This window comes from Cyprinus carpio, chromosome A5 (assembly GCF_018340385.1).
Source record: "Cyprinus carpio isolate SPL01 chromosome A5, ASM1834038v1, whole genome shotgun sequence".
Lineage (NCBI taxonomy): Eukaryota > Metazoa > Chordata > Actinopteri > Cypriniformes > Cyprinidae > Cyprinus > Cyprinus carpio.
Window position 1 is genome coordinate 6,726,184 of NC_056576.1, and position 70,757 is coordinate 6,796,940.

General features: G+C 39.4%; 2 protein-coding genes and 2 pseudogenes across 2 annotated transcripts; all 4 read right to left on the reverse strand.

The window, feature by feature from the left end:
* Positions 1–13,839: 13,839 nt before the first annotated feature.
* LOC109080968 lies at positions 13,840–17,433 on the reverse strand (annotated as a pseudogene).
* Positions 17,434–21,616: 4,183 nt separating this feature from the next.
* Positions 21,617–35,598, reverse strand: LOC109045367 (leucine zipper putative tumor suppressor 3-like). The gene is made up of 6 exons (XM_042752237.1): positions 35,457–35,598; positions 31,174–31,800; positions 28,473–28,994; positions 26,911–27,230; positions 23,893–24,124; positions 21,617–22,929 (listed from the first exon to the last, which is right to left on the reverse strand). The coding sequence occupies exons 2-6, from the start codon at positions 31,708–31,710 to the stop codon at positions 22,291–22,293; spliced, it is 2,250 nt and encodes a 749-aa protein (XP_042608171.1). The 5' UTR covers positions 31,711–31,800; positions 35,457–35,598; the 3' UTR covers positions 21,617–22,290.
* A 5,047-nt stretch (positions 35,599–40,645) lies between these two features.
* Positions 40,646–42,840, reverse strand: LOC109045359 (transmembrane protein 127-like). Its single transcript, XM_042752242.1, has 3 exons — positions 42,612–42,840; positions 41,496–41,657; positions 40,646–40,963 (listed from the first exon to the last, which is right to left on the reverse strand). Exons 1-3 carry the CDS (start codon positions 42,811–42,813, stop codon positions 40,695–40,697), a joined length of 633 nt encoding a protein of 210 aa, XP_042608176.1. The 5' UTR covers positions 42,814–42,840; the 3' UTR covers positions 40,646–40,694.
* Positions 42,841–47,792: 4,952 nt separating this feature from the next.
* LOC122141861 lies at positions 47,793–50,658 on the reverse strand (annotated as a pseudogene).
* Between the last annotated feature and the right edge of the window lie 20,099 nt (positions 50,659–70,757).

Consider the following 70,757-nt stretch of genomic DNA (forward strand, 5'->3'; position numbering starts at 1 on the left):
TTGACCAAACTGCTCACCCAAATCACTCCGCCTGCCAAGCCCTAGTCGGGCGGAACGCGCGCAGAAGAGAACAGAACGTTCAGCGGCCGGTCCCCGACAGCACCCTGTTCATCCTGGCTGTTCCGACAGGCGCACCATCAGGGATGGTGGAGTCGCCACCCGGACACCAAATTGCTGACGTGTCTTATGTTATTTCAGATGTTCCAGTTACGGTTACGGGGTGGGGCAGAAAGGTTTATGAGAGGAGGCAGCTCGGGGACGAAGGTTACTCCTGGCGGAAGCAATGCTGGAAGCAGGTGATGAGCGGCTTGCCTGGGAAAAAGATGTGGTCCAACCGCCACGTACGACCCAACACCACACTTCGCTAGTGTGCACAGGAACGGCGATGTTTTACTGTACTGTGTGTCGCAACAGTGGAGAGTGGGAGGAGGTCAATGCGGTTGGTAGTCCGCCCCGCATCACAAAGACACAGGACCTATCATCGAGTGGTCTCGCCCAATTCCCACTTACCTATGGCGGGCCAACCTCGGTGTGGCGCAAAAAAAACCACTCAACGAGTCCGGGCGCAGTTTGTTCGCAATTGGCACCGACGGCCTTGGACCGGCGGTAGTATCCAAGCGGATTTGCATAGGCCGTGGTGCGCGGAACGGCGACATCAAGGTATTGGGTCGCCACAAACTCATACCCCAGCTACGCTATATCCCGCTGCCCATTCATTGAGGTGCCCCTTTGAGCGATAGGGAATCGGACCCGTAGGGCAGATGCCAAAGGTCGCACCGGGGACACGAAATTCTATTCATGTGGATTATGCGACCCGGGTACCCGAAGCCATTCCACTGACGCTAAAAGCCACGTCCAAAGCCACGCCCAGGAAGCTCTTCCTGCTTGCAGCCGGTCGGCATACCCGGGAAGATAACCTGGCGGCCTTTCCCCCAGACCAGGGCAACACCACTTAGTTTATGTCCCGGACGGTGGTGCACGGGTGATTTCTCGATACCTGGCTTGTTCACTCTCTGTCTATAGGTCAAAGCAGCTTCGGACCACTGTGTACCACCCGCAGACACGATGGGCTGGTCGAAAGGTTTCAACAAAACCTTAAAGCAGATGCTTCCGCCGCCTGGCTGCGGAGGTTCGCAACCAAACTAAGACCACGACTGACGGGATTGGGATCAAAAAGCTGCCGTACGTCCTCCTTCGGCATCCGGGAAGTCCCGCGCAGGCCTCCACAGGATTCACACCATTCGAGCTCCTGTTTGGGCGGCAGCCCCCCGGGCCTGCTCGATGTCGCACCTCTGAGAGGCCTGGGAGCAGCAGGAACCTGAATTTGCCCATCGAACCATACGAACAACGACACGAGCAAGTGAGGGAGATGCGGAAGGAGGGATTGACCGTGTTCATGCCCCCCGCGTCCGGGGGAGCACCAACCGAGGGAAATTCCAGCCAGGGGATTACGTCCTAGGTCATCATCCCGACAAGCAGCATGTAAATTCCTCGCCAAATGGCAAGGCCCGTACATCGCTCGCGGAGAATGGTGGGCCCCCGGGACTTACAGAGTATATGCCAGCGGGGCGCCGGAAGGAAATTGCCAACACTTGCTACCCACATCAATCTCCTGAAGCGCTGGGAGGGGACGAGGACTCAGGGTGGCGGCCTAGCCGCCTCCTCACCCGTGGTTGTTGACGTCAGCCTCCCCACCTGCCCGTGCCGGTTCCCCAGAAGAGCAGAGCTTCAAATCTGGTCGGTCCCAGTTCATCTCTGCTGTGTTTCTCCCCACGGCCCGGGTGGGACCAAACCTACTGCAGCATGACGTCCGCAACCCCACCCATTGGGATCATTGTGCGACAAGCGGGCCCCTATCGACATTCCTGGAGGCGGGCCGCAGGGCGACAGGACACGCAGTCGAAGGGGGAGGTACGAGAGATTGCTGAAGGGGCTAGGGGTGATCGAGCACCTCCGCAACCGCATTGAGTCCGGCTGGTGTCCAGTCCCCACTAGAGCATCGGTCCCAAAACGGACCACGGCACCCTCCAAGTTCTGGAATGACTGCGCCGCCACCCTAAACGCCAAGAGGTCTCGGGGAGTTCAGAATGGATCATCCGATATGCCCGGGTGCATGAGATGCTGGAAGCGGTGGGGAGAGCACCACACCAGTTGGTTCACTTATATTCCAACGCCGTCTCAACCCCGGGCTTATGCAAGGTACCTAGTTAAGCACAGAGGACGCACCAAACCGAAGAAGCCTTACCTCCACCCCCACTGGCCACTGGCCGTACGGAGTTCTCCCCTGCGGGACTGCACGGGGGCTCCGGCTACATATCAGAGTGGCTGATGGCACATCGTGCTGAGGACCCATCAAGCTTACGCCGCAGCCTACATCGCTTGTCGTCAGATCGCAGGGTTGGAGGATCCTGGTTTAGCAAGTGTAGGTTGCACAATCTTGGGAACGCGGCTCCGTGTGGGTGCTTCCTTGGAGCTGCGGCGGGCTCGGGCTCACGGCGCCCAACCCCAAGAAATGCCACCCTGCGCCCCTACCTGAAGCACAATACCTCGGTTTTCCAGGTGGGCCGGGGCCTGATCCATCCGCAACAGGGGAAAGTGACAGCCATTCTCTCGGCTCCGAGCCCGATCCACCAAGAAACAGGTAAGGGCCCTTCTTGGGGTTGGCTGGGTACTACAGAGTTGTTTATACCAAAATTCTCCTCCCTAGCGACGGCCCTGGACCGGCCCTCACTAAGAAGGGACAGCCGGAGCAGGTTAAAGTGGGGATCCCCGGAAGGAGGAAGCGTTCAGGAGGATAAAGGGCAGCACTCACGTCTGAGCCCGTACACGTGTTCTTGCACCAACGCGCGGACGACTTTAACTGTCCACTTCTTAAGTACATGATCACGGGACGCATCACCGGACACGGGTGGGGAGCCGGGGTCCTGTCCCAAGTGCAAGACGGTGAGGAGCACCGCTGTGGTCTACATCAGCATCGAAAGCTGTCCACAACGGAACAACGCATATGCGGCAGTGGAGATAGGAGGACGCCTGGGGAGTCGTCAAGTGGGCAGTAGGTCCTGGGAGACTGAATGATACTTTTTAACCCTTGGGACGGAAATTCATAGTCTCTAAAACACGTATCTTATGGCCCCCGTTACCAGTGAGATGAGCCCGGAGCTGCGTAAGGACACCAATGCCCGGGGGACCGCGGTGGTTCCTGGCGCTCCAGGACTTCCACTTTGATGTGCGACATCGAGCTGGAACCGCCAACGCCAATGCGGATGGACTCTCAACGCCTGTGGACAGCTTTCGCAGGTCTGTCAGGTACTCTTCCTCCCCCAGCCCCCACCTCCCTCCCCCCCAGCCCGAGGGGAACGGGCAGCGGGGATACGACGCTTGGGTGGGGAGGAGTGTGAGCCGTGTCCTGGGCACCTATCAGTGTCGCCCTGGCAACGAGGGAGATTCACCTGCACGCAATCACATGCGGGCTGATCGTTCCCAGCTGAAGCGGATGAGAGAAGGACTATAAACGCTGCGCCTGAAGGTGACACACGGAAGAGAGGATCTTCAATGACTGAAAACTAACTTTGTGATCTCTCGTTGTCCCCAGAAAGCTGCGGATGCGTCCCATCGCAGCCCGCCCGCCAGGGGGGGGCGAGACCCCGAGAAAAACCAAGTCCCCTTGCACTCAGCCAGCCGGCAACAGGATCAAGTGGCACCCGAGGACGAGCACTGGACACCAACAGGAGTCATCACCAAATCAAGCGCACCTGTCCAATATACACAACCCCTCCGGGGCTTCACGTTTTGCACTAAACCCTGTCCCGTGGATTCTTTCACCCCGTGACAATTATATCAAATAATAGGTCCGTGGCCCTTGCTTGGTATTGTTGTCAGATTCTGCCCTCACAAAACAACTAATTGAGGAACCCTGCTTGCCAATATATCTCCCTTTGTCAGTCTGAGACCGCATTCAAGGCCACTGGTCACTGTCTAGTAAGCTTTGTTTTCAAGTGGGCATCTCGTGGATTCGCTGCACTTCTGCTGGCACCCGGTTATCAAACAGTGTTGCACTGCTGTGGGCACTCCCTTCTTGCTTGGCTAGTATTCAGGTACGGCATCATGTACTGAACCGAGATATCCATACCAGTATGGGTTTCTCATGAAACCAGGTATGCTCGCACCCCCTACTGGCCACTTACTAGGTACCACTGTGCTAGTACCTGTTTGACCCCACTGTTGCCTTCAAACATGCCTTAACTCATTGTTGGAATAGTTCCACCAAGGTGTTACGGGAAAACTTCATGAGAGATTTTGGTCCATTTGGCATGATGAGCATCCACGCAGTTGCTGCAGATTTGTCGGCTGCCCGCCCCTGATGCGACTTCCCGCATTCCACCACATCCCAACGTATGCCTCTATTGGATTGAGAATCTGGTACTGTGGAGGGCCCTTGAGTCAAGTGAAACCTCCTGTGTCATGTTCAAGCAAAACCAGTCTGAGATTAATTTGATCTTTGTGTTAAAGTGAACACATTGTCATTGTTTAAGAACTAACCAGTCTGAGATGATTTGAGCTTTAGTGTAAAGTGTGCAACACAGTGGCATGTTCGGAGACCACAGTTGTCTGAGATGATTTGTAGGCTTTATGTACAGTGAACCACAATTGTCCATGTTCAAGCAAGAACCAGTGTGAGATTATTCTGAGCTTTGTGTAAATGTTGAAACACAGTTGTCATGTTTAAGAAACCATTATGTAGATTATTTGAGCTTTGTGTAAAGTGAACACATTGTCCATGTTTAAGAAACCAGTCTGAGATGCTTTGAGCTTGGTGACATGGGTGCATTATCCTGCTGATAGTTCGCATCCGAAGATGGGTACACTGTAGTCGATAAAACGGGTTGGTGACATGGTGAGCAAACAATACTCAGGGAAGACTGTTGAATTTAAACGATGCTCAAGTTGTCGAAGCGGGCCCAAAGTGGGCCAAGAAAATCATCACCCCGCACCATACCACCCACACCACCAGCCTGCACCGTTGAGACAAGGCAGGATGGAGCCATGCTTTCATGTTCTTTACGCCAAATTCTGACCCCTACCAATCTAAATGTCACAGGCAGAAACAATCCAGACGCAATAGACCCAGGCAACATTTTTTAACAGTCTTGCTACACAGCCGTCCAGGCACCAACAACCATTCCAACGTTCCAAAGATCACTTAAATCCCCTTTCTTCCCCATTCTGATGCTCGGCTTTTGACCTTCAGCAGTCGTCTTCACCACATCTAGATTGCCTAAAGCATTACGTTGCTGCTCATGTGCCTGGCTGAGTATGCAATTTGTGTTACCAAAGCAATTGAACAGGTGTAACCGTAATAAAAGTGTTCGGTGGGTGTGTGTGTGCGTGGGTGGGTGGTGGTGATATTATAGTATTTAAAATACTTAGTTAAAATCACTACAATATTTCAAACACAGACCGATTAAAATACTAAAACTTGTAATAGTGACAATCTTAAAAATAAATCAAATCATTACTAAAAAGCTATAATAGGCGTATCAATCCATACCTAAAAATACACTGATTTCAATTAAACAACAAACAAATAGATGAAAACCGATCAATCTTTACCAACCAAAGCAGAATCAATTCCTGACTTTTTTTTGTTTTTACGGCTCCCTGATGATTCCTCAGGACGTTCAGGACGGCGATGGTTCCTGGATCTTTGGTGGCCTAGGCGCTGGGCATCCTTAGAATAAGCGGGCGGGCACTGAGTGACCACAGCACTGTGTGACACTTCATGAGAGAGGCAGAAAACAGATCAATGTTGCAGTGTTACTGCCAGGGCAAACAGAGATTACCATAATGTCTTGATGTGGAGAGTACCAATACTTGACCTTCTCTGCCCAGGTAAGCCTCTGCGTGTCCTTCATTTTAGTCAGAACCATAGCGCGAGTTCCTTCATGGGTGAAAGTCCTCATATGGACCTGATACTGCTGTCCACCAGGATGTGAGGTCTGGTTCTTCTTCTCACTTAAACTGGAAGAGACACAGCAGGTGTTTTAGCGTCACCCCATTGAAGACAAAGAGACAATACAGAACAGGCTGGCAGGACATTGTGTACCTTAAAGGGAAAGTATTAATGTCATGCTGCGCCGTGAAGAGTCGCCCCGGGGTGACTTGCTGGCGCGATCACCTCTTGGGCGCTTAAAGACGAGTTAGTTTTCCGGGTTAGAGGTCAGACTGGTTCTTCGCAGCGGCTCCGATGAGATAGGTTGCACCTTCATGGTGCAGGCCACGTATGACGGAGAGTGATGCGGTTTCCCTGGTCATTAGCGATGATCTCGACACTGCGGTCTTGAACACGTCCAACACTGGAGCAAATTAAAATAGGAAAAACGTAGTGGGAATTTTAAATAAGTAGAGAAAGTTTTCACGCGGAGGCACTTAACTAGTAAAAATAATCAATACAACACACACAACACACACCCAAACAATAAAACATACGATAAATATAAGAGAAATAACTGCAAAAAACGATGAATGACATCGTATATAATTTATATATCTTTTTATATTAAAGTGTATATATATATATATATATATATAATATGAATAGATAAGATATATATATGACATCAAATACAAAATGATTATAATATGTGGTTAGATACAGTATAACATCACATACAAACAAACAAGAACTTGTAATGATCCTGTGGTCCCTGTATATGAATCCTCAACTCTTAAAACTTCTGCACCATGAGGAGGTCGGTTCCTTAAGGTATATTCCAAGCTAATGCCCCAATGTTCTTCCATTCTGTCGTCCTCTTCGGTAAAACCACCAGCAGGAAATATCCGACCCCAGCCGGAGGACCGGGCAGAGCAAATCGCATTTTGATGTTGATCTTAATTTCAAAAATGGTACCACTTCTGTTAAAGGAGATTTTTAAACACAGGGTCACAGGCCCAGGGGATCTAAAAACGTCTATTTGACAGCTGATAGGAAATGTCCTATCACATATGTGCAGATGAGGCAACACACTCTAAACAATCATTTCTTGCAGATTTAGTGTATTCGACATTTCAAATAGATGTTTCAGTGAATTCCATTGGCTATTCGGTACTAGTTTTTTTATTTTCCCTTCAAATTTTGGGGGGGGGGGGGGGGGGGGGGGGTCTGTTTAGTTACGGGCCAGTAAAAAAAAAAAAAACCAAACCCGGCAAATCAATTTAAAAGAACACATTATACCGACCTTAATATGTAATGGTTATTGGATGGAGTGGCAGTGCATTTTAAGATGATTATATTAATAACAAAAACATTGCCAATGGGTTGTGGAGGCAATTTGCATGGTTGGGTGTAGCGGTCCATTGCCTGTTACCCAGTTTAACCAGCAGGGTTCACCAGTGGTGTGGGGTTTTGACTATTTTTGGTATTTAGCTTTTTTTTAAACGCTTAAAGACCAGATAACCAACAGTAGCTATAACCATCGACAAAATAAAAATAAGAGACAATGGACAAAACAACATAAAAATATAAAACATGACTATACACAATCTACAAAAGTAGCAAAAAATCAAAAAAACAAAAAAATAACAACTTGGAGACTTACTATGCATTTTTAAAGATATACAGAACACAATATTTGCCATCTGGGAATGTGAATCTTTCAAGTTAGCAACAAATCAGATTCAATACAGAATCTCCACCACCTCAATAAAAATCAGGCATCCACGTGTTTCCAACACAGGGACACATTATTAAAATTTTAAGCCTAATGAAACACCAAAACAGGCTTGCCAAAAGGTGAGTTGAAAAATGGACCGGTTTCCAAAAGAGAGGAAACAACAGGGGGTCTATCACGAAAAAGAGCTACCTGGAGGAAATATCACTTTTGAATTTTTTCATGTGCTGGATTTGCAGTGGATACAATCATTTTATAAGAAATACTCCTTTGTACTTTAATGTAATAAACACGTATGGGGAACCCCCATCAGGGCTACTGCATCCAAGCCCTTTTTCCAGGGCGATGTCTGTTTACCCACACTGCAATTAATTCCAATAAGCCCGCACAGCTAGCAGATTAATAATATTCTGATGAATATAATGCGCAGACTGACTATATTATTGCTTGTGTCACAAGTGGTTCGTGTGCCTTCACGATGGCATTTACAATCCGTTAACGGGATGTTATCAAACCAATAATGCAAAAATAGAGAATTCTTTTTGTTACCGTGTGGGTGTGTTTTATGGTAACAAACATTGGTGGACTGATTGGATGCAAATCCCTGCACACTGAGTTTGGTTTGTTAACTAGTTTATAGGTTTGGAACAATCCAATAACACATTTTGTCCACCCAACAAGATAAGTTCCTGCAGACATCCGAGTCCATGTGCGAAAACCCAATTTGAAAACCCAAGCTGTCCAAAAACTACCCTATATTCAAACATTCCGACAGGCAAAGTAAAAGCATTCACGTGAATGGAAAGAATCTAGGTGCGTTCAACGCCTTGCATGCAGCTCTGTGCAGACACGATACGGCGGCTGAGGGCGTCACTCATGCAGTGTCATGCCGTTTAGAAATTTTGTCCAAACTTGAACCAGTGCCACATCACTAGTCAAATGTGGCATCAAAGTTAACGCAATAGCATTCGAGAGCAGCCGGGTCTGACTCCAGCTGGCGCAGCTTTTTCAGAGCGACCGTAAGGCAGCGCTGGATGACAACACAGACTGTTTCAGCGATGGGCCAAATCACTACAATGACAACAATGCGACCTGTGTCTCTAATTACAGTACTTCAATTCCAATACTGCTCACAAAAACTTGTTTTAGAACAGTAAAAGGTCTTTTTTTTTTTTTTTTTTTTTTTACTGTAGTCACAAATGTATTATGTGAGGAACGTTCATTATAAAATATCACAACAAGCTTTATAGATGATAACTAGTACAATGTTGATTTAACTTTATTCTTGACAGGATGGGGCACGGTAGTGAAAAGCATGTCGAAAAGTGTTTCTGGTTCATTAAAAACATTTTAAATGAATGTCTATTAGGACAAAATATTGCATGTATTCACTTTATCTGGATAGAGTATGCAAACTGCGGCTGGAGAGGTCACTTCAGGGGGAGCCAGAAAATGTCACGACTTGTAAATCCTACCCTCTCAATACCGCCCCGACTGCAATGCGGGATAGCTCAGACTCACGCCGACAGGGGAAGAAGATGCGCGTCATGGCAGATATGCATGAAGTCGTTTTTTTTGGTGATCACGTGGTTTCGTGAGAGGGAAATTGCGCCGCCTACTTGCGCTGTGCCAGCTTCATGTGTCATATGTAATATCCATTAGACCAAACTATGCAAAGTTTTACTACGTAGTACCGCGCCCCAACCCCCTCAAATAACTGCTGCACGCAGCAGCAGAATTAGGCTTTATAGGCTCTCTCTTCATCATCACCAATTCAAAAAAGGCCATTAAATTCCGTGCTCACCTCAATAAATCACTTACTGCACACACCCAAACGTTGTTCGGTGCTGAAAATCAATAAATCTTTGTCTGCCTGCAAACAGAACACCCAAATGATTGGCCTTTTTTTTTTCAATGAATACTTACCAAATAACCTTATTAACTCCAACTTAAGTTTTCTTACACTACATTTAGAATAGCTCAAGTGTTTACAAACAGGTGAAGTTAACTAGACTACCAATCGTGATATGCCCTGCCTCTTCGCGGACTGCTGCTTTTCAGGCATTGTGTGTCTGCTCCACATATTTAACTGAAGGGCGGATAGTGGACGGTTTTTTTGTATTTTTACCCCCAAGTGGCTGTGTGTTGTGACTTTATATTATTCGCTATAACACCTTCTCCCCGCCCCCGCTACGCGTCGCCCGCCCCCGGAAGGGTCCGCCGTCACATACTAAGCGCTCGAGGTCAATATGCTCGGATCCTATTGCTTCGGACTTCAGTCCACACATAACGAAGGAGCCGTCCAGTTTATGTAATTATTCTTACCTGATCAGGCAGCCGAACGTTCAGATGAGCGTTTAGAATCCGATCCAATGTATCTTCATAGCACACGTCTCAATAGTAGGGGAGCGCTATCAGGGTGCTCTCTGGTGGCTAGGGGTTATCCTAGTCCATCAGGCGAACACCTTACCGCTTTTCTTCCCCTTCGGCTGCCCACAGTACCTCTACCGTGTCAGCCCCGTACAACTGTTCTTACTTGCACGACGGTCTGTTCATCCAGATACACCTGATACACCAGGTGCTGCCCACTGACGATTTTTCTAATTCCTTTTTTATTTTTTCCATGTTGCTCAGACTCGTGTCAGTGATGGTCATCTGTTCATATGTCTTTCTCTGCCATACTTGTACATACACTTGCCCATTAATCCAGCTGTATCGTCGTTCATAGTACCCCTCTCTGTTATAGTCATGCTGATAGTATTTAAAGATTTACACTCGTAAATTATGGTTCCTTAATACTTATCTGTAGAGTTATTGTACATATGGGCTGTACACATTTGCTCCAGCGAACGCAAACACCAAACAGCCCCGGCGAGGAGCGTAGTCCTTATTCAGTCAGACGATCCTAATAGACTCTACTTAGTCATGATGTGACCCACAACACGCCCCCGCATTAAAACAAACAAACAGCACATGTTCACACTCACACTTCTCTTCCAGAAATACCACTTAAAATTCCCCAAACCACCATCCAACAAATCAATTATAAAACACAGCGGAAAGTCCTCTTTGTAGTCTTGGCTACCTATCGCCCGTAATTATACCTCCCACAATAACTCTCTTTGGTCCAATTTCCGTTACTCTTTCCTGTCCTACTAGTCATATTCACCCGATCCGTCACCTGTATCGGTTTCTAGGGCTCACCTGATTAGTGTTTATGCATTTAATTTACCGTGTTTTTGCCATCGGATAATCCTCATTCCCCCTACCCGTCAACCTCTTTTTGTTCTCTCCAATCTTTAAACACCTTCCCTTGCGGACCATTCTAGTCTATACATCCTATGACACCTTCGCTTGGCCCATTTACTCACCACGTCACTAGCGATGAATTTTTCGTTGTCTTTTTCAGCTGACGAAGAATCTCTCACCCATGTACGCGCCGAAAATATTATCACAATCATACAGCGAGGACCTTATCGGACCAAACCCCTTAGTTCTTTAACACAACGCCTTAGTTCTTCCAATAAAGAAACCTTGCAAGGGGTTAGTGTGGTACATCGTTATGTATGCAACTTATCAATAGGTTCTATAAGGTTCAGTACTGCTTCGTAAAACTAACTCCTTGGACGGAGTCTTGGAATCGCTGTTTCATCAAGTCCTCATACTTTTGTTACCTCTACCCCTCATGATATCTTTTATATAACTATAGAGTTTATGAGTATAGCGTCAGATTTCCTCCGTACGCTTCTGCTAAGTCTTTACTCTATTTCTCCATATGTTTGTTATCAAACCCCACCGCCCCTTTCCTAAGACCACACTTTAGTTTTCCCATTTTTTGCGAGCTCTGATCCTCGTCCCTATTGCCTTTCATTTTTTTGCACGTATCAAGCTTGGTGCTTTGCGAATGATTGTTCCCCCAACACTGATATGTTACTCGATATTTCAACCTGTTTTGTGAGACGCCCTTGGAGGTATTTTTCATCTCTCCAAGTCGCTGTGCGTAGGCTGACAGCAGACTCTGTGAAAGATGTCTCCAAATTGGATCACGATTATTCACATTCCGTGAGACCGGTGCAACACTCTCTTGCACGCGGGTTAGCCGGTGGTAGCGTCCGGGGGGTCCTCTTCCGAGCACAGAGTCTGTCCACCGCGCGTCTATAGAAAAGTCCAAACAAAAAAAAAAAAAGTGCGGGACCTAACAATTAAACCAGATTAGAAGGGCTTAGAAACATTGCCCACCAATAACCTTCCCGTGGGAAAAAAAATTTGAAGCGAAAGCAATTGTTCTGGGGGAGGTCCAGTTTGGCGGCAGGTAAATATCAGATCAGATTCAGTGTGGAACCGCGTTAAGGATCCGCCGACGTTATTTTGGTGGTAATTAGGTTCACTTAGGGCAGGAGCTCCGAGCACTTATTCACAAACACGCCAGCAGGGATCTTAGAGCAGACAATAGGGGGTATGGCCTGATCGCGTACCCGTTACTGTCGCGTGGGATCCCTTTACGTGGTCACTGGTGACAACGCGACTTATTTTTCTAGATCGCCATGGTTGTACAAATTTGATCTTTGCGTGTGCGACGGGAAGCCGCGCCTGGTGTTCCTGGGCGGTGACGTCCGGCTGCCGTAAACCATATTTATTCCCATGTGACTATGTCGTAAATCCAAACATGTGGGGTAAGCGTGGGTATTAAAGGGATTTGAAGAGAAATAACAACAGGAACACAGTGGCCTAATCGAGAGTTCTGAATTTTAGCACTAAAACGCGTAGGGCGTGTCTGTGCCAAACAGGCATACGTTATTCTGTTGAGGTGCCTGGGGTGCCACAAGGTGCAGTTGCTGTTCATAACAGAAGACCCCGCTGGTCTAAAGAAGTGACAGGTCGGGCTACAAGAAAAAGAAACCTAACACCAATAATTCCAGACTGTCGTACTTACCACAGACTTGGTAATGTCCAGGCAGGTGTGTTTGAGCCAAGTGCGGAGCTAAACTTAACAGGACCATGGTCCTCCAGGGACTGAGGTTGGAGACCCCTGGGTTATAAGATGGAGCCCTGGGAGGAGTGTGGATTTCGGCATGCAGTTGTGTCCCAGTCCGGGTCATGCGGAGACATAGATCGTTGCACCCAAACTGTCCCTTCAAGAACTTGTTCAAGTGACTGTTGCTCATTGTTTATTCTGTAGTGATACTATATCCCCGGAACCATTTATTTTTAGACTAAGCAAATTCCGCCTGGAGACCAGGTAATAATACTCATTCCATTAACCCTCCGGTTTGTGCTGGGTACAATTTGACCCACCATTCGATTTGTCCACAACTGAACGAAATTACTGGTTAAAACAAAGTTTTGTGAATATTTCTCATTAAGGGGTCAGTGAATGTGCATGCAAAGTGTGTGCCATATAGAGAAGATATGTTTTGGAAAGGCTGTACAAAATGTTGTGTACAATCTCCTCGTGTTGGTTTTGAACTGAACCCTAATGGCGTTCCATGAAATTTGCCAAAAACCAGCATTTCTAAAAACATTAAGCAAATCATGGTAAAAAAATTGCAAAAACACATTATTGTTAGCTTCTCAAACGCTAAAATATTGAAATGTGCATGCAAACTTATTAAATTAAAGAGTCAAGTTTACTTGAAATGGAGACTTCCCTTCGCGGATATCAGCCACGGAAAATTTCCAATCCAAAAATCTAGTCAAAGGTGAGTTCAGTTATTAGTTGTTGTTTTTTTATCTAAAATACTAGATTCTTGTAGCATTGAAAATAAGTGGGTTTAGGTTTGAGAACCAGACATAGAAAAAAGGCACAGTACAAATAGGAATAAATACTTACACTAAGTAGAAAAAAAAACAGTGACAGTATTTTGCAGTATGCAAAGTCACTACAAGCAGTCAGAGACCACAAAAAAAAAAAAAAAAAAAAAAATTGAACAAACATGTTGTTCAAATTGAGGCACCGAACAAAAACAGAAATAACATAAAAAACAAATGGTAAATGATTATATTTCTCCCATCAATTTATTATTTTATATCTCTGACAGTGCTACCAATATAAGTGTTTTCCTTGAATCTTTTTGTTTTTTTCTAATTTAATTGTCGTGATTGTTTGGCAACTTGCATGGAAACACAACAATGTGGGTCAGTTTTAAACAAGGAGGGTGACTCTCCTTCATCATCTTTAAAAATGAAAAATCAAAGAATAAAGCACTCATATCATAGAACTAGTTAATAAACACTGTAGAGCACAATTTTTAATTCATTGACATACAAATGTGCAACAATACAATCACATAATCATTTAATCAAAACATACAAAAACAAATCATGCTGTGGTTAACTATAAAGCAGAAATGTTAGCCGTATGTTTGAGTAGTTTGTATATGTAGAGAAATCAATCAGTCTATTTTTTGGAGTCAGAACAGCTGAATATCTTGCAGTGCAGACAGGTGAGTTTCTCTGCATACGAGCGTCGCAGCAAGGGAAACCATTCCCAGTGCGGCAACTCTACGACTCTGTATCCGGCCAGGGCAAGTTGTCTCCACTTCAGAGCATGTAATCCAAGCAACTGCTCAGTCCTGTAGCAATAGTGGTTCCTATGTGTCACCTGAACAGCGGGTCTCTGAATCGATGGTTTAGAATCGTCCAGGTGAGACGAATGCTTTCGGGATTTGGTCAGTGCCATCAGAAGATCGTCTGTCAAATCAATACCCACATTGAAGATACTTTCTCTCTCGTGGACCGGCTTTTGGAGGAAGTTGGATGGCTGCACTGGAGTCTTTCGTGTATTAGTTAGTTGAGCTAGTAGGTCTTCAGTTATGGAAACTCCAGAGAGCCTTGCGTTTAAGTTCTGAGAGGCGAGATTTTGTTGGCGATGTCCGGAGGATACAGGAACAGGTTGGTCATTTCGGGTCTAAGTGCACTTCCAGATCAATCGAATGCAAGTGCGGAAGAATCATGTGTTTGCACACAAACATTTCTCCACCCAGAAGATTCGGCAACACATCTTCAGCCTCGAGCACCTCGGGCTTCTGGCAGATATCCGATTGAGCGAAATCCCACAGCTGTTTGGTCACTTCTTCCCGAATTGCAAGACTAAGTCTTGGGACTGTCGATTCGGGTAACTCCAAGCCTACAGTTCCTTCTAAGGTGAACAAGTCTTTCCTCAACTCAAGCTCTTGGGAATTACAAGCCTTGTCGACAAACTCTGCGCTTAAATCCAGACTGAGCAGGTCTTCAGGGAACAGACCGGCAAAAGCAAGTCCGAGCAGAGCTGTCAACAGATGTTCGGGATATCGCTGAAACTCAGCTTGGTGTTCTCGTAAGATCGCAGTGAGACACGGATAAAGGTTGGGACATTCTTTGGGAAGGAATCCTAAAGTCCCAAAGGCCCACGGCATCTTTGCAGCATCTTTACTCCGGCACCAACTGACCACATCGGGTAATCATTCGACCACAGCCAAGAGAACGCGATCATCTCGGTAGCGCAGAACGGAGCAAGCCAAGACGATATCCATAAGACCTTGAACCTCCATTATCGGGGTTCAACTTGATCAAAAGATGCATAAAAAAGCGCCCTGTCCATAAGCCAACGCCTCGCTCTCTCGGACAGGGAGCGTTGTGATTTGAAGAGGCCTAAGCAAATGGCACTCAACTCTTCAGGCTTCAACTGGCTCAAATGACGCATAAGGAAGGACTCAAGGGGTTGAATGAGGGTATCCGGACATCTCCTGCCTTCTCCGATTATGTACAAGAGTTGAACCAACTCTGGAGCACCCATCCGTTTGAAGTTTCGGCTCACGTTGTCGAAGAGCCTCTCGAGGTACTTAGGAACAGCTCGGCCGAGGCATCGCCACAAGTCGGCGGCGAGCAGCAACTGGCGAAGCTCCATCTCACCGGCTCGCCGACAGAACTCGGTTTCGTACAGTCCCAGAATGCTATGGGATTGAGGCAAGCCTAAATTCACGAAGGCCCTCAGCGCATCCAATAACTGCGGCGTTGTGAAGCTTTGCAGGATCTCCACGCTGTACCGCAGGAGTCTGTTGAATCTGACTAAGTTTGGACAAGAAATTGGTTACTTCTGAAGGTTCCATGTTGCCTTGTAGTACCATGACTTTGTGAAGAACTAACAAGGCTTCATTGAGGTCTACATTGGACGAGCGTTGGGATGGGTCATGGGTCATGTTATGGTATTCAGAGCGACATCTCTGAAAGGCTCATGGCTCGGTGTTGGTGCTTGGCTCTTTGGTGGCGTTTGGGGTTGGAATGGCTCCTCGGTTGTTTAACAGTGTGTTCTTGGTGCTGGAGAGCCATCTACTGTATGAGCTACGCTGCTGACGGAAAGCAGGGTTTAAGGGGAGATTACAGGACAATTGTTCTTCAGTTTCTGAGCGGCCCACAGTTGAGGAACGTCCCGTAGATCTCTGGTAGTAGGCCGAGAGGTTGTACACCAGTGTGTTTGCTGTTTCTTCTTCTTTCTTTTGCTCTCCATTTTCCACGTTTGATGATAAACGTTGGGATCTAACGTGCTGCACATGATGAAACAACACGGTCACAGACATCAACAGCAGGCACTGGAAAGCATCATGAAAGAGATTTTTGTTTTTAATTTAAAGACCAACGGTGTTGAGCAACTTGAAAGAAATGGTCAGTTATGTGGTGTTAAATCATTAACGCTCACTTTTGATGTTCTTCTGAACAAAAACAAATTGAAATATTTTGTTACATCTGCAAAACAGTAACAAAAATCCATTCAAATATGATGCCTTTATGCATCTGATAAGTTTTGTCAAATTATACCATCATTGGCTCTCAAGACTGTCTAAAATATTGTCACTATTCACTGATATGATCCCTATTCAATACATCACTGACGTTAAACCTGATTATGACACATCTGAAGATGCCATGAAACAAAAAAAGTAAAAATCATTCCCTAGTGATGAATATTTAATGTTTTAGGTTAAAGATTAAGAGGGTGTATGATTTAAATAATAATAATAATAATCTGCATGAATAAATCTTGTATAATAAATATTGCAATAAGTTAAATAAATAATTTTAAATTTAATAAATAATTGCAATTTTTATTTAATGGTGACTTTAAATTGGTGTCTGTGCATGCTTTTACAAGACTAAAAATTTAAGAAAAATTGTCCTATATAGGGCCATGTTTTTTGTTTGTTTTTTTGGGTCACTTTTGTATATGATAGCAAATGCTCCTATTCATTATCAGTGAATGGAAAAGAGCATTTAATCTAGCATTACATTTGCGAATCTGTACTTTCAACTGACTGACACAGAAGAGACTAAAACAGACCATATACAGACCATCTAACACTCAATATAACATGAGATGCTCGTGTCATTTAATAAACCTAACAACAGATTCACTATTTCGCGTCGTTAAACAAGAATTTAATCCAGCTGCGACAACTGCATTTCACATTAATTTTCGCCGAAATAAAGGCTTCTTACATGTGCATTAAAAAAAAAAAAAAATCAAGAAAATTAAAAGTGAGATATTTAAAGCTTGATTTCCGTGTGGCCAAAAATCAAAAATAAAACAAAAAATAAAAAAACAAAAAAATAAAAAAAAAACGAACAAATTACAAGTGACTCACAATGCACGTACCTTCAGCGCGTGTATTATTCAAGCACTCTTCTTCAAATCAAGTGTTTATTTCATTAAGACACATTGTAAAAGCACTCATTTCTGTGCTGAATCCACGCTGACAGCATGTGTATGGAATAAAGTGCAGCTACGGAAGCTCGCAGGAGAAAAACGCGTTCAAAAAATATTATTATTATTAACTGATTACATTTTTGTCACATTCGCGATGAGATTATAGAGTGTGTTTTATTCTGTACAATTTATATTTACAGTGATAACGGAAGTCAGTACTGTCATACAAATAAACAAATAAATAAATGTCTGAACGCTTCTTACAGTGTTTAAGATATGATATAAAATAATTAATGTATTATATTAATATATAGGCTATATTATGATTAATGCCAATGCTATGACAATTAAGTAGGCCTATATCTATAAACATATGTTAATGCATGATTATTTTGTGTTAATAGTAATAATGCTATACAATACACATAATATATATATTAATTTCAGTAATTGTACATCATATATATATATATATATATATATATATATATATATAGGTATATTTATTTTTTTTTTTTTTTTTTTTTAATTTATGATTTTTTTTTATTTTAACTAAACTGTAAATCACCATGTAGGCTATAAAATGATAAGGAACATATCTATACACAAAAAAATCTAAACAAATCACAAACAAGACAAAAATGTAAGCAATTACTTATTTAAAATAACTATTTCTGCTGTAGTCTAATTCACTTTGCAGGTTTTTATTTTTTTCAATGTTTCATAAAATGATGTGTCTAGTTACTGAGAGTTAAGAAATTACGTGTAGGTTTGTATAATTAGTAATTTCAGTAATTGTACATCAAGTGTACTCAACACGTGGAGGTTTACTTTAAAGGAAAATCATGACGAGACAACTTTCGTATTCACATCTTTATTATTTAAATTAATATTTGCTAAGATATGCTCTCCTCAAGCAAATTCTGAAAAAAAGAACGAAAGGAAAAAATTAAATGTTTACAAAAACCTCTGTGGCGCACTCATACACCTCAAGAACTGATCGAGAAAGAGAAAAGACATCGGACTCTCGAATGAATGACTTCACCGTGATGCAGCCGATTTAAGATTCATATATGTATATCATATGCCTATATTAATAGTTTTGAAAAATAAAAGCTGACATGTCAGTCTCATTACTTCACAAAAGTATTCACACGCATTAGCTCGGTATATTTGGATAGAATAGTTCTGTACACATAAGGAACAGTGATATTTACATGCCTTAGTCTCTACCAAGAACACAACAGAAGCACATAGCAGCAAATGTGGCCAAAGACAGCAGAGGTGTGGGTCTCTCCTAACACCTAGTGTCATAAAGCTGCGATGATTATCTCAGGTATGGCATGATGGGAGAGAAGAGGCACGAGCGCTGGGAGCAGAGCTTTCCAGAGTCTTTCTATTGCATTTCTACACTTGAGGGAAATTAAACGCTTGTTGTGCTTGTTTCCGAGATTCGTGTCCTATGCAAAAGAGAGGAAATCTGGCTTGTTAGTGCTGCGATATGACTCGATCTGAAAGGTTGGCTGTCAGTGAAAGTCATCGATTTGGTTCAGTGGAATATCTTCTGTAGCTTATTTCAAGACTTTGTGACAAAAGGTGCACTGTGACATTCTACCACTACAATAGCGTTTGTCCCTCGTCAGAGTCTGTAGTGCATTTGTTATCTGGCCGTGTTCGCAAAAACATGCAAGCATACGACTCGTGCTGTTTCTGTACAAGAGAGCACACTGCATACTGCACACTGCACACTTGACCTTCTGTTTCCAGTGTGATGACAGAACCATCATCATACCATCCTTTGATTAGATGCTTTTACACTAATTTGTATTAAAAAAGCAAGATAGCAGTTTTTCGTCATAAGACGCTGTGTTCTGTGTCACGTGACATTAAAAAACACAATAGTACGCAGTATACAGTGCACATGGCATACTCTTTTGCAACAGGATAAAGAAATAAAAAAGGTAATTGCGATTTTTGAATCTCACAATTCTGATTTTTTTAAATATAAATACAAAAAAGTAAGGATTTTGAGATAAAAAAAAAAAATATATATTTTTATTCCGTGGCAGAAACAAGCTTGACTTTTTATCTCTGAATTATGAGTTTATCATATATTTTATAATTCTGAGTTTACAATAATAACTGTATATATCTCGCAATTCTTCATTTTCTCTGATTGCAAGATGTAAACATGCAACTGGGTAAAAAAGTCAGAATTGTAAGATAAAAAATTCATAGTTACCTTGACTATTTTTTCTCAGAAATTGTGAGTTTATATCTCACAATTCTGACTTTTTTTTCTCTGAGCAAGAAAAATGTCAGAATTGTAAGATAAAAAGCTGCTAGAATTGCACAAAAAAATTGTATTGCAAGATTACATATCACAATTTTTTCTTTATATCTCACTATTCTGACATTTCGTCTCACATTAATGACTTTATATCTCACAATTCAGTCATAACTCTCAGTTCTAAAAAAAAGACATAATTGTGAAATAAGTTAAAGATAATTTTCAATTGTTTTTCACATTTTAAATTGATAATCTCAAAATTCCGACTTCATGTATTGCAATTTTGAAAAAAGAATTCCAAGAAAAGTCAAAATTGATATAAATAGATAAAAAGTTGCAATTATCCTTGTTTTGTCTCAAAATTCTGTCTTTCCTGCAAGTTTTTATCTCGCAACTGGGAATTTACATCTTGCAGTAATGACTTTATATCTCGTAATCCTGACTTTATATCTCGTAATTCTTCATTTGCAAGATTTAAACTCGTAATTGCAAGGAAAAAGGCAAGAATTAAGATTTCGCATTTTGACCAACTTTCCATTCGTTCATCACACCGTTAATGCAAAGTCAATCCATACACTTTGCATTGTGGGAAACAGTATCGAGCCGAGTGTGCTCTCTTGTATAAGACACAGAACATACACAGTACGCGTCGTATGACAATCTCAGACACAGTCTTCACAAACCCTTCAAATATTCCACGTGATGTCTGTGCACTTACTTCAACACATTTAAATCATCACTTCAAATCTACTGCATATGACATTTTTAAAGTCCAATATTCTAAATGATACTTTCAGTAAGTATACATTGACACACATTATATGCTCTTTTTGGAAGTCCTATTCAAATATAATCCGTCGACGAATTCGAGATCGAAACTCTGCACAGTTTTGGCTCAGCCGCCGTCCGTCGGTCAAGCAGCTTCATCAACCAAACCTCATTCAGTAGTCCTCAGTTTAAAAGCAGGATGGTCTGAGACCGAAGCGTCAAGTGCACTGACATGTTGACTTGTTTTTAATCTCAATCCCTCGTTCTAGTTTACTCTACATTGCTCAAAACATAAAAAAGGGCAAAAACAACATTCAGGTGATACAGTACGTTCTGAGTTGAAATGAATACATGTCCTCCGCCGCTGCTTTGGGCAATAGAGCAGGAGGGTTGAGCGCTCCTCCCACACAAACCATCCAAACAAACACAATACGAGCACACACACGGATGCAAACAACAGCTCATTTCACTCTATTCTGACAAGAGCAATTCTTTATGCATCAAAACAATGCATTCTGAGTCTGATACGCTACCATTCAAAAGCTCAGGGTCTGTACGATTTAATACTTTTATTAATCAAGAACGCCTTAAAATGATCAAAAGTGACATTTATAATGTCATAAAATTTTTGTTTTTTTTAAATAAATGCTGTTCTTTTGAACTTTCTATGTATCTGTGAATCCTAAAAAATACAATTATCATGGTTTCTATGAAAATAAAAACTGCTGACATAATAATCTGGATCATTGCATCAACTTAATATTGATTGTACTTTAAACTGAAGTCTCTATTTTTATGACATTGAGTTTTTCATCAAATTGAAATAGACATTTCTGTGTTAACTGATCTTTTTTATTCTGATTACATAGCTGAATACTGCATGTAATTTAAACTTTAAAAAGTTATGAAATATAAAATATTTAATATTGCATGTAATTTAAACTGAAATGTCTGCATCAGATGACCTTTCTTAAAAAAATAGATATGGATAGTAGATATGTTGAAATTAATCGTAACAAAATATTTTTGAGTAATCACAGTTAAAAAACTGTGTTTATGCTACAAATTATTACGTTCATCTAACTTAATGTAGTTTGTTGGTGAATGTAATTTTGCTACAAGTTGTCATAACTCAAAAACATTCATGCAAACTATTGCATTACTTTTTTAACTATAGCATAAATCATTTTTTTTAACAAAATAAAATGATTTCAAAGTATAAAATGACATCTGAAGGATCATGTGACACTGGAGACTAGAATAATTATGTTGCAAATTCAGCAATACATTTTTATTCACATAGAACACAGCTATTCTCTAAACTGTAATAATATCTCACATTATTGATCAATTAAATGCAGCCTTGAGACTTCTTTCAAAAGCATCAAATCTTTTGTATAATCTGTTTCATTTGTTCCGCACCTCTGTGTACTTTCTGCGGCCTGACGGACATCAACATAAACACTCTCGAGACTGGCACTAAGATTTGGTCCTAAACGTGATGAGCACCATGCGAGATCTTCACTTTAAGAGAAACTCCCTGCTGTTTTAGTCTGGTATCTCTAGTTTTGATTGTTTGAATGCTGCAGAGTACACAAGATGGGGTGATCATATAAGCATATTCCTAGGAACGACGGTGACTTCTTAATCGCCTAAACCCTCGCGCCTGTAAAAACACAAAGCTGAAACGGTCCGTGAATCCCCTGAGTGTTTTCCGCTTGGCGACTGACCTCCTCCTGATAAGGCCACACACACACACGCTCTCATAACTACCCAACGAACCTGCCCTCAACCCACACACCTGCCCCAGACAAGCAGGGCATCCTTGGACAGTCCTCGGAAGCAGTTTTTGGATTGTACTGAATGCAGTTGTAATCAGGGATGCATCAGATCTCCGTCGACTCGATCCTCTCCAGGCGGGTCGGCACGGGCCACGGCGGAGCCAGCTGGTGCATCTCCGGCAGCTTCTTCTCCTCCACCGGCGGGGTGGGAGAGGTGAGTGATATGGAGACGGACACGGGGGCCTCCGGCGGCGACGGCGAGGCGACCTGGGCTCCCAGCTTGTCCACGCGCTCCTCCAGAGCCTGGTTCTTCTGCAGCATCTCCACGTAGCTGAGCTGCAGCTGCGCCTGGTACTTCAGCACACGCTCTTTCTCGTCATGCCAGGTCTGGCGCTCCTGAGCGAAGGTGAGCGCCTGCCGCTCTCGCTGCTGCCGCTCCAGACGCAGCTCGCCCTGCAGGCGCTCCAGCTGATGCCGCAGGTCGCCCGAATCCTGCCGCTGCGCCTTGGAGTCGTCGCTCTGCAGCGAGAGCGTGGGGTCTGGCGCCGGGAGTGCAGGGAGGGACGTCGGTGTCTCCGGAGGGGACAGAAGACGCTCTCTGCTGCGGGAAGCCACCAGCTGACCCATATCGGTCAGGCTGGGCTCACTGGAGCGACTGGAGCTGCTGCTGAGTTCACTGAGGGCCTTCTTCAGCCGGGCCACCTCCGTCTCAAACGCACTCAGCTTGTCTCGTAGCACTGCCACCTACAGACACAGAGAGGGAACTATCAAAGCCACTGGAAGGCAAGCCAGAAAGGAGACCAGAGACCAGGTAAAATATCTAATTGCAATGTTTCAAATCATAATAGCGATTAAGAACATTAATAATGTAGTACTTTCTTGTACTCAAGTAAATCTTTGAATTACTTTTACTCGAGTAACAGTAAGAAAGTAATAGATTTCTAATGTAACAAAAAATTAAATTAAATATAAAACGAAACGCAGCAAAAAAAAAAATATTATGCTTTGGAATGTTGTGAAGTAAAGTTTTCTAAAGAAAAACGCTTCACTACTGTCCGCATCTGGTGTTGGGAAAGTTACTTTTAAAAGTAATGCATTACAAAACCAGGCTTAAGTGTCAATTTTTGGAAATTAAGATTTATATGTCATCTGAAATAAGTTTTCCATTGATGTATGGTTTGTTAGGAGGACAATATTTGAAAATCTGGAATCTGAGGGAGCAAAAAAATCTAAATATTGAGAAAATCATCTTTAAAGGAAAATCCATCTTTTTAAAGTTGTTCAAATGAAGTTCTTAGCAATGCATATTACTAATCAAAAATTAAGTTTTGATATATTTACGGTAGGAAACTTACAAAACATCTTCATGGAACATGATCTTTACTTAATATCCTAATGATTTTTGGCACAAAAGAAAAATAATAAATAAACCCCAACCAATACACTACTCCTTCTGCTACTGCATACAAACACATACACAAAATATAACCCTATGTTACGACCTGAGTCTCAAATTAACCATTCAAACAACCCTATAACGATATATATAAAACAAGTGAATCATTCAAACAAATCATTATATAAGAGTAAACTGCTTAGACTGTTTGTTTGTTTGTTGCAGTGAGAACATCATAATGTTCAGATGTCTGTCTGTTTATCATCTGTACTTTTTTTTATGATGTCTGCATCATCACTCAGCGTTGGTACCTCGGCCAGCATGGTCTGCAGCTCGGCCTCGCAGCGCTCCAGCTCCAGGGTTTTGGTGCAGAAGGACTCTTTGAGGCTGATCTCGGCCTCCTCTCGCTCTCTCAGCTGGGCGTTGAGATCCTTCAGTTGACCCCTGAGGGCCACCATCTCTCCGGCCCGCTGCGTCACCTCGCCCTGACTGTCCCGCAGCTGCTTCCACAACAGAGATATCTCCCCCCCCCTCACACACACCCGCACACACACAAAAAAAAAACACACACACACACACAACTACTGAATACACTCCTGTGCAGTCAAAGCTATCTAGATATTTATAGTGAAAGACTAAAAAAAAAAAAAAAGGAAAACTAATATTTTGCCATATTATAGATGACATTTCACCACATATCTACTAATATTTGTTGCTATAAAAATATAAATATTTGTTGCTATACAATACTGGTCAAAAGTTTGGAATAATTAAGACTTTTTACAGTTTTTGAGTTTCTTCGACTCATCAAGACTGTATCTATTGGATCAAAAATACAGTAAAAACAGTGAAATATTATTACAATTTTAAATTACTTCATTGTGTGAATATCTGTTAAAACGTAATTTATTTCTGTGATCAAAGCAGCATTTTCAGCATCAGTCTTCAGTGTCACATGATCCTTCAGAAAGCATTGTAATGTGCTGATTTGCTTCTCAATTATTATTACTGGTGCTCGATTATTTATAATGGTTCTTATTTTATTGTTGTTAATATTGGAAATATTTTTCGTGTAAACTATGATACATTTTTCAGGCTTCTTTGGTTAAAAAAAAGGTCAAAAGGCAGCATCTTTTGAAATAGAAAATCTTTTGTAAATTAAATTTATAAATGTCTTTACAATTAGTTCGGATCAAATTAATACATCCTTGCCGAATAAAGGTTAAATTACAATATGTAAATCATAAAAGCACCAAACATCTACAATAAGAGTGAAATATACAGTGTGTGTGAATTTATATAAAAATAAATAAAAACAATAAAAAATCTTCTAACTCTTTGTTTCAACAGTGATTTTATGAATGTACATATTTAATATTTATACTTTATGAAGTTATATAAGAATCACTGATACATTTTTAAGGTCTTCTTCTTATTCTAGAGAGTATTTTACAGAAGACATAGTTTTAGTCCATCTTTCAAAAAAAAAAAAAATTTAAACTTTAAAAACAAAAAAACTAACAAAGATCTAAAAAAAATAAACAAAAAAATCTGTCAATGGGCCTTTGAATTAAGTTGATTTTTCTGACTCCGCTGTCACATATTTGTGCTCGTTTTAAGCATAAACCCACTTCAAGTCTTGTTATCCTATGTCATTTTGCATCTCAAGTTAATGTATCTTTTTTAATTATGATTTGGTATGTCCTAATTTTGAATTTTTATCGCATAATTATGGTTCAAAAGCTATCTCGTAATTTCAAACTTTAATGGCATAATTATAACTTTTTATCTCATAATTATGATTAGGTATGTCCTAATCTGAATTTTTTTAATCTCATAATTTTGATTTAGTATGTCATAATTTTGACTTTTTATCTCATAATTATGGTTCAAAAGCCATCTCGTAATTTCAAACTTTAATGGCATAATTATAACTTTTTATCTCATAATAATGATTTGGTATGTCCAAATGTAAAAAAGAAATAAATAATCTCATAATTTTATCTCATAATTATGGTTCAAAAGCTATCTCATAATTTCAAACTTTAATGGCATAATTATAACTTTTTATCTCATAATTATGATTTGGTATGTCCTGATTTAGATTTTTTTGGCCTAATTTGATTTTTTTTTTTTTTATAATTTTTTCGTATCTCATAATTATGATATCTCGTAATAATCATAACTTGTTATTACTCCTAATTTTATGATTTGTTATTGTTCAAATTTTACAAACAAATCTCAAACTCTATGTCATAATTTTGACTTTTTATCACACTACTTATGGTTTTCAAACAAGCTATCTTGTAATAATCATAACGGTCTTATTCAAGAATTATGATTTGTTATTGTTCAAATGTTTAAAAAAAAATCTCATAATTTTGACTTAGTATGTCATAATTTTGACTTTTTTATCTCATAATTATGGTTCAAAAGCTCTAGTAATTTCAAAATTTAATGATTAATTATAACTTTAATATCTCATACAATTATATTTCTCAGTAATTTTGACTTATGTCATCATAATTTAAAAAAGAATGGCATAATATAAACTTTTTGGATCATATAGAATTTTGATCTCATAATTTATGATATGTCCTTTTTTTTTTTTGTTTTTTATAATTTGAACTTAGTATGTCGTAATTTTGACTTTGTAATATCCATAATATGGTTCAAACAGCTATCTCCTTAATAAATTCATGTCTAAATAATTATGTTATGTTTTTTTAAATATGTCATAATTTTGACTTTTTATCCTACAATAATTATGGTTCAAAAGCTATCTTGTATAATCATAAAACTGTTTAACTTTATTTTCAAATTTAAAAAAATTATCTCAGACTCTAGTCATTCATAATGTTTGACTTTTTATCTTAAATTATGGTTCAAAAGCTATCTCATAATTTCAAACTTTAATGGCATAATTATAACTTTTTATCTCATAATTATGATTTGGTATGTCCTGATTTAGATTTTTTTTTTAAATCTCATAATTTTGACTTAGTATGTCATAACTTTGACTTTTTATCTCATAATTATGGTTCAAAAGCTATCTCGTAATTTCAAACTTTAATGGCATAATTATACATTTTTATCTCATAATTATGATTTGGTATGTCTTAATTTAGATAATTTTTATCCCATAATTTTGACAGTACTGTATGTCATAGTTTTGACTTTTAATGACAATTATGGCTTTTTATCTCATAATTATGACTTGGTTGATTTAAGGATCTGTAGATGTGCTGAGAACAGCACTTTCTGCAGCGGATGTGCATTAGGCTACAGATCGAACTAAAACTCCATCTGTGATATGAGTCTCTCTCACCTCCCACTTGGTCTCCTCCAGTCTGGGCAGGATATCAGCCTGCTCCTTCCTGAAGTCCAAGCACTTCTTCTCCAGCTCCTCTCTCTGAGTGAGCAGCAGTGTCATCTCGTCCTGCAGTCGCCGCTTGTCCTGCTGCAGACGGGCGATCTGCGCCTGCAGGGCCTGCTGGGTGCGCTGGGCCCGTCGGGTCACCTGCTGCAGACGCCCGGCGTAGTTCTGCCTCAGCTCCTCCATCTCACGCTCCCACACGCGCTGCTTCTCCTCGAACACCTGCACGATAGCCGCCTCGCTCTGGTCCAGGTTACGTCTCATGTGAATCACCTGTGAGGAGGGCAGCAAGGCCGAAACACACAAAACACAGTCTCAAACAATGCAAGCTTGAGTTCATGCATTGTTGCATGCTCACGTCATGTAACGTTGCATAAACTTCTTCTATGTCCAGCTATATGAATGACAGCACATCTGAAGAAAATCTTATAATAATAACCTAATGCACGTACTGTAGAAAGCATGTATGCACAACAGAATCTATGTAATGTGTTTGCATTCACATCTGCATTTGCATACTTGCATAGAGAATGTTTCTGACCTCACTGGCGGTTGATGCTACTTCTTAGAACGATAAAATCTGAATAAAACCTTGTTAACCATAAAAATGGCCTTTCTATTTTTAATCAAACAACATTTCCACTAAACCAAAGGACCTTTCCAGGTGAAAATGTTCTATTCATGATTAGTGAAACTCGCTGACTTACTTTTGCTCTTTTGAGCAGGTCTGTTGTGAATGCAATTCAATAGGCATTAACAATGGTGTAAGCAAAGATAAATAAATAAATATAAATAAATAAATATCCAATGGTGCATGCAAAATTGTGAATAATATTAATTATAAAAATTATCCAGTGGTGCATGCAAATATATAAAAAATAGTAATAATTAAAAATATCCGATAATGTATGCAAAATTAAAGATTATTTTTGAAAAAAATACAGTGTATGCATTTTTTTTTAAATATCCAGTGGTGTATGTGCAAAATTAAAGCCATTTAAAAAATAAATAAATTAATACAAATAAAATGAAAAAATATCCAATGGTGTATGTAAAAAAAATCCACTGTTTATGCAAAACTAAAGGGAAAAATGAATAAAAATGATCCAACAGAGTATGAAAAGTTAAAGAAAAAAATGCATTTAAAAATATCCAATGTTGTATGGAAAATTAAATAAAATAAATAAAAAGATGAATGAAGATTTCAAATTGTGAAATATTGAATCTGTCAACAATTCGTACAAAACATGTTGACAAATGCACTTTGCAGTTGGCACATGGTAAAATTATGCCTCAGCGAGTACGTCACATTTACATATAGTCATATGCCAGACACTTTTATTCAAAGTTACTAAATAAAGAAATAAATAAAATACATAACTAAAAAAAAAAAAAAAAAAAACGTAAACAAAACCAAGATACTTGCCAATTAGCTTCAATGAAAAAATGCACCACGGATCAGAATGACACATACACAATGCTAATGAATTCACAAAGTTCTGTCACCTCACTTACTTCTTGCTCTCTCTCCCACAGACGCTCCTCCAGGTCCTGAATCACATCGTCGGAGGACGGAGAGGGTCTCAGGGGCGCGGGAGCGTCGCTCAGGTGACTAAGTCGCTGGTACGAGGAGGAGCTCTTGCCTGAGGAGGAGCGGCCACTGTCGGAGGCGCTCAGGCCGTTCTGGTAGCCCGGCTTGTCCAGTTTGTCCAGGGCGACGGTGCCCAGTCGGTTGATGTGGCTGGTGGAGGCACTAAGGGGTCCGAGCGCGGGCGGCGGGCCGTAGCTGGAGCCCGTGTACGTGGGCAGACTGGTCAGAGAGTTCCTCCCGGAGTCCGACAGGCTGCCCTGTCCGGCCCGGCCCGCACCACCGTGTGTCCCAGGACTGTCCTGGTTCGGACCGCCCTTCTCGCCGCCGCTGCCCGGACCGGCCGTCCCGGAGCTGGTCTGGAGGGGACACACCAGGTTCTGCATGGAGTGAAAGCTCTTGGGCACCACGGGTTTGAAGGCTGATGGACGCACCAGAGAGTCATTGGTCTGCAGAGACACAAATTCATCTGAATGGTGGCATCAAAGAATTCAGTTTTTGTTACTTTAATATAAACTGTATTTTAGAATAACTATATGTTGATATTTTTAATTAGCTTTTATTCTAATAATTTATTTATTCATTTAATAAATTAAACATTTATAATTTTCTAATGCCATTTTTGGTTTTTACATTTGTACACAAAAGTCCAAAATTGTTAGAACTCCTGACAGATCTGAAAATATTGACCTTTCTTGCCTTCAAAACAAGATTTCATTTCATAATGTTCATGAAACATGCAGATGGTTGCTCTGAGCACAACAAATATCAGATGAAGTGAGTCGTACTGTTTTAATCCACTTTTAACTTTAATATTTGGTATGTCTACCTTTTGCAGCAATTACAGCAGCACATCTCTCTTTATTTTATTAATTAATTTTATTTCAGCTTTAATTCAGTAAATGAAACAAGTCTGAAGCTCACATCTTACTTCTGCTTATAACTTCTGCATTTTGTTTAAAAAATAAGAAGGCCTAGTTTCAATCCCAAAAGTGTAAGCCACATTTATATGGTAGCTATTTTCTGCCACATAAGAAAAGAAATCATGGTTTAGTAAATCATAATTATGCTATAAAAAGTATAAAAATTATAAGATACTAAGATGAAATTCATAATTATTACCCAAAAAGTTGAAATTATGAGATACAATTATGGGATAAAATGCATAATTATGAAAAAAATACAGATTTATGAGATTTTGAAATTAGTAATTATGAAAATTTTAATTATAATAGTCAAGAATCATGTTATAATTATGACTCTTTATCTCATAGATGTGTTGTCTTATGTCATTGTTTCTGTCATAATTTTGCATCTTTATCTCATAATTTTTACTTTGCATGTCCTAATTTAGAATTTTAATTGGATAATTTTGCCTTAGTATGTCATATTTTTTTTATCTCTTAGTAGCTACTGAATCTCATAATTTGGACTTTTAATGACATTTTTTTTAATCTCATCGTTATGTAATATGTCATCATTTTGAGTGCTTGTCTCAAAATTACGATTTTATCGATCTCATAATTTCAACATTTAATGATGAATGAAGGGGGAATCTCCTCAACCACCACCAATTTGACTTTTTATATCATATAGTAATTACAACTTGGTTTGTTCTAATTTGGAATTTTTATCTCATAATCTTGACTCAGTACGTCGTAATCTTCTCTTCTTATCTCACAATTATTGTTTAGAAGCTATCTCATAATTTCAACTTTTAATGACCTAATTATGACTTATAATTATGATTTAGTAGCTACAGTATCTCATAATTTCGGCTTTTAATGTCCTAATAATAATAATTTGTTACATTTATATAGCGCTTTTCTGGGTACTCAAAATGCTTTACATGGAAGGGGTGGGGGGGGGGTCTCCTCAGCCACCACCAATTTGACTTTTTATCTCATAATTACGACTTGGTATGTCCTAATATTTAATTTTTACCTCATAATCTTGACTTCTAATTATGGTTTAGAAGCTATCTCATAATTTCAACTTTTAATGACCTAATTATGACTTTTTATCTCATAATTATGATTTAGTAGCTACTGTATCTCATAATTTCCGCTTTTAATAATTTGTTACATTTATATAGCGCTTTTCTGGGTACTTAAAATGCTTTACATGGAAGGGGGGGGGATCTCCTCAACCACCACCAATTTAACTTTTATCTCATAATTACAACTTAATATTTAATTTTTACCTTATAATTTTGACTTAGTATGTCATAATCTTCTTATCTCACAATTATGATTTAGAAGCTATCTCATAATTTCAACTTTTAATGACCTAATTATGACTTCTTATCTCATAATTATGTTTTAGTAGCAACTGTATCTCATAATTCAATTACAAAATTATGACTTTTAATCTTAACATTGATTAAGTCGCAATTTTGATTTTTTTTGTCTCACAACTATGATTTAGTAGCTATCTCATAATTTCTACTTTTTATGTCACAATTATGATTCACTAAAGGAGGGCTTCCATAAAAGTATGTGGTGTGAGGCTAAAGGGTTTGCTGTGCTTAGCTGGGTATTTTCTTGTGTTCTTTATTGTGCCACTACAAAACACACTAAACAATGCACTACTTGCATCTCCTCCTGAACACGGCCGTTGTTGGCCTACCTGTGCATGCTTGAGTTTTCCGGAGACGGGCAGGATGTTGGGCGGGTTGTGATTATCAGGTTTGTCTTTGCTCTTGTCTTTGTGCTGCGGCGGGGGCTGCGGTGGAGCTTGATGGCTGTCGTTCCTGTCGTTGTTCAGCACGATGTTGTTCCCGCACAGGTCCAGACTCTCTCCGCGCCTGTGTCCTTCCCGCCGTGCCCCGTTGGCAAACACCACATTGGACACCAGCCTCTCTCCGTTGAGCGTCTGCTGGCGGTTGACGTTGTGTGCCGCGGTGCGCTCAGTGTCAGCGTGGCTGCGAGTGTTAGTGTGGAAATCCCTCTCTGCGTTGTAGCTGTGCTCGTCGGCGGAGACTCCCTTGGTCTTGGTGCTGGGGCCGGGGATGCGCTCGGCGCTGAAGCTGCGGTCATCGAGGCGGCGGCGGGCCGAGGCGGGGGGCAGTGCGGCCGCCAGTGGGCCGTTGGGGGTGGTGCGGGTTCCCACGCTGCGCATTGTGATGGGCCGCTGACTGGAGGCCCCGCTCCCTACGCTGCCCATGCCAGGAGCCTCACGCGCTTCACTCCGCCGCCCACAGCGCCAGCACACACGGGCATGAAGGAGAAGTGAGCCGGGTCACACACACACACACTGCAACACAACACACTGCATTAGTGGCCTTATTCCCAATACACCACATAACAGAATTCTTAAAGGTACAGTTTACGCAGAAATCTTCCATCATTATTTGACCCTCTAACTGCTGCACTCTCTATTCTAATTCTATTTTATCTATTTGTTTTCTTTTTTTTAATAAAAAAAGTCCCTTGCACTCTATTTTTTTTCTTAACTGCTTGTTTTTTTTATATATATATATATACATTTTAAAAAAATACCTCTAAAACTATCTTTCTCTATTATATTCTATTAGAATATTCTATTCTGTTTTTGCTAATACTCTATTATATTCTATTCTGTTTTTGCATGAACTGTTCCTTTAAAGAAACAAATGTTGCTGAACGCATGATTTAGTGAATTATATTGACTGTTTTTTTTTCAATTATTTTTATTAGCTGAACCCCACCTTAAACATGTTCTTAAAGTCCATGTGAGATTTTAAGCTAATATTTCTATAATTCTGATGCCGGTTAATGATCACATGTTAACAAATAAAACATTATTATGACTCAGAATACAAATTATTAAATATAATTTATACAGAATTAAGTTATGACTTAATGTGACTCAATTATGACTCGTGAAAAACCGTAATTCCCAGACTTTCTTGTAAACCAATCCCATTATAGCTGAATTTTCAACCAGTTCTCTGATGTCATGTAATGGTCACATGACATGCAGGTAAACAAATTATATAAAAATATAAATTATGGTTTGGTATGTCATAACTTTGACTTTTAATCTCATAATTATGACTTAATAGCAATCTTATAAAATCATATATCTTATCAAATTTGTCAGCTGAACCCATCTGAGCTGAAATATATTCTTGAAGTCCCCCTGAGATTTTAAGTTAATATTTTAGTAATTTATTAACACATTTGCATGTTGATGATGGTATCTGATGCTGCTTAATGGTCACATGACATTCAGGTAAACAAATTAAACCTTTAATCTTTTTTAGTATGTTATTTTAAAATTTTTGAATTTATTTAAAATAAAATATTTCATTGTTTTAAGTGTAAAAAAGAGATGAGTAGTGTAGAGTTTGTCCTTTCTATGATTTATTTAATTACACATTTTTAAAATAATAATAAATAGTGGTTTTTCACAGTGCTGAAAGTGTGAGAACCATTTTTTTCCCTTAGTGTGAAGAATATATATATATATATATTTTTTAATAATCTAAAGAACCCTTTTCCATTATAAAGAAACTTTTGTGCAATGGAAAGATTCCATGGATGTTAAAGGATCTTCAATGAATCACTGATGCCAATAAAGTACCTGTATTTTTCAGAATGTATTAATCGTGAACCCCAGTTTGGGAAAATCTCCTGTAAACTAATAGTTGCTCACTATGGGGCCACTGAATGTGCACTTTGATTTGCATTTTAAATGCAGTGGAATGGGTAAAAAAATGCAAGGTTTTTGAAAAATGTAACTTTTAACTTGAGTGACATGTTTTTAGAATGCTGTGTTGTGCACTAGGCACTGCAAAATACACAAGTGCAACAGTCACATGTAGTGCATGTTTACATAGAAAAACAAAAACAACAAAAAAAAAGCAGTGAAGTGGAATGCAACTAAGCTGCTTTATAAAATTACATTCACCGCATTACTACAAAGCATTACTAGAAAATGCAACCAGTGTGGACGAGCATGTACAACATGTATAGTATCAAAAACACAGTCGAAAAGATTCCAAGTGGAATAAATGGATATTATGCTGACAGCTTCTAGAAAAAGGAAACAGTTGTAAATAAACAACATACGTGCGTCCCTCAAGAATTGTGAAAGCAGAACTGCTTGCTCCTCATGCTGAACATTTATCAGAACTCTTGTAGAAACTGACTGCAAGTTCTCATGCCAACAGATGAAAGAAAAAAGTGAGGAGCTTGTCAAAGGTAACAGTCGTATGAAGCGCATGTGTGTCTGTGAAGTGTGTAAACATCAACACGGATCTGTTTTGGCAAAACTGTACCGTACCGTACCCTGTTTATTCGATCTCTGGAGTTAAACATTAACCAAACACAGAGCAAATCTGACCTGATTCTGAGGTGTGATTGTAAATCCTTTTCTAAATGATAGTGTGAACCTACAATTCTGATTGTGGCCACTTTCATTTATAAAAAATAAATTGCAAACATATCCAATTTTTTGCAGTGTGAATGCAGTTTATGTCACACTTATGACACGTATGTCAATCAAACTGAACATTCATTATAATTGCATGCTTGATTTGCTCTTCCTCTTGGTGTGACTCATGAAATCATTTATGAATTGCACTAGAATCCTAGATGATTTTCGCCATCACCTGACCAATTAATACTAGCACTTACCTATTCTATTCCATCTAATTTATTTATATATTAAAAAAATCACCTTGCTATGTGCATTGTGCTAGACTAACTGAGACTGTCACAGCTCTCTCGTTGGTCTGATTGCTTCTAAGAGCTATACAATGAATGTGAAGCAGCTCAGGTTATCTGATAAGAAATGTTTTGAGTTCATATTAAGATTTCTGAACCTTGATACCATCATTTTACCATGGTACTTCTTTGAAAGGGTAAAATAGGCGATGATGCATCGATATAATGAACAGTGTAAGACTGTAGCAACATTCAACATTAAAAATAAAAAAGCAAACATGATTGCTCAGCTCTTTTGTCTCATGCACTTGGATCTATATCAGCATTTTAATGCAAATGGATGATTTCCATATATTTACCCAGCCATCCGAGGCACTTTGAAGAATTCCACGATACTACCATGTTGTGTTTCAAGCATAACTGCGTTTAACATGCATGCCCTCCAATGATCGTTTTCACATAAACTCCCTCCCAAATCCATGCAAGCGCATTGAGACGTCAGCTGGAGCAGTGCTGCTGATGGTGTGCAGTAGCATCACTGGTCCAGCAGAGCTCTGGATCAGATCAGCACTGGCACGTGCCTCTACTACCCTCTCCAGCACAGTCAGTCACTCACAGGCATTACATCATCGCTCACATGCTTCATATATCCCAACACACATTAAAGATTGCCATCCTAATTGCATCACCCTCAGCTGCTCTATCAATCGGATTCACAGCATAACCTCATCACTGCATAACAAACATCACCGCAAATGCACATCTGTGCATGGATGTAAACATGCAGTGCAGCAGAATGACACACTACTGTGTTGATGCATCGCGCTCACACACCGCAGTGCAATTCCAAGAAAACACACACGCACACAACTGGAGAAAAAGACAGTGATGAGTGTGCTGAAGGCCTGTACACAAACAGATTACATCAGAATCACAATATGCATTAAAAAGCATCTTCACCTGCTTCACCTGACAGTGAATGCGGGCCTAGTGATGCTACTAACCAGCAGACGCGTGGATGCATTCAGTAGGCTGCGTCTATCATCACATAAAACGCTGTGCCTCCATTTAACAGAGAGAGAGACGAGGATGCAGCAGCAGCACAATGGAGGTCCAGCGTTCACCTGACTACAGGACGAAGCATCCGCTCTCATTACATAATGCGTGTTAGCGCTCATGCAAAACGATGCATCACTGCATCCGCATCCTCCATAACAACAGCAGCAGCAGCAGCATCCAGCGCGCGCGCCTCATACTCACTGTCTCGCCGCGGATCCGTCTGTCCTTCTGCTCGGATGCTGCAGCGTAAACGAACGCGTCAAGCCGCGCGATGCGCCGCCGCTGACGCCCGCGACGGAGAGACGAAGCGGAGAGACATCAGCTGAGAGACACACCCACCTGCGCCCCGCCCCTTTTGGACGCGGCCGGACACGCCCCCTTCTGCTCGGCGAGGGCGTCATGAACCGATTACAAGAGTTTATTAATCAGTTCATACTATAAAGATTCTCCAGGGACGGAAAAATTCTTAACACTAAAAAAAGAATAACACTGCAATTGTCTTATTTTCTAACTTAAGCATAAAGATAAGTCTTTTGTGTTCACAAAAACATTTCTTTTAAGAATGCTATCTTTTTTCAAAAGATAAATCCTAAAAACTAAAGTAATAAAAACTACTCAAAAAACATCCTCAAATAATTTTCCTCCACTTGTCTTAAATTATACACTCTCTTCTTAATAATAATAATAATAATATCATTAGACTTTCATGAATTGCACTTAGGAACATTCACCATAATCTTCTTAGAATTTATCTCAATGAGTTGTTTTATTTTTCTTTCTTTAGTCTTGTAAATAATGAGATGGTTTTCAGTGACCCGTGGTGTGTAAATGATGTTTTGTGTATTATTTATGATGCACATATGGGTTTGAATTTTTAAATTTTATATTTATTAGGTGAGTTGTTACTGTGAAGATCATGAAATGTTTTTTAAATAGTTTTGTCAAACCTTTCTTTCTTTCTTTCTCTTTTTTTAACAGTGTCTAAATTAAGCTCTAATTCTACTTAAACACACCTTAACCAGCTAGTCAAGGATTACTAGAATATTACAGACAAAACTGTAAAAAATAACATAATTAACATACAAATTGAAATGCAACTGTATTGCTTTTCAGGTATGCGGTTTCATTTGTTAACAATACATTTTAATTCCTACATTCAATAATACATTTCTAAATAAATATCTTGTGTGTTTCCTTAATGCACTGTGAACTAACATGAACAAATGTATTTTCATTAACTAAAAGATTAATAAACGATATAAAACATATATTGTTCGTAATCAGCTAATGTTTATTAACTAATGTTAACAAAGTGAAAGTGTTACTGTTCTTACCATTAGTAAAATAAAGCAAATAAAGTGAGATTGCTGTGTTGTTCAAAGCATTATCTTCCTTTAAACATTTAATAAGTGTTTGGCAACAGTAAACTTCAATCCAACAGGCATAAACAACAAAATCAGAATGAATGCTGATGATATAATATGCATGCACAGCTTTAAAAACAAACTCACATGAAACATCTGAGATGATCAGAAGCAGCACGTACATTTCCTCAGAATACATACATATAAAATATCATTACAAAACAAACATCATTACCAAAATAACATATTTTTCAACCATAGTTTAACTCCAATCATAGTTTAACTCACAAACACTAGACTGAAGACAACAGAAAATACATCACCTTATAATAAACCCATCAAATCTGTCTCTCTCTCCATTCACAAATTCATCGGTGACATCAACAACTTCTCAAGGTTACTATGGCGATGGTCTCCATCCAGCTGGAGCAGAAGCTGGTGTCATGTGACGGAGGCTGACGGAGAACGAGGTGCTGGATGGAGTCTAATTAGAGAGAGAGCTGAGAAATTAAGGCACAGTGGAGCTCCGCGTCCCATGATTCCACAGTCACCCAGAGTTCATTTAGTGAGATGCATTTTCATCAGGAAGATCAGTCCAGGATTGTGATGACAGATCAACTTCGGAACATAAATTCATTTTTTTTTATATTACATTAAATTAAAAATTACTTCACACAAATATAAACATAAACACAAACTATAGAAAAATATCCAAAATAAAAGTTTTTTGTTTACATTGTGTACTGTGTATATTTATATAAAAGCACACACATACAGTATATATTTTGAAAACATTTACATGTATATATTTATCTTCATATAATTTATATTATAAATATATTTAATATATAAACATTACATATTTTTCTTAAACATATACATGTACACTAGTGCTCAAAAGTTTGGGATCAGTGAGACTTGTAATGTTTTTTAAAGAAGTCTCTTCTGCTCATCAAGGCTGCATTTATTTGATCAAAAATACAGAAAAAAAAACAGTAATCTTGCAAAATGTTATTACAATATAAAAAAATGGTTTCTATATTAATATACTTCAAAATATAATTTATTTCTGTGATGCAAAGCTGAATTTCCATCATCATCATTACTCCAGTATAAAGTGTCACATGATCTTCAGAAATCATTCTAATATGATGATTTATTATCAGAATTATCAAGTTGTGCTGCTAAATATTTTTTGGAAACTACAATACTTTTTTCAGGATTCTTTGATGAATAAAAAGTTAAAAAGAACAGAATTTATTCAAAATATAAATCTTTGCTATCACTTCTTAACAATTTAACACATCCTTGCTGAATAAAAGTTTTAATTTCTTTCAAAAAAAGAAAGAATAAAAATGCACTGACCCCAAACTTTAGAACTGTAGTGTATATTGTTAGAATCACAGCTTCCAAAAACACAACAGTTTCAACACTGATAATAAATCATCATATTAGAATGATTTCTGAAGATCATGTGACACTGAAGACTGGAGTAATGATGCTGAAAATACAGCTGCACATCACAGAAATAAATTACATTTTTAAAGTACATTAAAATTGAAACTACTATTTTATATTGTAATAACATTTTGCAATATTACTGTTTTTTTTATTCTGTATCTTTGATCAAATAAATGCAGTCTTGATAAGCAGAAGAGACTTCTTTAAAAAACATTACAAGTCTCACTGATCCCAAACTTTTGAGCGCTAGTGTGTGTTTGTATTTATTTATATATACATAATAAATATACATAGTATTTATACTTTAAAATCCTAGTAGCCTCTCAGTGTTTGACTTGTCTGTTTTTATATTCATAAGAACAAATGAAATACTACAAATACTCAGGTTTTAGTCATTTTGATGCATGCATTTGCAATTTAAAAAAAAAAAAAAAATTCTTACAAATGTCTGTAGTTTTGATGAAATTTTCTTAGTTTTAGTTTATTTAGCTTTAGCTATTTTAGACAATGAGAACAAAAACAAGGCAACTAGTTGAAATAAAATATGTTTACATTTTTAATATCTTATTTCAGTTTAATTCATGTTTATTTTATCAAAAACACATTCAAAAAAAAGAAAAACATCCACAAAAAATCCCACACACTCCACAAAAATTTAAAAAAACAAATAAGATTTTTTGGGAAACTATCTGAAATGTCAAAGTAACAATGTTTTTTAATGGTCTTAATTTTAGTGTTAGTTAACTATAATAATAACTGTGGAACAGACCCACATTTAAGTCATTATTCACTGATAATCTTCCAATCAATGAGAAGAAAGAAAGTCACGCAGGTTTAAACAACATGAGGTTGAGTTCAACATCATAATTCCAGGAAAAATACTAGAATACCAAATAAATGGTTAAAAGAGGGAATACAAATACAGTATGAACAGAAAAAAACAGAAAATTGCAAGGTTGAACTCATGAATAAATTACATTTAAAGCTTGTTGATGTTTGATGGAGGAGCTGGAGATTTCACAGCTCTTTTTTCAGTTACGTCACTTTACAAATAAAAGCTCTTCCAGGAAGCACAAGGCACGTTGAGGATTGATGTTTGATTTGTTCACTAGTTTCTCTACAGAAATTACGCCACTGATCACCAATAAAATAAAAACAGCCCTGAATGTGTACGTTTTCACACTTGAGTCAAAAAGTGAAATGAAAAAGAGTTCAGTTCTGTTTGCCTTCACATTGCATGTGGACTAGAAAGAGGACTCTGATCACATCTGAATGTTGATCGGGTCTCAGTCCACTTTCTGTACACACTGTAGTTTTTTATAACCTGGGCAACTAGATTATATTGAGTATTATGAATTATTCTTATTTATGTATAAACTGAATATTAAAGATGATTAATATGTTGACATAAAAACTGAGATAGTTTGTATAGAGTTGGTTCCTAACACAACATCAGTGAGGTGATTATTGAATATGAACTGAATTTGAATTGAGGCAGCAAACAGGATACAGAATTACCAATTAAGTAGAATTAAATTAATTTTTCACGGCAAATGACCCATAAACACACTCATCACACAACATTTAGGCCATTTTAAGAAACATTAGATGATGTTACTAATGTTTTTAGAATGAAGAAATGTGAATTTAATTCATATACAGCAGCTGGAGGAAAAAAAATTTTTTCTCTCACTTAAGTCACACTTATTAATGTCTGAATGTCATTTATTATTAACATGAATTTAACTGTAAAGTCCCACCAAAATAAATTTGAGTTTATGGATTATTATGCGATAAAACCCTGAATGCTCCAGTTCATCCCTGAGAATTAAATATAGAGTCAAAACAATTATCTGAAAACAACGTGGTGCTTTCAAAATATAATTTCAAATCAATTCTGAAAAACTTGTTCTACATATCAACAAAAAAATAGTCACAATTAGTCTGAATTAATGACATAGTTAACGTTTTAACAAAACACATGTTTTCACTGTTTTGTGATTGTTGTAATGTAATTAAATAAATAATTCCTGTCGATTCTAAATCCCAGCTAACAAAAATATATTCAAAGTACATTGATGTTCCAGTTAAGTTATGAAAACGTTATTTCCTAACATTTAAAACGTCCAGTTTTTAAAAATTGTAAATGTTTTTTCTTGGTTATTCAAACGTTTAAAAGAACATTCCATTTAATAATTTTGCAAACGTTACGGGAACGTTACTTTTGAATGTTCTCGGAATGTTTTTGATACAATTAGTAACATTTAAAAAAAAACACCCAACTCAAACATTTCAGTAAATGATGTATAAACAACGTTTTTGTGCTAATGTTTTGAGAACACTATTAAAAAACAAACATTCTATGAATGTTCCTGGAGGAACGTTTGTTCATAACACTGAAGGAACCTCCATGGAACATTTTTAGAACATTCCCTGTTAGTTGAGATCCTGTACACTGTGATCAATTAAAAACAAAATCAAAACCAACAACCATCAACAACAAATAGCTCACTGAGATCTAACAGCAGCTCTTCTCTGAGATCTAACACCAACATTCTCACAGCTCCGCTCTTGCTCTTCTGTCATTCGAAATGAAGTGCATAACTCTTTCTGTTTACTTCTCTCTCTCAGCTCCACCCATCAAAGGCTCCGTGTCGCAGTCCGCTCCATCCACGCTCAGATACTCATGGGGCCTGATGGCTACAGGACGACCCTTGAGGGCCAAAGAGCACGCTATGAAGGAGAAGAGCAGGCCCAACATCTCGATGTAGAAGCTTTCTCCTGCAGAAATGCAAAGCCTTTCTGTCTTCGCTCGCTGCAGATTGTGCTCAATCACACTCATACAGGCCACACACACACACACAACCGCCACACAGATGAACGCTGAGGAGAAATGTGAGAAAACACACATTACTAAAACATCAGGTTCACATCCGGCTAGAAATGACTGATTAATTATCTAATGCACTCATTTGCATACATCCCCACTGGAAAAGGCCAGATTCTAAACTCTTGTTTGATTTTGTTGTCATATTTTCAGTATGTTTTTAGGAGTAAAATGCTATATAAATCAGTGTGTATGATATATGGTTATTTAAATAATATGAATATGTAAAGTTTGCCGATTGTGAGAGAAACGACTCTTTAAAGATATGTCCTGGAATTGAATGCACGGATGCAAACAGATAAAGTGCAATAAAATAAACACTCAAATGTGTGTTTTAGAAGTTTTCTCTCCACTAGTCTGAAAGCAGAGACATGTTATGGATGCTAAACTGACCAGTGCATGAAAAAAACACTGGTTTTGCCTTGATGCATACCGAGTTATGAAACAGGAATCAAAAATAATATAATTCTAAATGGGACAATTTACGTATTTCTAGATGTATGGACAATTATTGACAATGGGAGGCACCTGTCAAGACGTGCAGAGACGTCACCAGCTTTGAGTGAGTGACCGCTGCTCCGAGGAAATCCAGCAGGAAAGAGGAACTGGAAAACAGCACGGCGCTGTAGCAGAGAGCGGCCAGAGAGTACAGCAGCCACATTCCCCATCCGTGCAGCCCACCCAACGGACCTCCAGCAGACAAAACCAGACAAAACCCATTATACACAGTTACTGCATGCAGAGGATTGCATTCATAGCCTTCATATTTTACAATATAGAACTAAGTCAATGTTTTATGTATAGTTTGTCACATTTATTTGATGTTTGTTGTTGTTTTATGATGTTGTTTCGGCCAAGCCACTCTTGAAAAAGAGATTTTGATTTCAAGAGACTAACTTGGTCAAATAAAGGCTTAAAAAAATAGTTCATTAAAAAAATTAAATGTTCTGTAAATGTGCTCACCCTCAGGTTTCTTAAGATCAGGATGAGTTTGTTTCTTCATCAGGTTTGTAGAAATGTAGCACTGCATCAGTGTCTCAGCAATTGATGCTCTGCAGTGAATGGGTGCCGTCAGAATGAGAGTCCAAACAGCTGATAAAAACATCACAATCCACAGCACTCCAGTCCATCAGTTAACATCTGGAGAAGACAAAAGATGAAACACATCCAGCATTAAGATGTTTTTAACTCAAATACATAGAGTCTATAATCCATAATAACACTTCCTCCAGTGAAAAAGTGCATCTCCTGTTGTCTCTCACATCAAAATCCAGACACATATTTGTTTAAACGCTGCTTGATCTGTGCAGATTTCTCTCCTGATTCACACCAGAACACTTTTTCAATTTAGGAAGCGTTATTATTTTAGTTAAAATCATCTTAATGCAGGATGTGTTTCATCTTTTGTCTTCTCCAGATGTTCACTGATGGACTGGAGTGCTGTGGATTACTTGTGGATTATTGTGATGTTTTTATCAGCTGTTTGGACTCTCATTCTGACGGCACCCATTCACTGCAGAGCATCCATTGATGAGACACTGATGCAGTGCTACATTTCTACAAACCTGATGAAGACACACACTCATCTTGATCTGGGATGGTCTGCGGGTGTTCACAGTAATAAACAGAGCTATAGGATCACACCTGTGTCTGTGAGATTCTGATACGCGTGCAGTGTGAAGGCCACGCCGTAGATGAGATTGCTGCTTGAATCGGAGCAGTTCTGGACCTGGATCCAGTTGGGATCCGCGATAGACGTGCACAGCGACACGAGCGTGAAGCACTGGCACACGGCCGCAGGGGTCAACGCCAGGGTCATGCTGACCTGAGAACAACACGAGCGCATGAGAAGAGAAAAACTGATTAATGGATCTTCTGTAGAAGTGACTCAAAGAAAAAATGCAATGGTTCCTCATAAACAGAGTACCTTTGGAGAAAGAGCAATGAAACACCAGCATCACCCTTGCAGTGGACCAGTTTCCAAGAATACCTCGTGCATTATAAATTAAACAAAGCTAGATTTGCAAAAGATTTTTCGCACTGAAAAAAAAAGCGTTCGACCGGACAAATCGATTGAGATAGTCAGTCTGCAGAGCATTTCCGAGAAGATGTCGTGTTAAGAGAAAATCTCCAGTGTGATAAAAAGTATCAGGATTAGTAACACGCGGAACAGCACTGAGAAGAGCATGCGTTTAGCTCCAACATGGAAAGTACATCACACTGCACCCTTTTACTGGCGCGCATGCGCAGCTCGGCGCACACAGAGGAGAGCTAGCGGTCAGACGCCAACCATTGCGCACATATTACATTTTTTTTTTGGTTTCCAACGTGTTATAAGAATTGGATCAGTCTAGGACACATTAGATCAGATAAATTAAAAAATGATATTATGATTAAGGCGCTTTCAACGTTCAGCTTTTAACACTGTACTAAATGAACTATTACCTGTTGTTTGAGTGAGTTTGCCGTGTTTTTTGTTACCGGATGTCGTGTCCTGTGTCCTGCAACGTAGAATAATAACTCATCGGATATCAAATGCTTAAAATCAATAATCGAGCAGTATTGCTCAATTTGGTAGATTTAATTGTGGACATCGCTATATTGGGGTATCATTATCATCACTTCATCCTTAGCCGCTCTCACCTGTATTATTGAGAAGATATTTAATTTTCCACTACAATGAATATGTCTTATTAGATGGGAAAGCTATTTTATTAGTAAATTTTAGTAATAAATGTATACATATGGGAAAAAATAAGGCCATTTGTTTTTAATTTGTAGGTACAGCAAATACTAAAAAAAAACTATATTAGTTTGGGAAAAAAAAATGTTACAATTTTAATTTAACTTTTATTTCTATCTTACATTTAATTATTAGTATTATTATTATTATTATGATTTATCTAATGTTCACTCTGGCTTTATATTTGTTAGGCTACATCTTTAAAAAAATAAAATGTAATAAACAAAAAAATTCATCAGTGCAAAAAGAAAAGCTGGACACCTTCAGGGAAAATCTGGAAATTAGTGTCACAAGCCCGAACAAGCAGCAAACTAATTATAAAACCCTGGCAGGAATAAATATACTGTACATGCTCTCTGTTTCTCTCAGGAACACGCTGAGTAGAAGTAAAATAAAGAAGACCAGCTAGTTTAAGAAAAACAAGAAAAATGAGAAAGGAAGCAATAAAAAGCCCTGTTTACATCGTCATTTATTTTTTAGTGCTTTTTTTTCCATTTTATTTGAAAGGCAGTTCAAGAGCGAGAGGAAAATCCTGGGATATTGTTTAAAACAGTTTCTGACCAATAAATATCCATGACGAGTTGTTTTAAATGACACAGCTAAGCTGTTCTAAAAATCATTTAAAAGAAAATACACAGACAGAGGGAATCTGTTTAAAGTGTGTGTATAACAATAATCACATAAAATCTCCTTCTGTGCCTCTGAAAACGCACTGTCCTTGTATTACAAACCAAAGCCTCAAACTATTTCAGAAAAGTGATTTGGGACGACATCAGACATGATGCTTGTAGGCTGAGGAAACTGAAGTGCTGTACGCTGTGGGTGGACGGGGACACAGACCCTGTCAATGATATAATGCATTCCCCCGCTTTATTTACATTTCCTTGCAGCTGAGAACAGGGGGTTTGGATGGGTTTAAGCGCTGCACTCGGGAGCTTCAGGCGTCTAAGGTTTATGAGGTGTGTTGCTGGCGTTGGACCTTCTGAGATGGAGCTCCACTGGCACCCCTCTTCTTTGATGAACTGAGCCACAGCGTTCAGCTCCTCACGGCCGTGATGAAAATAAAGCTTCCCGGTCATCCGATCACTGGTTTTCCTGCACAAACCACATGAGATCTGAGTCACGTTGGCTTATTTTAGAGCGCTCATTCTGTCGTAGAGGAACTTGAACCACGTCTAACATGACACCGCATTATGATCACTTAAAAAACAGCCACATGACTTATTTAAAATATACCCACAAATTACACTATTTACACACAACGTGATCGTGATGTGTTTTGTATTAAAACAAAAACCCCTAATTCTACCTAGTGCACAAACAACCAGAATTATTAAAGTTAACTAAAACTGACACTTAAACCATAAAAAAACATTAACGCGATTAAACTTCTACAACATTGATTTAACCTGATGTACTGAAATAACTACAACTAAAATATAAAAATGAATTAAAAAAAAAACAGACATATTAAAAAAACAACTACAAAAAAAGAACAAAAAACAAAGCTTTTAAAAATAAAATAGAGAACTGAAGAACTACTCAAAATAAAAACTGGATCCAAAATACGTAATAAAAACGATAATACTCAAATAATACAATACTTAATAACAACACTTCAGTCATTTAATCTTAACTTATCTAAAATAATAGATAGCCTGATAGTCTTCACACACACAAACTAAACACACAATAAATCTTTCTGTCTACATAGACAACACTCTGGTTATACCACACAACACACACACACACACATCACATAATCACCCCACATGTCTTTCTCCACCCAACAAAACCACCCTCTGTCACCACACCACACCCCACACATCACACACATCTCTGCACCCGAAACACTCTCTCACACACACTCCACTCGGGTCAACCACACCCACACAACATCAATCACACAGCATCAGTCCCCCAACCACCCACACTTCTCTTGTTCTCACACATCACACACCAAAACACACACACCACCTCTGTCACAACACACACAAACACTCTCTCTCTCACACACATCACTCACACTCTCTCTCTCTCTCACCACACACACACTCTCTCTCCACACACACCACACACTCTCTCTCTCACTCACACACACAGCACATCCAACCAACACCCCCACATCTCCTCTCTTTTCACCCCGCACAGATACCTCCCTTGCAACACAAACACATCGCACTTTTCCACCACACACCACACACACACTACCATCTCCACTCACCCTTACGGCACACACACCCCAAAGCACACCACCTCTCAACACTTTTCATCGAACCCCCTCTTAAATCACAAACAACACCTCAGTATAGGACCCCTATAACACACCAACTTACTCTCTCTCACACACACACACTCACACATCCACCACCCCCACACACACACACACACACAAACAGACACATCACTCTCCCCACTATCACAGCAACATCCACTCTTTTTCTCTCCTCTTCTCTTCTTACACACCTCACCACAACACCCTCAACACACTACACACACACTTCACCTCTCACTTGCACACACACAACACAAACACACACACCACGAAACACACACACCACACAACTACACCCACACACACACTCTCTACTCTCTCTCACACACAACACTCTCTTCTTTCTCACACACACCACACAACCTCACTCGCACCCACACTCAATTTCTCTCTCACACACACACACCCCGCACACAACACACACACCCACACTACCTCTCTCTAATTTCTCACCCACAACCACCACTTTTCTCACACACACCACACCACACTCTCTTTCTGATCTACTCTCACACCAAACACACACACTGGATTAGATGTGTCCATAGGGGAACACTCCATAGGTGTAATGGTTTTTATTCTGTACAAACTGTATTTTCTATCGCCCTACACCAGGGGTAGGCAAGCTCGGTCCTGGAGAGCCGCAGTCCTGCAGAGTTCAGCTCTAACCCTGAAAAAAACCCTCACTTGCCTGTAGCCTTAGTAATCCTGAAGACATTGATGAGCTTGTTCAGGTGTTGTTTTGATTAGGGTTGAAGCTAGACTCTGCAGGGCTGTGGCTCTCTAGGACCGAACCTGCCTACCCCTGCCCTACACCACCTAACCCTACACCTAACTCTACCCCTTACAGGAAACTTAGTGCATTTTTACTTTCTCAAAATAATTCATTCTGTATGGTTTTTTTTTTATATAGCATTTTGAAAAATGGGCGACATGGGTTATGTCCTCATAAGTCACCCTCGAGCCTTGTAATACACTGTGTCATACCATGACCATTATACAAAGTTGTGTCCTGATATGTCACAAAAACACACACGCACACACACACACAGTCACACACACACACACACACACACACCTGTCAGGGAGCCGTCTGCTATCAGGTCCTGCAGTCTGCCAATAGCATCCTGACATGAAGAAACACATGTCAACAATCATCTAAAGGCACCAGTATGTGTTCAGAGGTCAAAGGTCAGCTGAGGTTTGCTATGAACACTGACCTGTGTGCGCAGGCTGAAGTGGGGGGAAACGCCAAATCCTCCAGCAAACACTTTAGATTTCTGAACAGACAGAGAAAACAGTCCATAATCCAGGATTCACCTACCAACATTCAAAATCAACACGGTCTCCTCTCCGTATAAGAGACAGCTGCTGCTAATAAACACACCGAGCAATACAGCATTCAAATCAACTCCATACAGTTCTATGCATTTTCACACAATTCCTGTTTAAAGTCTATTATTCTGAAACATTTGAGTGCAACCTAAAATTTGACTCATCCTAGCGTTTTGAACTAAAGACTGATTCATTCATTTAATGAAGTGCATTCAGTTCCAAATAAAAAGCATCTTAAAATATAAAAAAAAAGTAAAATATCTTCCATTCACAAAGTGTTTAAGTTTCCGCATTATCGCAAGAGAAGGCATTAAACCAATATTTACTATACCATACATGCTGATATAAAACTAGTTCTGCTGTAGGCTGACAGTGGAGATATTAACGGCCGCAGCTTTATTCTGAACGCGAGTGTGTTACCTGCACATACTGGATGACACTCCTGCAGCAGGTGCAGAGGAAGTAAAAAAACACATCAACATGAGATGACTAGTGATGCAGGGGAAGGAAAGAGATGTGCTGAGCGCGCAGGAAGAGAGACGCACCTCTTGCTCGCTGAGCTCCTCTGCTTCTCCCTGATCCTCGATCACAAAAGACTCCTTCAGCCGCAGGTACTCCTCCTCCTCCTTCCGCTCCTGCTCCTCCTTGGAGCGCCGCAGCTCCTCCTCCTGAGAAAGAGAGGAGCGTACAGCTTTGGGAAACATTTACACTTATTTAACCATGAGTGAAACATATACAGCAGCTCTGACACGCGGTCAGAATTACTGGTGATGAATGCGACCTGACAGATGATATGAAGCCCATATAGGTCTATTTAGAATCACACTATTTTATTTAGAAATAGTAAATAAGAGGACATGCATAATTTCTGCACAATGGAATTTTCTTATGTTTTGTTACGTCTTACGTCTTGACTGGTGTTATATCGACGTGAAAAATTACCCGTTTTTTGCTCTTGCAGTCTCTCCTTCTCCTCTTCTTTCTGTCTCTCTTGATCTCTGAGCTCCTGCATCTTCCTCCTCTCCTCCCACCCCTCCATCAAACACACAAACAAACAAAACAAAAACAAACAACATCAAAAACCCGACTCCTGATACGACGGGTGAAGGGTGAGATTGAGCCGCAGTGCTGTAACCTCTCTCTGAGCTTTCCGTGCTTGTTTCTCCTCCAGCTTCTTCTGTTTCTACGCTCCGACTTTAGCAGCGGCTGGAGGACGTTCTTCAGACGGCTGTCCATCTTCCTGATCCTCATCTGCTTCCACAGGACTGTCCTCTGAGGAGACAGAACCAGTCCGTTTAGAGTCTAAAGCGTTCTGTGATATAACGTAAGGCACGGCACTACATGTGAGGAGAGTAAAGAACCATTCTTTCCCCAGCGGATTAATAATCACAGTACATTATGCCAATTCCTACAAGATTTCTGAAATGTTGTTTAAATATGCAAACAAGCAATTATGTAATTTGCACTTTGTGTACATTCCCAGAACAGAAATCTGAACGAAGACAAAGCCAAAGTTCTCATTTGATTTTGTCATGTTAAAGTTTCTTCCGGGGCGATTTTGGATTTCTTTTTTTTTAATCACTCCATAAACCAGAAAATTATGAAAGCCTGTTTCTGCCACTGAATAAAAAAGAAAAAAGGCAATTGCGACTTTTTATCTCACAATTCTCACTTTTTTTCTCATAATTGCATGATATAAACTTGCAAAAAAGCCAGAATTGTGAGATAAAAAAGTCGCAATAACCGGTTTTAATTTTTTTTTTTTGATTTCAGTGGCGGGAAACAGGCTTCCATAGAAAGTAATGTCAAAGAACTAAATAAAATAATAAAACAAATAAAATAAAATTATAACAAAACAAAAAAACAAAAAAAAAAATATAAAGTAAATGAAAATAAGCACTATAGACAAAAAAAAAAAATGTCATGTTAACTTAACATAAAAAAAAAAACAAATAAAAGAATTTGAATTGAAATTTAAATGAATGGATGCGAATAAATAAAGTAAATGAAAATAATCACTTAAAAGTGTATTTTTGATGTTTTCTTCACATCTGAAAGAAGACATGGAAGCAAAACTGACCAGTGCATGCCTTACTTAATTAATCATATATGACCATAAAAAACAACAAAATAACTTGCCTTTTAATTATTAGAAGAGCTGTTAAACTAAGACAGTAAATGATTGCAGTTTACTGTTGTCTGATGGCCGCCGTGTGCGCTGGACGTTCACTTTGCTGTGCAGGTTTCTTTGACGCCCATGCACCCCCTCAGGACGCTCCTCTGCTCAAACTCCACATCCTGACCATCACCACCACCACCTGCTGAAATACAGACGATCAAACCGCCACATTCTGATGCTCCTCACGGTCAGCTGCTGAAAGAAGAGATCTGTCTGTGAACAGGCGTTTTTACTCTTTTAGATGCCACAAACACCCCAGATATAATCATTCTGTGTGAGGGACCACTAATAACCAAAAATAATTTAAAAATTCACATACATATAAACACATTTAAAGACACAATTTAGACAAATTTAAATAGTTAAACTATATATCATGAAAAAAATCTCTTTTTTATACTCATTATAGTGCTGTACCACTATATGTATTATTTCTTTAATATTTCTTTAATCACTTTTTTATTGTTTACTCTATATCTTTTTAATTATTTATTTAGGTAGTTTAATATTATTGTTAATTTTAAGTAAATAATTATATTATTGTTTATGTGTTTATTTTTTAAACATTTTTATTTATTTATTTTATTATTATATATTTTATTTATTGTTTTTCTCTAAATTTTTCATCAATCCACCAGCCCCACAGTAAAGTTACTAAAAAGTTATATTGCTCTGGAATGATATTTATTACAAAAAGTGATATTCAGTTAAATTTGAATTCGGTTTTAAAAAAGTAACATCTCGAAAAGTGGTTACAAAAAAATCTATTTAATGCAGTCAACATTTTTTAGAAAATATTGTAATTTAATTTAATTATGTGGAACTATATAAACACATTATTTCTTTAGCATGTGTACTGTCAGTCTTATCTCACACAGTATCATCGGGTCTGTAAACACATTTCAGGAAAGGGGCCCCCTGCAGTGGGAACATCACATTAGGGGTTATCTCACCTTCGGTGCGTCCACGGAGTTTCACAGCAAACACTATGAGAAAGAGCAGAAGAACCGCGGCTACAACATACAGAACCACATCCATTTCAATCGCTAGAAACACCACACATTCTAGACTGCTGACAAATACACGCTACACTGCGAAGCCTCAGCGGAAGTTGACGTTGCTTTCGCTCGAGCGTCTCTTCCGTGTCACAGCGCGACCTCTAAAGGAGCGGAGGAATGGCCTGTTTACATCTGTGTGGAAGAATATTCAGGACTTTTTTAAAAAGGAATTACAAATTGTATTTTTTCAATTGCGTTTTCCACATGTGGGCGCATAAATTGTGACATAATCCAAATGCGATTGCAAATCTTGCATTAACGTATGCATTTTCGCTCTGGTGAACGCACAGAGTCTGTCATATTTAAATAGCAATATTAATGACCACATTTGCTTTTTTACTCTCTCTGCATCGTGCAATGGAACCTGCCAAAACTCAAATGGAATTGCAATTCCTCTTGCCTTTGAATTTCCGATGTCTACACGGAAAGCTGTCAATCAATGTGAGGGGCGGGACTATATCAATTCAGTTTATTTGCCAGACTCATGTCCAAAAGCCACGCAAGACAGGACAGATAAAAACAAACAAAACAAACAAACAAACAGTAAGAAAAAAGCAAATACAATAATTAAAATACATACAGACATTTCAGCCAATGCACTCTCAGTCTGGATGTGTACCTGTAGCAGGCTCACTAAGCCTGGGATTTGAGAGTGCCACCATATGATACTGTTAGTAGACTCATCCAGACGTTGCATAAATTTTAAACATCAAATTTCTTAAAAGTGCTTTCAGTGTGGTTACTCCTACATATACAAACATCTGACTAGCACTCCCTCCTCTGGTGAACCCTTGAGGTAAAATTCTCATTGCATCATTGTAGGTAACTTCTGCATGCTAGATTTTTTGTAAGAAGACCACAGATGGGCTGTATAGAGTGTGTCTGTGTTACAGTAAGCTTTGAACAGAGCCACAGTAACTAGACTTACGTGCTATGGTGTTTGCCTGTGCATATAACTTATAACACTGTCTGTATATGTCATCATTATCATTCATATCATCTGCAATACAATGACCAAGGTATTTAATCTTTTTGCAGACCTCAAGACAATTATTGGCTAGCGTGAACACAGGAAAATTAAGCAATTTATCCTGTTTCGTTCTGCATATTAAAACAGAACAAATGATTATTTTATATCAAATTTTATATCAAATTCCACCCCATAATCAGAGCATATATTAAGAAGCTCCTGCTGCCCAACACTACTCGGACTAAAAGTAACAAGGTCATCTGCATACATAAGATGATTCACCAGCTTGCCACCAATCATACAGCCAGTGTTACAACCATTAGTCTCCCTGACAGTTCCATCCATATATAAATTAAATAAGACAGGGGACAAGATTCCTCCCTGCCTAACACCATTGGACACTCTAAAGGGGGCAGATATCTACCCCCCCCCCCCATTTGATATGCATCTGCTGGTAGGCATACCAATAGGCAAGAACCCTCACAATATACCCAGGGACTCCCCTTTGCTTTAGCTTAGTAAAAAGCTGTTTGTGATTCACTCGATCAAATGCTTTGGAGGCGCATCAATAAAACACATGAGAATAGTGGATTTTTAGACTTATACAAATTTACTATTTCCTTGAGAGCAATAAATACAAATGTCTGTGCCATGTTTTGGCTTAAATCCAAAGTGATTAATCCAGGGGAAGAGATGTACCCACTCACTCTATCAAGGAGGATTCTTTCCATTACCTTGGATAAAATACTGGCCAATGCTATAGGTCTATAATTATCCAGGCCAGCCAACTTTTCCAGCTTTGTCCTTAATAACTGGGACAAGCAGAATAGAGAACATTGAATCTGGAAGTATGGCCATGGATCAACAAACCAGTTAAGTTGATTGCTAAAAGGGAAAAAGCAAGCCTAAGACTGGCATTTTTCCAGATGCTCTGCAGTTATTGAATCCATACCACATGCTTTATTGTTAGGTAATTTCAAATGGCACCAAATACCTCATGGGGGGTGTCAGAATACTTATTGATTCATTACTGATAGCAGAGTCCCTCCCCACATGTGGATCATGTTTTAAACAAGTAAAGAGGAGAGCTATAGTGCTGTCTCCATATTTCAACAACATTATCCTTCTCCGGAGACTCCTTCAACAGTACAAGGAAGGGAAGATTTACAGTTATTGAGGGACCTCACCTCCTTCCAAAAGTCACTAATATTGTTGCTCATCATTTTACTGGCCATAGAGTCAGCCCTCATGGCTTGCTCATTTCTAGATATAAAACATACTTATATCTGGCATTGGCAAGCTTTTTATTCTCAAGCTCAGGGCCCTGCCTCGGTCTCCCAGCCAGGGGCCCAAAGCTTGTAAAATTCCCGAGCTTCAGTGTGATATGGTGCTACATGCTCATTCCATCCTGGTCTAATTATTATAGGCCCTGTTTCTCCTGTGTTTTTGAAGAAGTTTTACCACCCTCCAACAGACCAGCCACAACATCATCATACATGACACATAGATTACTCTTGTGCTCCTCAATCTGACAGTTGACATCCTTACATATAATAGCTTCTCTGGGCAGATAAACATTACTTAGATAATGGTCTGTATTAGCATAATAAGCCAAAAGATCCTCTTCAGAAAGAGCTGACCAGTCTAATTTAGTACTCACATTACCACTGATAGCATTGTTGTTGCTGACTGTAGATGGTAATTCTTCAATGTTAATTGTGAGGGCCAAAGGTATATGATCTATTATTGTGACCCCATACTTAATACCATTATTCTCTATGGCTGCATGCCCATCAGCTGTACTAAAACAATGGTCAAGCCACTATGGGGCGTGTTTGTATGGGAGGTGACGTCACTCACCTGTGGAGGTAATCCGTAAAGGTTCAGCTAAAGGCAGCTGCCAATCAGGTCGTGCCTGTGGTGAATTGCTGTCGTTCTTTTTTTTTTTTTTTTTTTTTTTTATACCCCCAAATGTAACGATTATACCCTGTTAGAGGGAGCACCAACGGTACGCACAATAGGTCAATATTCAATATTACCCAACGCTTTTCACATGCATCCCCCTTTTGACTTTCTGTTAATGTTGAATGTAAGAATTACTTACTCTAGCAACAGTCGGCTCGACTGTATTATCCAGTGATGCAAACTATTCGACTTTTTATTTAATTTAATTTTTTTTTTTTATCAAATTCCGCTGTTTTGAATTGAAAGTTGTACGTGATTCATGTAATTCGTAATTATTGTGACAACAATAGCATTTTTCTGTCTTGTGCTTTCAAGATATTAGAAATACAACTAAAATATAATGGGTGCATATTTTAAAATAGCTAAAAATATTATTTGCAGTACAGATTGATTACTTCACAAAAAAAATCTTATTTAGCTCCTTTACCATTACCATATAGTGTTCTGGTCTTAATATTTTCCTCAAAACAATGTAATGTTCTAGACATGATTATGGCCTTGTTTGTTATAAATAAAGTTAGTTGAGAAAATCACCAGTGTAGAAACAACGATACAGAGAAAGAGAACAAAGAGGTTTTTATTATTATTATTATTATTCAATAAAGAAGTTTATTTTGTTGTAAGTGCATGATATTCTAGGCTGCCCATGAAAGCTGCAGGTGAGTGACTGACAGCAGCTGGAGATCATGCATCGGTGCTCTACTGCTATTCCTGCGGGTCCTGGATGTGCAATGCCAAATTTTCTAGCGAATTTGAAAAACACTGAATTTGTGGAAGTGAATTTGTAAAGTGAAATAAAATGGACGGAAAAACTGCCTGTCGAATATTATACATCATATTTTTAAAAACAGATTGAATATTTCAGATGTGAACTCTAGAAGGTGAATACATCCAGGTGAATTGAAATTTTTAATCATGAAAATGTTGTGACATGTTTTTGAATTGATATATTCACAGCTTAAATATACAACTATATTGGATTTCAGCCCCTAAAGATGCCAGCCCTGAAAATGCAATCCATTTTTCTTCAGTTAGTGCAATTCAATGTGCTTTTTTGTCTCAAAGACATTTGTCATTATTTTACTTCCATAATATTCTATGTAAAAAAAAAAAAACCTTAAAAAAGAAAAACAGAAAAAGGAAACACACAACAGAGAAGAGACGTTGAGAGTTTAAATCATAAATATTGTTTATATATATATATATATATTGTGTTTAATATACAGTTTACCAAAAAAAAAAAAGTATCCCACTTTTGCTGACTTCACCCAATATGTAATGTAACCTTGAACAAAGAGAAAAAGGAATAAGGCTAGGAATAAAAGTTATAGAAAAGGGAGGAGGCTACATGCATTTCTCTGAAAATAAAGGAAAGGAATGGTGACTAATAATAATAGAGAGAGCTGTAAGGGGCTTCTAAGTCTTCTGTTATTTGGGGATCATCATATACATACATTTGTTATTCTCAGGAATTGTAATCATATGATCAGAAATGTAAATACTACCCTTATGTACAGAGGGGATTGTACTCATTTATGCTGTGTACTGTACATATTTACAAGAACACAGTTCAGCTAAAACTGTTTCAAAGTTATTTATATTTACAAGTTTACATTATCTACATTCTTACAAATGAAATTTATTCATTCCCAATTTCTCTACTAAATAATGTCCCATTATATACAGGGTGTCTGCAGATTTTATGAAAGTCAATTTAAGACTTTTAAAGACCTTTTGAAGAGTAAAGAAAATTTAAGGAAGAATTTGATAATAATTAGATTTTTTTATGTGAAATTGACCACAATAAATTGAATTTATAATTAAAACAAGGAACAAATATCTGACAATGGGCTCAGATTGTTAATTTTTTTCAGAAAACAGTAAATGTAGCCTAACCTATTAATACCGGAAATACTGGGAAAGATATAATAAATAACACCAGTGGAGACACAGTGACTGGCTCTAAACCTTCAGATGACATGCTTCTCATATCTGCATCTCCATAAGTTAATCCTGAGTGAAAGCAGTATCTGTTTTCTCCCATCACTATTGTATATAGTACAGCATTAAAGTAAAACAAAATATGAGAATAATAACATTATTAAAAATAACATCCAAACTCAAGTTATAGCATCAATCGAGTGTTTGAAATAGCCTCCTTCTGTGAACTGATGTGGTTTCTTATCACAGAATTAGAATGAATTATATTATTTTACAGTATTCTATACAGTGATAAAGGCTATGTCAATTAGCACTGCATTATAAATATACATTATCCTTATGAAAAATATCTGAGATGGCTTGAGGAGCACTGATAAACCATACACTGTTGCAATGGTGAGCTAATTCTCTTCATGTTTTAGTCATTAATATTCAGCACTCATTTTCATAGGTCAGTATAAAAGGAGAGAGTGATGTAAAGTCTCACACACACCCACGAGACAGTGTGATGCTGTGTGCCTCTGTGTCTTCAGTCTCTGCTGATTGTGTGACTGTGATGTCTCTGTAGCGGCTCCTTATTCACCATCATCTGATCCTGAGGAAACTGGACTGAAGTGTCAATACTGAGAGTCTACAATAAAACACACAGACAGTGAGTATGAGTATGAGTATGAGACATTACTGCTGTCACATCACATCAAGCAGATCCATTTCAGAAAAACACAGCCAGAGATATTAGTATATTCATATTACAGCCAGAGATATGAATGAATAACTGATCATAGATTAATAACAGTAAATTATCAACAACTACTATCAGTTTCAGACATTGTAAGAGATGAAAATATTCATATATATTCATAAATCAGTCACATCAGATAATTAAACAGTTTAACCTGTTAACCCACACCTGGACGCTGCCGCGCTGAACGCTCTTTGTTTGCAAGTGTCAATGTTTACGAATAGATTAAATGAAACAGGACAAAATTCACCTTTACAAACTATATATCATTATAAAGGTCTAAGCCTCAAGCATCGACAACAGATCACCGTTTTTCAATAGAAAGCTTATAAGGAATGTATTTGCTAAATTTGTATAAGCAGTACACATCAAAACGTGCATAAACAAAACGCCAATCCAATCACTCTCCAATCACACACACAGGAGGTCTGTTACTGAACTTGGGTCATTTTAAAAACTTTAAATAAACAAACACTCACAATAGTATAATGTTTCCAGTTTATAATTTGGATCATCCTTCAGATACGAGAGTAACTTCACTCCTGAATCCCCTAGTTTATTCTCAGACAGATCCAGGTGTCTCAGGTGTGAGGGGTTTGATCTCAGAGCTGAAGTGAGAGCATCACAACCTTCATCTGTGATGCCACACTTACTCAACCTGTAGAGAACAATGACACACTCTTCACTCTCTAAGATCAGATCAGTTTAGCTGTGAATCCATTATTAAAGATAAAGAACAAACTTAAAGCACAAAATCAGTATATTTGATGAATCATTGACTGAGGTAAAAAAATGTCACAAAACACAATACATAATCACAAAAACATCCAAAGTCTTATTCAAGCAAGATAAATTATATTTCTTATATGCACTACATCTGTATATTATGCAAAATGCCTGTCCTATGCAAAATCTGTTTTAATTGATCACACTATTCACTATATAGCACGTGTGAGAGTCAAATATATGATCTTACCACACAGTTTCTCCAGTTTACAGTGAGGATTCTGTAGTACATCAGAAAGCAGCTTCACTGAATCTCTTAGTTTATTCACAGATAGATTCAGTTCTCTCAGGTGTGAGGGGTTTGATCTCAGAGCTGAAGTCAGAGCAGCACAACCTTCATCTGTGACGCCACAATCACTCAACCTGTAGAGAACAATGACACACTCTTCACTCTCTCAAACATGGTCATAAAACATCTAAATTTAACCTATTTAAATATAAGATATTTTGTTCTAACATGTATGGCGTTGATAATGATAGTGATATGCATCTTTGTGTGTGTTTTACACCACATGTGAAGGTCCACTGTTCTGCAGAGTGTTGCTCCGATCATCTTCCCAAAGACCTGCCTGGAAAGTTACTAGTAATCCTGAAGATCTGGTCTGCGTTTCACTTAGTTTTTTATGCTCTTCTGTTGCTAACTTTCCTCTGTCTTGTTGACTAAGCTGTACGTCATTGATTTTGTTGCATGAGTGTCCACTGACAGAACCCTTGAAATGAGCTGAACGGAATGTCTGTGATTTATTTATATGTTTGGGTTATACCCATTGTTTGTTTTAAATATTGAACAACCTTTATCATTTTGGTTATGGGCCTTAACAGTGATAAACAAGTCAGGTCAAAATTAATATAGAAGTAATCCAAAAGTAGACAGAACTGACTACCTGACATGTATATTCGGATAGGTTATCTTACTAACATCAGTAATGGAATAAATCATTTATAAGTAATCAGTAAGTGATCATTTGTAAAGAGCAGCTCATATCCAAACCATGACCAGCTAAGGACCAGCTTAAACCAGCTCAAACCAGCAGCCATGCTTAAAAACATACCTAACCAGTACATGCTGATTTTTTTTCAACAGGGGTCTTACAGCTCAGTCAGTTGAACTCACAGCAGCAGAAAGAGGCTGAACACTTCAAATATACTTTACAATTTGCTTCATGTGTGAATCAAATAAGATCTTACCATAGTATCTCTAGTTTACAGTGATGTTACTGCAGTATATCAGAAAGCAGCTTCACTGAATCTCCTAGTTTATTCAATGACAGATTCAGTTCTCTCAGGTGTGAGGGGTTTGATCTCAGAGCTGAAGACAGAGCAACACAACCTTCATCTGTGACCCCACAATCACACAACCTGTAGAGAACAATGACACACTCTTCACTCTCTCAGATCAGTTTAGCTGTGAATCCATTATTAAAGATAAAGATCAAATTTAAAGCACAAATCCCATATGTTTGATGGGATCACTGGACTGAGGTCTAAAATGTCACAGAACACAAAACATGATCATAAAACATCTAAATTCAACAAAGTATTTAAAGACAACAGTGATGAAAATCAAATAATTTTTAGCATTGTTTACAGTTCTATCGGCGTTTTAAATATGCTTAAAGACAAACCATGTGACAAACTCAGTCAACACCACTGATGAGTATTTTCTCCTTTAAGGGGTCATATGATGCGATTTCAAATTTTCCTTTCTCTTTGGAGTGTTACAAGCTCTTGATGCATAAAGAAGATATGTAAAGTTGCAAAGACTAAAGTCTCAAACCCAGAGATATTCTTTCTAAAAGTTAAGCCTCGTTCCCGCCCACCTAAAACGGCTTGTTCTAACATGCCCCCACATACAGTGGTGTGAATAAGTGTGACTCCAGCGAACCACAGTGAGAGCCATTATTCACAAATGGCAAAAAAACATGGTACAGTGGAGAACCTTCCCAGGAGTGGCCGGCCGACCAAAAATTACCCAAAGAGCACAGCGACGACTCATCCAATAGGTCACAAAAGACCCCACAACAACATCCAAAGAACTGCAGGCCTCACTTGCCTCAGTTAAGGTCAGTGTTCATGACTCGACCATAAGAAAGAGACTGGGCAAAAAATGGTCTGCATGGCAGAGTTCCAAGACGAAAACCACTGCTGAGCAAAAGAACATAAAGGCTCGTCTCAGTTTTGCCAGAAAATATCTTGATGATCCCCAAGACTTTTGGAAATTACTCTGTTGACTGATGAGACAAAAGTTGAACTTTTGGAAGATTTGTGTCCCATTACGTCTGGCATAAAAGTAACACCGCATTTCAGAAAAGAACATCATACCAACAGTAAAATATGGTGGGTTGGTAGTGTGATGTCTGGGGCTGTTTTGTTGCTTCAGGACCTGGAAGACTTGCTGTGATAAATGGAACACATCCTGAAGGAGAATGTACGGCCATCTGTTCGTGACCTCAAGCTTAAGCGAACTTGGGTTCTGCAGCAGGACAATGATCCAAAACACACCAGCAAGTCCACCTTTGAATGGCTGAAGAAAAACAATATGAAGACTTTGGAGTGGCCTAGTCAAAGTCCTGACCTGAATCCTATTGAGATGAATGCTGTGGCATGACCTTAAAAAGGCAGTTTATGCTCGAAAACCCTTCAATGTGGCTGAATTACAACAATTCTGCATAGATAAGACTCATTGCAAGTTATCACAAATGCTTGATTGCAGTTGTTGCTGCTAAGGGTGCCCCAACCAGTTATTAGGTTTAGGGGGCAAACACTTTTTCACACAGGGCCATGTAGTTTTGGATTTAGTTTTCCCTTAATAAAAACCTTTATTTAAAAAGTGTATGTTGTGTTCACTTGTGTTATCTTTTACTAATATTTAAATTTGTTTGATGATCTGAAACATTAAAGTGTGACAAACATGCAAAAAAATAAGAAATCAGGAAGGGGGCCAACACTTTTTCACATCACTGTATCTACATCAGTGTGTGGAAAGACTTGCATAACGCCGCCCAGATGTTCACGCAAAGAAAGAAGGTGTACCTTTTATTCTCGTTGTAGTATTGTTGTTGCTGCTGCCACCATGTCGTATAAACTCTGTGTGTTACACTGTGAAAGGGAAAGCTACTTTGTTTGGCCTTCCAAAGAGGACGATATCCGCTTCATCATGCCTGGAGCTGATCCGTGCTGGTCACTGAGAAAATACATCAACTTTGCACTGTGGTTCGCCTATTCTGCTTTCACGGTGGACGAAGCGGAGTCCAGCCCGGGGGGGTCATGATTGCTGCAAGTACAAGGTACGCTCCCTCGTAGAATCTGCCTGCCACGCCGTTCTCAAGCCACCCGCCTCTGCTCACTCAAGCCGGCCGCGGCTCACTCTAGACCTCCTGCCTTCACTCACTCAAGGCCGCGGTGTGTGACGCTGTTTTCATTGAGAAAGCGAAACTACTTTGTTTGGCCTTCCAAAAGAGGACACGACTAGAAACCATGTTTATATCACGTTTATAATGGGGTTTTATTTATGTCTTGTTGCTCCCAGCCCAGACAGGGCATTACAATATGTTTAGGGGCGTAACATTTCCATCACATGCTTGAGGCATTCTGCCAATCACAACGCACTGGATAGCTGGGCCAATCACAGCACACCTCGCTTTTCATTTACATATTTATCAATAAGATACACAATTTATGGAAGCCTGTTTCCACCACATTAAAAAGTCCCAATTACCTTTTTTCACAAAAAAAAAGGTCAGAATTGTGAGATTAAAAAGTCCCAATTACCTTTTTTTTATTACTCAGTAGTGGAAACAGGCTTCCATAATAATCTCATTCATATGTTTATGTGACAAACAAGTTTGTTGTGATTTGTTGTTTAAGCACTGATCTCATTTATTTTTGGTGTATGCATTTAATGTCGGGCTGCTCTCAGCTTCTGTTTAAATCCAGTTTCAGATCTTCCAGAATCTGACCGTTCATTTTAAATTGTAAATCACGAGTGCAGTGCGCATACAGTGCGTTAGCCGGTTTAACTTGTCATTCACGTTCGTGTCTATTACCATTTTCTTTTTTTTCTCTTGCCCCATTTCTTTTCTCTCTCGCACCATGAATCAGAAAGACACCAAACAACAATTATAATTCAGAATAAAACTTCAGAATCAGAAAGAGCTTTATTGCCAAGTATGCTTGCGCATACAAGGAATTTGTTTTAGTGACATATGCTTCCAGTACACAGAGACAACAACAACACAAAGACAAAAAAAAAAAAAACAATATTGCAAAATAAATAGAAAAATAAATAAATTGTACAGGTCCTTCTCAAAAAATCAGCATATTGTGATAAAAGTTCATTATTTTCCATAATGTAATGATAAAAATTAAACTTTCATATATTTTAGATTCATTGCACACCAACTGAAATATTTCAGGTCTTTTATTGTTTTAATACTGATGATTTTGGCATACAGCTCATGAAAACCCAAAATTCCTATCTCAAAAAATTAGCATATCATGAAAAGGTTCTCTAAACGTAATCATCTGAATCAACTAATTAACTCTAAACACCTGCAAAAGATTCCTGAGGCTTTTAAAAACTCCCAGCCTGGTTCATTACTCAAAACCAGAATCATGGGTAAAGACTGCCGACCTGACTGCTGTCCAGAAGGCCATCATTGACACCCTCAAGCGAGAGGGTAAGACACAGAAAGAAATTTCTGAACGAATAGGCTGTTCCCAGAGTGCTGTATCAAGGCACCCTCAGTGGGAAGTCTGTGGGAAGGAAAAAAGTGTGGCAAAAAACGCTGCACAACGAGAAAGAGGTGACCGGACCCTGAGGAAGATTGTGGAGAAGGACCGATTCCAGACCTTGGGGGACCTGCGGAAGCAGTGGACTGAGTCTGGAGTAGAAACATCCAGAGCCACCGTGCACAGGCGTGTGCTTTTGAACCAGAAACATCGCAGAAGCACCTGACCTGGGCTACAGAGAAGCAGCACTGGACTGTTGCTCAGTGGTCCAAAGTACTTTTTTCGGATAAGAGGCAAATTTTGCATGTCATGCGGAAATCAAGGTGCCAGAGTCTGGAGGAAGACTGGGGAGAAGGAAATGCCAAAATGCCTGAAGTCCAGTGTCAAGTACCCACAGTCAGCGATGGTCTGGGGTTCCATGTCAGCTGCTGGTGTTGGGTCCACTGTGTTTTATCAAGGGCAGGGTCAATGCAGCTAGCTATCAGGAGATTTTGGAATACTTCATGCTTCCATCTGCTGAAAAGCTTTATGGAGATGAAGATTTCGTTTTTCAGCATGACCTGGCACCTGCTCACAGTGCCAAAAACCACTGGTAAATGGTTTTACTGACCATGGTATTACTGTGCTCAATTGGCCTGCCAACTCTCCTGACCTGAACCCCATAGAGAATCTGTGGGATATTGTGAAGAGAAAGTTGAGAGACGCAAGACCCAACACTCTGGATGAGCTTAAGGCCGCTATCGAAGCATCCTGGGCCTCCATAACACCTCAGCAGTGCCACAGGCTGATTGCCTCCATGCCACGCCGCATTGAAGCAGTCATTTCTGCAAAAGGATTCCCGACCAAGTATTGAGTGCATAACTGAACATAATTATTTGAAGGTTGACTTTTTTTTGTATTATAAACTTTTCTTTTATTGGTCGGATGAAAATATGCTAATTTTTTTGAGATAGGAATTTTGGGTTTTCATGAGCTGTATGCCAAAATCATCAGTATTAAAACAATAAAAAGACCTGAAATATTTCAGTTGGTGTGCAATGAATCTAAAATATATGAAAGTTTAATTTTTATCATTACATTATGGAAAATAATGAACTTTTATCACAATATGCTAATTTTTTGAGAAGGACCTGTATGAACAGTTGTTCTATAGATGATAATGGAATAGAATAGAGCGAGATGCAGGGATGTACTAGGATGGAAGGGTAACAAATAAATATAAGGATGTGGCACATTTTTATTGCATAAGTGGGGAACATTTAACTGTTTGTGAGGTAGATTGCCTGGGGGAAGAAACTGTTTTTGTGTCTGGCTGTCATGGGATTTGCGGCTATGAAGCGCCGGCCAGATGGCAAAATTTCAAAAAGGGGGTAACTTGGATGTGAGGGATCCAGATTGATTTTCTGAGCCCTTTTCCTTAATCTGGGTGTATACAGTTCTTTAAGGGTGGCCAGGGGAAGCACCAATAATTCTTTCAGCAGTGCGAACCATTCTCTGTAGTCTTCTGATGTCTGATTTTATAGCTGAACCAAACCAGACAGTTATTGAAGTACACAGGACAGACTCAATGACAGCTGAGTAGAACTGTTTCAGCAGCTCCTGTGGCAGGTTAAACTTCCTCAGCTGGCAAAGGAAGTACAACCTTTGTTGGGCCTTTTTAACAATGGAGTCAATGTGATTGTCCCACTTCAGGTCCTGAGAGATGGTGGTTCCCAGGAACCTGAATGACTCCACTGCAGCCACAGTGCTGTCTATGATGGTGAGTGGGGGGAGAGCAGGGGGGTTTCTCCTTAAGTCCACTATCTTCTCCATTGTTTTGAAAGTGTTCAGCTCCAGGTTGTTAAGACTGCACCAGACAGCCAGCTGCTCAACCTCTTTGTCTGTAAGCAGACTTGTCACCGTCCTGGATGAGGCCGATGACTGTATTGTCATCTGCAAACTTCAGGAGCTTGACAGATGGGTCTTTTTGAGGTGCAGTCGTTGGTGTAGAGGGAGAAGAGCATTGGGGAGAGAACAGATGAGAAGATCCCTGAGGGGTACCAGTGTTGGTGGAGCGGCTGTTTTGACATGAATTTCCCCAGTCTCACTAGCTGTTGCCTGTCTGTCAGAAAGCTGGTGATCCACTGACAGATAGAGCTAGGAACAGAGAGCTGGGTCAGTTTGGTCTGGAGGGCTGTTGGGATGATGGTGTTGAAAGCCGAACTAAAGTCACACAACCAGGATCCTGGATCCTCACATAAGTCCCTGTTTTGTCCAGATGTTGCAGGATGAAGTGCAATCCCATGTTGATTGCATCATCCATGGACCTGTTTGCTCGGTAAGCAAACTGGCAGAGGGACCAGTAAAGGTCCTGTGATGTCCTTCAGATAAGCCAAAACCAGTTTTTCAAATGACTTCATGACGACAGACGTTAGAGCCACAGGTCTGTAGTCGTTAAGTCCCTGTTATCTTGGGTTTCTTTGGAAGGGGGATGATGGTGGAGCAATTTGAAGCAGGACGGCCACTTCACACAACTCCAGAGATCTGTTGAAGATCTGTGAAAAGATGGGGGGCCAGCTGGTCAGCACAGGTTTTCAGACAGGCTGATGTAACGCCATCTGGGCCTGGTGCTTTTCTTCTTTTTGTTCTTCCTGAAGACATGGCGCACATCATCCTTGCGGGGGGGGGGGGGGGGGGGGGGGGGGTATTGCAGGAGGTGTTAATGGTTGTGTAGGGAGATGGTCAGAATGGGTGTGGGGGGTTTCAAATCTACAATAAAACTCATTCAGGTCTTTAGCAAGTTGTTGATTTCGCCTCAGTGCAGGAGTCATTGGAAGTGAACTGATTTTACAACTCTCAACACAATCCACAATGAAGTTGAGTCATTGGAAGTGAACTGATCTTCCAACTTTTTAGAGTAGGTCCTTTTAGCCACTCCAATCTCTTTGTTCAGTGTGTTTCTGGCCTGATTACAAGACTCTGTCCCCATTTCTGTAGGCATACTCTTTGGCCTGACGAAAATGTCTGAGTTTTGCTGTAAACCATGGCTAATCATTGTAGAATGTTAAATTCGTCCTGGTAGGAATGCATATATCCTCACAAAAACTAATATAGGATGTTACAGCTGTCTTTTGCTCCTAGCAGCTTCAAAAACACTCCAACCACTCAAAGATGGCGCCAGTGTGTGTGGCCAGCTGTCTTTTGCTCCTGGTTGCATGGATGTTTGTCTTGTTTTTATCGACTGTTTTAAATACTGCAGACTCTCTACTGGTGTATGATCGCCAAACACTTCTTGGCATTAGATCAGCTATGGAAAATACGACAATCTATAAAGTTAATTCGGGGGTGGAAAAAAACAATTCGCCCCCTTCTCCGCACCTGCGTGGATTACCTGCCTATCTCTGCCGGACCCTATGCTCCCCCAGGAGAAAGAAGCGATCCAGACGCTGCGGTAAACAACGCTAATGGCTGTGTTCCCCAATGCCGATCCTGGCTGGATTTTAGCAGGTCTTGATGTGGATTGTCGCCAGTATGTACTTTGACGCTCTTGGGATCCCGTCTACAAGTGGCTGTTAACTGTAATCGGCGTAGATAAGGAGCCTCTGGTTTAATTTTCATTGGCCACCCTGTCTCAGAAGAGGGTGGTGTGGATGCTTCTCTCCTTCGGAATTTTGACCGCAAAACATCGTTTAAAGACTCATCTCCAGTGAGAATAGCCTTGGTGAATGCTAGATCACTAGCTAATAAGTCCTTTATTTTGAATGACTTTTTCACTTCCAAGGACCTGGGCATGTTGTGTTGTGTGACTGAGACCTGGATCGGTGTGTGGTGAGTCGAGTGTTTTTTTTTCAGAAGTTTTTACATACCACTGAACTGTATCTATTTTAATTTATCTCCACGTCTTACGGGAAGAGGAGGTGGAATAGCAACTATTTTTAAAAGAACACCTAAATTGGTCGGCGTTCTGCCATCTTTACTCCTATTTGCCAGCTTTGAAGTCAGGTAGTTTTGAAACTAAGTCTGGGTTTATCCGATGCTGTGCGCGCTGTCGTTTATCGCCCACCCAAATACAATAAGGACTTTATAAATGATTTTTCTGATTTTCTGGCTGGAATCATGCCAAAATATGATCAGGTTTTAATTGCTGGGGATTTTTAATGTCCATGTGTGCTGTCCTACTAAGCCTCTGGCTAAAGCTTTTTAAATCTTGTGGAGTCTTTTAATTTAACTCAGTTTGTGACTAGTCCCACACATAAATGTGGACATATACTAGATTTGGTTTTATCATATGGCTTGCCTGTTGGTAATATTGAACTCTGTGATGCTATTTTTTCTGATCATCTGCCTGTTTTGTTTGAGATATGTACTCCTTGTGATTCTAAAGCAACTGCTCCAACCCGCAGCTGTCATGCAATTAATCCTACAAATGCTCAGTTGTTTTCTGAGGCTATTAATGCCATTGGTGATGATTATTCAATTTCAATAATTATTTTCAACATACTGTACATTATTGTTTATTCTCTTTCTGGAACGCGTCGATTTTTACAAAGCTCATTATCTGAAAAGCGAGGTGTGCTGTGATCAAAATGACTTATACTGTCTTTTTTCAAGGTGTGTTGCATTGATGGTGAAAGCTGATCCGGCAAATCCACAATTGCAAAGTTAATGTATTTCCTCAGCGACCAGCCTTGTGGATCCGCTCTAGGCATGACAAAGCGGATATCGTTTCTCTTGTGGAAGGCCAACCAAAGTAATTTTGCTTTCACAACGCGAAACACACAGCGTCTCCACAATACTACTACAGGGAGAATAAAACTTACGCCTTCTGTCTTTCTTTGCGTGATCATGTTAGGCCGCACCATTATGCAAATCCTGGAGCTATGGTTATGGAGCTTGACAGTAACACTCCAAAGAGAAAAGGAAAAACAACTGAAATGTGCATCAGTATGACCCTTTTAAAAAGCACTATTGTCTCATGTGGGTTGTTGATAAAGGTAAAGGTGATTGACTTGACAGCTCAGTCAGTTGAACTCACAGCAGCAGGAAGAAGAGGTTGAACACTTCAACATACCTCCTTTCAATGATCAATGTGATGCATGTGTGAGAGTCAAATAGGGACCTTACCCCAGTTCTTCCAGTTTACAGTGAGGATCCTCCAGTACGGCACAGAGAAAGTGTGTCACGGAAAGACCAGAATCTCCTAATTTAATCCATGAAAGATCGGGAAAGATTCAGTTCTCTCAGGGTGTAAGGGCGTTTGATCTCAGCAGCTTTGAAGTCAAGAGGCCAGCACAATCGTTCATCGTGATTCCACAATTATACAAACCTGATAGGAGAGCAATGAACAAGGACTCTTCACTTCTCTAAGAGTCAGATCAGTTTAGATCTGGTAACTCCATTATTCTAAAGTATAGTACAAACACTAAGCACAAATCATGTTTGATGAATCATTGACTGAGGGTCAATAAATGTCAGATAAACACAAAACAGGATCATAAAACAAATGCCAATAGTTGACTTCAAGAAAGATTACTATATTCTATTATAATGTCCTTTTACTTTATGCACACTCTTTTTTAATTCATATCACTTTTCCCAAACCTCCATCTGTCACTAGTAAGGGATAGGGGACGTGATTGTGTTTGTGTGTTTACAAGGTTTATCTCCCTCCATCACCAAAACACAGTAAAAATTGCAGTGATACCACCATTGTTAGATATGATTTGTGTATTGCAGTTCCTGAATAAATCATTATGTAATATACATCCTATCCCTTTTTCCAATCTGCTTGATCTTCTGCACTGGTGTGCGGGCAGCTGGCGTCTATCCCAGCGTCAACAATTATGCCAACAAAACTACTCACATCCCGGAACGCAGAAGACCAGTCCATCACAGGGCTCACGGGTTTTGAACATTCACACCTTCGGTTGATGGATAGTGTCCCCTGGCCAGAGCCTGCAGGTCTTGTGATGGAACTAGTGGGGAGAATCCGGTAGTGGGGGCGGCACTAAGAGGCAATCCCCACCCAGGCACTACACCCTGAGACATGCCAAGAAGAGTGCCGTCCTGACACAGGGACTCAGAAAGTCGGAGACCTGTTTGGGGTGAAAGCAAACAATGTCTACTAACAGAGCCACCCTGTAATAACATATTGCATGTATATGAGTATATTTAGTGATCAATCATAAAGTGATATGCATAGGCCCTGATATTTGTGGGAAAATACTGTGGGTGGGCGCTATTCGCCAAGGCGCACTTTCCTAGCCTACTGAATCTCTTAGCCCTAAACATGATTAACCTTTGTGAAGATCCAGGAGAGAGCAACAGTGTTTTGGGTGAGATTAGAGAAATGAAAAAAGGAATGTGACGCTGCACAGGACTGATCTTCCAGCCTGCCTTTTGATTCAATGTAAGAACCTATTCACCTAACCATTAGTGGCAACTTGGCCAACTAGAATAACACATGTATTTCCATTTTTTTGAATAAGTTACATGTGTAGTTTAAAAATAATATTACACATCTCCTCTGAGCGTCTAAGGGAATGGGAATAATAGACTTGAGAGAAGGTATGACCGGGTGCATCAGGGAAGAAAATGAAGAAGAAAAATGCGTAGATTTGTACTACTCAGGGTGGTGTGTCTAATCAGCTAAGGTCCATTCTGGACCTTACCTCTCTCCCACGTACCCTATGTGAACTGGTTCCTCTTTTGTAATTTTTGTCTTTGATGGAGTATGGGTTAACTACGTATAATATAAACAACCAAATTACAAAAGGTTTTTTTTCGGTTAATGCAAAAAAAGACTGAAAGGGCGTCTCTTTTCTTTTGACATATGAACACAGGAAGTCTAACACAGGTACACAGGAACCACAAGCGTGTCACAATGTTTTTACTGTCCTGTAGATCTTGACTGCGAAAATGCAGTCTTGGTCCCCCATCAGAGATAACGGTATTCAAGTTTGCAAACAAGACCTCGGCTTTTCTGTTTTGTTCCTGCTTTGTGCCATGTGTGGTTATTAGTTTGTTTGTTTTGGTGTTGTGTATTTGTAATGGTTGTTTTTCACAAAGTACTTTATTGTGCACCTTCATACAGTATACGGTTCCAGATTCTCATCTATTAATGATCTCCCCCCGCAGGTTCTTCCTCTGAGTTTTTCTCAGGTTACAGTGAGGTCCTGTAGTACATTCGACAGCCAGCTTCACTGAATCGTCCTAGTTTATTCCATGACAGATCCATTTTCGCGCATGGTGTGAGGTGGGTTGATCTCAGAGCTGACGTCAGAGCAGCACACCCTTCATCTGTGATCGTCCCCCCAATCTCTCAAACTGTAGGAGAAGCAATTTGTCACTACTCTTGTATGCTTCACTCTACCCCTCATGATCATTGTAGCTTGTTCATCCATTATTACAAAGATAAAGCACAAACTTAAAGTGTTAGTTCACTTGGCCAAATTAAATTTTGATAAACTCTGTCGTTAATCACTCACCCTCACGCGCGGGATAGTAGTCGTCCAGCAGCTGCAAGTCTCCGTTCAGATCCAGACACAGCAATGAAGTAGTTTTTTGATGATTATAAATACCTATATAATTTTGTTCTCACCTCTATTGAGAGCTGAACGTGCAACTAACGCAGAGCCTTCAAGATCCAGACCGGGTAGAACCACATCAAAGTGCTCCAGGGGACTCCATTGGTTTTAACGCTTCATTTTTTATGAAGTACGTCAACACCAGGGCTTTGTTTTGCACAAAAAATAAATATAATAAATAAAAGAATCCCCTTTAGGTGAAATTTTTTTACCTTAGCAACCCATAGTAGGTGGCCCGTCCCACCATTCTTAGTGACAGTTGTTGTTTCGTCATGTTCATCGCTGGGTGGATGTCGCTTCATCCACGTTTGGAAAATTTGTTATTGTTTTGTCCAAAAGACGATATCCCTCGCATGTTCACAGAACGTCTTCACAAATGTTATGGTTCGGCTTTGGCTTAAGACTAGTCTTTGTAGTAAATAAACTCTGTGCAATCGTCTCTTTTTGGTTGTTGTTTCGTGGCGCTGTCAACAAGCACTTGTGTCTTGCTTTCAGGTAAAGTTGAGCGTATATAACCACTGGGAGTCTACATGTGAGAACTTTTTAATGATGTTTTTCTACCGTTCTGGATCTCACACAAACTTGTGGTAGCTTGCGTTGCTTTCAATGGTGGGGGAGAAAATGCTTTCCTAGGCTTTAAAAAAAGTATCTCTATAGAGTGTTTTGAAGATGAACTAGCGAATTCGGACTCTTCAGTGAGTAAATCGAAATGAGGGTGAGTAATTACTGACAGAATTTTAAGTTTTTTTTTATGTGTTTTTAACTAACTAACACTTTAAAGCAATTTTAAAGCACTCTTTTTTAAACAAATCAATAATATGTTTTATGCTGGAAAATTGGCACTGAGAATCTAAGATTGAAGAATCATATTGACAAAACATATATCATAAAACATAAAACACTCAGAAAGTCCGTAGCTTCCACGCAGGATACATATTTTATTTCTTATTACGCTGGGTGGTAGCGTAGGATCGCCTCCAGGGGACCTGTGGAGACATGAACCTGAGTGTTCATTCCCGGCCAATGCAAAGCAGGGTTGCTTTCTGGGCATAGCTGGTGAGCCTAACGTGTTATCCAGATTGTCTGTACTTGTCTCAACCAGAGAGTTGGTTGCAGGCGTGTCTGAGGTGCTCGTCTGTCTAGGCGGACAGTGAGATTTTGTAGAATTGGAGGAGATTGTGAATATAACAGGGCTCTCTTCCACCCGCAATCCCATGGCTGAAGTGCCCTTGAGCAAGGCATTGAACCCCCAGTTGCTCCCCAGGCGCTGGATATAACTGCCCACTGCTCCGGGTGTGTGTTCACTTCTCACTGCTGTGTGTGTGCACTTGGATGGGTTAAATGCAGAGCACCAATTCCGAGTATGGGTTACCATACTTGGCAAAATATCACGACTTTCACTTTAACTGTATTTTATGCAAAATGTCTGTCTTATGGAAATTGATTGATGACACTATTCACTACATAGCATGTGAGAGTCAAATATGATCTTACCACAGT

Coding starts and splice junctions, on each gene's coding strand:
- LOC109045359 (XM_042752242.1), bottom strand. CDS start 42,813: ATGCGCTCGTGTTGTTCTCAGGTCAGCATGACCCTGGCGTTGACCCCT. Junction 41,658..42,611: donor TCAGAATCTCACAGACACAG/GTGTGATCCTAT, acceptor TGTCTGCTGGAG/GTCCGTTGGGTGGGCTGCAC. Junction 40,964..41,495: donor GTCTCTGCACGTCTTGACAG/GTGCCTCCCATT, acceptor ATTTCTCCTCAG/CGTTCATCTGTGTGGCGGTT.
- LOC109045367 (XM_042752237.1), bottom strand. CDS start 31,710: ATGGGCAGCGTAGGGAGCGGGGCCTCCAGTCAGCGGCCCATCACAATG. Junction 24,125..26,910: donor CTGGAGGAGACCAAGTGGGA/GGTGAGAGAGAC, acceptor TGTGTGTGTGCG/GGTGTGTGTGAGGGGGGGGG. Junction 22,930..23,892: donor TGCAGACCATGCTGGCCGAG/GTACCAACGCTG, acceptor CTGTGTCTGTAG/GTGGCAGTGCTACGAGACAA.